Source organism: Cetorhinus maximus, chromosome 27 (assembly GCF_964194155.1).
Source record: "Cetorhinus maximus chromosome 27, sCetMax3.hap1.1, whole genome shotgun sequence".
NCBI classification, from domain to species: Eukaryota; Metazoa; Chordata; class Chondrichthyes; order Lamniformes; family Cetorhinidae; genus Cetorhinus; species Cetorhinus maximus.
In genome coordinates this window covers 29,258,559-29,330,647 of record NC_135905.1, presented here as the reverse complement: position 1 = coordinate 29,330,647, position 72,089 = coordinate 29,258,559, and the positions used below count along the sequence as shown (strand labels likewise).

Sequence of the window (72,089 nt, the reverse complement as noted above, 5' to 3'; positions counted from 1 at the left end):
ATTTGGAAAATTCCCATAACTGTTGACCATAGCTGCACGAGTCCTATGGTTTTCTGAGAGTTGGGATTGGAGGGCTCACAGTTTATAAAGAAATAGTGTAAGGTTGGGTTGCGTTGTTCCTGTGAAATCACCAGACCTTCAAAATGAATATCAAGTAGTCCAAGGAAGCAGTGCCATTGCAGCTGCAACATTTAAACCAGGTGGCAAACTGGTAGCAGCAACAACAGAGACTGCAACGAAGGAAATCTACCCCAGACCGGCTGAATACGGAAGCCAAATGATAGTTGCCCTAATACGATTTTTAAAAGATTTTTCCTAAGCTGTTTTTTTATCCTCTCCCCTCCAACCAGCCCCATCCTCTGTCCAGTTTTAGACTTGGCAATAGGTGGCAGCTTTACTCAGGGGAAACAGATTCCCATGAAGTTCAGTTTTGGAATCTGCCAAAAGTAAGATGGGAAAACTTTTCTCATGCAACTTCGGACGTTTGTTTCTATTTTTCCCTCATCTCTCGGAGAATTCCTGCTCAATCCAGCATTTTCTTAAGTCTGATACCTAATGGATCCAAACACTTGCACCCTGTCACATAGAAGCAGGAAAGGCTGCCTGCTTTTGTACAGCAGCTTTTACATAGTGAACTGTCCAAACAGGCATCACAAAGGTGGGTGGACACTGAGCAGGAACCATTTTTATTCTTATTCTTTCTTGAGTTGAGAACATCGCTGGCAAGGCCGCTACTTGTTGCCCATCCCTAACTGCCCTTGAGAAGGTGGTAATGGGCCTTATCCTTGAACGGTTGCAGTCCATGTGGTGAATTTCGCCCCAGAGTGTTATCTAAATGTTGGAGAGCACACGTTTAGGAAGTGCTGATGAATTGCTGGCAAGTTATTGCACAGAAGAGTTAGAGGAGGTGACTGAAGGCACAGCCAACCAGGAAGCATTTCAGGACGCTTTTGAATTTAAGCAGGCGTGTGGCAGAAAGCTATGCTACTGATGGTGGAGTGGAGGGGGAACACAGTGGACCAGACTCCAAATATTGAGTATAAGCTGAGCCGTAGGGCAGGGGAACAGTTACACAGTTGGATGGAGTGGTGTCATGTATGGATCACTCAGTGAGAATGCTGGTGGCAAGCCAATGGATTGGCATGATGGTGAGGACTGGAGATATGGACCAATTTGGCTGGCGGGGTGAGTAGTCAGTGAGAAGGGTGCTGGAGAAGCTGAGCCTGGAGGAGATGAAGGCTTGGGTGAGTGTTTCAGCAACATTGCGAGAATATGAGGGATGAAGGCAAGCAATGTGACAGAAATATCTGCAAGTCAAACCTTTGCACAGAGGGTCACTTAGGGCCTACAAAACTGACCTATCTCCCTTCCCAGCAACTCGTACCTAAGTTCAAAAAGAATAGAATTCAGACATAGTGTGATGCAAATAATCAGAACTAGCAAAATTACAATGAGTGAAAAGAAGCCATTAATTTCCTATCTACAGAGAAATATCCTCATTTACAAAAAATAGCTTTGAATTTACCTCAAGTTGTATTTAATGAGAAAACTCAGTACTCAGGATGTCCCTAAGAACAATTATCTTCAAATTGATCTGAGGATTTTACAGGAATGTTACCTTGTGTCTTTATCGGGGCAGGAGCGGTTATACACACCCACTGAGAATAACATTATGGATTCTGGAATGCGCCCCTCACAGTGCCTCCGCCAACCCTGATCAGGGGCCCTGGAGGGTTGACAACTCTGGTCAGGATGCACCACTTAAAGACAAGTGTGCACCCCCTGTAAACTGAAGTGAGATTTTGTGAGAAAAGTATCTGTTAATGAAGGTTGCCTCAGGTGAAAAGACTTGTTTATTTCCTCTGCCCGGACCTCTTGTCGGTTTGCAGACTGATGAGCATCTGTGACCAATTCGGACTGACCTCGGGATCCAAATTAAATCACGGCAAAGGCGAGGCCATGTTCTTCGGGAACTGGGCTGACTGATCGTTTGTCCCCCGTCATGGTCAGGGAAGAGCGTATAGCCAAGGTGAGGCAGAAACGGGGCATGTGGGAGTGACTCTCCCTTTCCTATGCTGATAAGAACCTGGTCATCAGGTGCAAGGCCCTCTTGGTGTTGCCGTTTGTGGGGCAGGTTTGGTCCATACCCCGCTCCAGTACTGTGGTGGTCACCCAAGCCACCTTAGAGATTGAAAATGGGCCGTGGCCCCATACGACATTCTAACCTCTAGATAATGGGGGGGAACACGTACCTAATTTAGCCCTCATCCTACTGGCCACCTTTGTGTGTGGCTGCATCAAGCAATGTGTAGATCCTCGATACACAAATACCATGTCTCAATATGTCTGAGGTTCTATTTTTTTCCGATGTTGCGAAGGATGCTGCAGAATACTCCGTTCAGTTGGAATGTACCATACCAGATGTCCTTCGTGGAAAAGCTTGTGGAGAAAAACATCTTTGACCACAAGTCTGTCAGACAGTGGTCCACATGTAACATCCTCTAATCCCTACAGCAAAAGATGGTGGATCCTGTTGGATGACTCCCTGAGCAGAGTATCAAAATCGTTTAATGCATCATCGCCAGATCTTTCAACCACCAAGCTTGGCTGGTGGTGGGAAGGGCCTAGCCCATCAGATCTCTCCTGCACATCGGGAGTATCAGTGCCACTGCAATCTGCCCTTGAGGCGGTTGCAGTAGGTGAGAGACCATTGCCCACCTCCTCCTTTAATGTGTCTTTACAAAGCAGGTCTGGAAAGAGATAAAGTAGTTTTTGTCGAGGTTCATCCCGAGCAGCTTCGTGACCCAGGACTCTGTGCTCTACTGGCTGTTCCCAAGGATGCACACTGAGACAAATGTCAACAGTTATTGAAGGACCATCAACCCAATGAAAGGCACTCTTTGGCCTGTCCAAAACTTGCTGGTCTCCCAGTGCAAATAGTTGTTCATGACTGAGAGTTGCCGACTGGCGCGTTCCAAGGTGCAGAACTATGTGGACACACTAAAGCTTGGGACAGCCACCACAAAGATTCAGTGGCAAAAGGCTACTATCCAAGAGCCTTCCATCATAGTGCACCAAGGGGCTGCAAACTGTAAAACCCCTCAGGCTGTGTGTTTGACGTGAAACTTATATTGTAAATCTAACTTTGTAAGTGTGGTGAGGCACCTCAGAGTGTCACAAACTTATTGAAAGAAATTGAACTATTTTGCATTTTATGTAATGACAAGTTTGAACTGTTGTGTGATGTGCCTTTATAAATTTAATGAATAAAATATTTGTTTAGAAAAATAGACCTGTTTATTGCCTCTGGATTACACAAGTGAATTTCAATATCCATCCATGTCACGTCAAAAGATAATATCAGTCACACCTGATATTTTCACAGCAGATCAGATCACCAAACTGGCTTATTCATTTACAGAAAGAACTACAAGCTGGAACAAGTTATAACTAGTCAATTCAAGTAAGACAGCCGCTCTGAGCCAGATTACACAAAGATTTGCAATATCCCTGTTCCAAAATTCTCATGGATCCAATCTGAATGGGGAAGGGTCGATGGGGTGACTACAATTGGGGATGGGGGCGTTCTCAGGACATCAGGCCAGGGGGTTGAGGCAGTGGGAAGGGAAGGGGGGCTGTGGGGGCGAGTGTTTGAATGTGGGGGTGGGTGAACTGGCTCCAAATACAGTTAATCACTGTCTTTCCTCATTTTCTGTGTTACTTATTTCAATTCCTCAATAAGCATGGTATGGGTGATAATTGAGAGAGGAAGGGACTCCTTGAGAGAAGGACACCAGTTGTATGTAGGAAGGTGTATAATCCACTGCAGCACCGGGTATGAGAGGGGTGCTCACCACCATCATTCCACACTGATAATATTCCCAGTTCTCATCCTTGTTTATATATCCCTCCATCACCCATTCCCTATCTGTAACCTGCTCCAGCCTTACTGCCCTCTGAGGTCTCTGCACTCCTCCAAATCTGTCCTTTTCTGCTTCCCCAGTTTTAGTCGCTCCACCATTTGCAGCCATCCCTTCAGCTGCCTGGGTGCTACGCTTTAGAAATCCCTTCCTAAATCTCCTGCACTTCCATTTCTTCATTGTCGTTGAGTCAAAATCCTGGAACTCCCTTCCTAACAGCACTGTGGATGTACCTACATCAGATGGACTTCAACGGCTCAAGAAGACAACTCATCACCGCCTCCTGAAGGACAATTAGGGATACGCAACAAATGCTGACCCAGTGACACTCACGTCCCATGAAAGAATAAAACAAAGTTACTCCTTAAAACTTACCTCTTTGACCAAACCTTGGTCGCCTGTCCTAGTATCTCCTTCTGTGGCTCAGTGTCAAATTTTGTTTCATACTACTTCTGTGAAGCATCTTCGGGCATTTTGTAAGATGTTGTTGTGAACATCCCATAATCACCTACCCCAAGTTTTGCACCTTTCCAAATGGACATACCAGCAACATTAAGAGATGCAGGTTCCACATGTCAGGAGTTCCAAACACTAGAATCCAAGAATTAGGAGCAGGAGTAGGCCATTCAGCCCCTTAAGCCTGCTCCGCCATTTAATAAGATCACGGCTGATCTAGTTGCGGTCTTGATTCCACTTTCCTGTCTGCCCCTCCCGCCCCATTACCCTTGTCAAACAAAAATCTGCCCAACTCAGCCTTGAGCATATTCAAGTGACCCAGCCTCCACTGCTCTCTGAGGTAGAGAATTCCACAGGCTAAAGACCTTCTAAGAGAAAACAAAATGTTCCCCCATCTCAGCCTTAAATGGGAAATCCCTAATTTTTAAACTGTGCCCCCTGTTTCTGGACTCCCCCACAAGGGAAGTCCTCTTGGTATCCACCCTGTCAAATCCCCTCAGTTCCAAAGTGTTTCACCAGCCTTTGAAGTATTTTTGAAGTGCAGTGACTTTTATAATGTAGGAAATGTGGTTGGCAATTTTCAGTGTAAATGAGAATAATGGCCAGCTGACCTAGTTTAGTGATGCTGGTTGAGGGATATATACTGCCCAGGACACTGAGGAGAACTTCCATCTCTTCTTCGAACAGTGCCATGGGGATATTCGTTATGAGTAGTATACAGATCGTGCCTCGCGGTAGCAATCTCGCTTCTGACTTAGAAAGCTGTGGGCTCAAATCCCACTCCGCAGGCTTGAGCACGAAATCTAGGCTGACACTCCAATGCAGTACCGAGCGGGTGCTGCACTGTCGGAGGTGCCGTCTTTCAGATGAAATGTCAAACTCAGGCTCGCTCTGTCTTCTCGGGTGGGCACAAAAGTTTCCAGGGGCCACTATTTTGGAAAAAGGCCAGGGCAATTATCCCCAATATCCTAGACAATGCTGCAAAGAAAAGTCATTAAAGCAAAATGGTTATGTAGTCACTATTGCTGTTTGTGGGAGCTTGCTGTGCGCAAATTGGCTGCCATGTTTACCACAAAACAACAGCAACTAAAGTAATCCGTTCACTGTAAAGCGCTTTGGGATGTCATCTATGGCGCTATATAAATGCAAATGGCTCTTTCTTACTGCAAAACATTTATCCCTTAATCCAAAGATCATCATGTTAGGATTAATCGGTGCTGTGCACTTTCCACACTTTGTTAATAACACCAACAATCATACTAAATGATCTAAATCCCCAAACTCAAGGTTTAGCCCAGTCTCATTCTCTCCTGTGAAATGCTCTTTCTAATTGACTCCCGAGCACGCTGACTGTATGGACTGAAATGCTGACTGTATGGACTGAAATGCTGACTGTATGGACTGAAATGCTGACTGTATGGAGTGAGCGAGCACTGGCTTAGAGTTACACCCAGGCTCTGAGAGTGAGGAACACTCACATACAACAGCACCCCTGGGAGATCCAAAGAAACACAGACAGATGACAGAAAGTAAGAGAACCCAAACATACCTGGGCAGCAGGCAGGCACGGAGAGAGAGCGAGGGAAGCAGGGTTTCAAATTGCTTCAGTAACACCAAGGGGAAAGTGTGCTGTGAGTCTGCCAGTGAGGCACTGCTAAGCACAGCCTCTATGTCGCAATGGGGCTTGCCATTAAAGCTGCACTGTACCAGACCAATAAACATTGCATAACCTAAAATAGCTTTTAGAACCTTACTGCCCCTCAGCACATATTTCACAACAGAAAAATCAGGGGCACATTGCACCATGCGAGCACAGAAATAAACATTGCAATGGAAAATAACTAAATCAATATAGTTTTGGAATAATTAACATTGTACGAAAGAGCAATGGGAGAAGGATTTGCATTTGTCCAGTGCCTTTGAACTTCTTGAAACGCCCTCATGTGTGAATTATTGTTGGAGTGCAGTGACTGTTGTTATGTCAGCCAATGCGGCAGCTATTCCACCTCAGCAGCATCACAAAAACAGGAGTAGGGTGAATCAGTTATTCTTGCTCATTGTGTGAGGGTGAAATGGAAGCCTGCACAACTTGGAGAGTTCAGGGATCCTCTTTGAATGAAGAGAAGCCCTGAACATCCACCTGAACAATTTATCACCTTCACTTGAAGCGCGGCACCTCTGACAGTGCGGCACTCCCCTGCAAATCCATTGAAGTGTCAGTCCTGGCTAGTGCGTCCCTCAACATGTAGTCCTGGATCTTGAAATGTGCCATTCCTGGAGTGGGGGCTTGAACCCTTCTGACTGAGAGGGGAGAGTGGCAAACTCTAGAGGTGGACTGTGATTCAAGCCACTGCGTCCTGCTCAGCAATAATCAACACCCCTGATGGTCCCGGAAACCAGCCAGACCAGCATCAGTTTATCAGAGATTTCGAAGGTTCTGTCCGAGCCTGTTTGGCTGGAGTAACAGATTGTTCATTCCAGGAAAAACTGGATGAAGTAAGTAAGTGAAGAATGTTAGTGGCTGCGCAGCAGTCCAAGCAAGGAGTTCAGACCCTGCCCTTGAACCCTGGCCTAACCACACCAACAACTTGCATTGCAATGAGATAAGAACATATCTAGTTCATGCTGCTCTGGTTATTTGCAACATATTGTACAGCCCTCTCGCCCTTTCACTCACTTTAATTATCCTGCACAACTCTGGGTGCTGTCAGTTTCTGACCATTTTTATTATAATAATTCTCCCTGGCCTGCTTTTAAACCTGCGATTCAGTGGCAGGGGTCTGTCTCAGTCAACAAGTCTGGGTTCTGCCCTCTTAGTGCTAGACTGTGCAGGTGAGCCTTGATGTCAAACTCCTGCAGTCTGAACCCTGCAGCCCTGATGTCTGTGTTGTATATTTTATATCTCGAAGCTTTGCAGAGATGACATTAGTTTCCATGGGCGTTTTCTTTCTGGCACTGACACTGGTGGGCATCGTCACGGGTGGGAGGGGAAAACTTGGAGACCCGTTAACTTTTAATGGCTCTCCAAATTTTCCCGTCCCACTCACGGCGATGCCTGCCGGTGTAGGGGGGGTCTAAAAATCCTGGCCTATGTGTGCAAAGGGTTTTATTCACAGTGCTTTAAAATGTCTGCTCCACTCTTCCAGCTCTTTCTACAGCTTTGAATACTTTTCTCTGAGTCCACGCCCAGGCTTAACCAATCAAGCACAGTGAGCATTGATGGTAAACGGACTCACATAATCAAACACAAAACTGTGGAACACTACATAGTCTTTTCCCATTGCGGTGAAGTTCATTCCCTGAATCGCAGCCTAAAGATGTTTGTATGTTCCTTCCATTGTTTTATTTTCTATTCGTGCTTTCATCCTAAATCTTCCCTGGATCCCATTTTGAGTTGCTAAATGTTTTCACTTCTAAACTCTCCAAGATCTGGAGGAATTTTCTTTGCTTCACCCTTCACTGTGTCATTAAGCTTTAAATGATAGCAGAAGGCAGGATACTTTAATCAGTGAGGAAAGAGCACAGACATTGTGACGGAAGTTAGTTTGGAGAGTTTCGGGATAGGCAGTTTTATTCTTGGGCCACTGCTGGGGACCTGATTAGAGGGTGGGAGCTGAGGGAGAGGTGTCAGGTTCTTTATTCAATGGATCGGAGTAACAACCAATAAAGCCGTAAGTCTTTAAAGTATTCAAGCTGCAGCATGGCAAGCAGAGAGTGAGGCATTTGTCCCAGTTTCAGGAATATCAAAACCATCTGGCCAATCCTTTTGCAATGCACACATGTATCCGATATTATCCCCTTGCCTTTGGGCATGAGGGTGCATTCTCGCAGCAGACTGAAGGAGGAGCTGGTTGCCAGTCACAAACGGAACAGCCATTCATACAATTTGTCTCCATCAAGTTGCTTTACAATCTCAGGACAATGAGGAGAGGAAGTGTAATGTGCCTCATTCACACCCTCCTCTGCTCCCCTCACATCTTTGTTTCATTTAGGGAGAGGCTGCACCACATGACTCATTCTGGAACCAAGGATGCCACAACTTCTCTTTATATTGACTCGCTCCAGAGGTCACTATTAAACTTTCTCTTACAAACAGGCAAAGGATAATTCTAAAGAAAAACTGAAAAGACTGGAATAAGACAGTGTCTGCGGCGAGAGAAACAGAATCAACAAATCTTTCATCAGAACTGGGAAACGTTGCAGGTATAAAAGATTCAAAGTGGGTAAAAAAAAACAAGTGATGCATTCATCATGTTTCAGATTATATCTCATGATCGCATTCATCACATGATCTTAAAATCACACGACCTTAAAATTCAATTTTAATCAGTTGAGAGAGAATTCAGGAGAAATTCCTTCACAGGGAGGGTAGTAAATGTAGAATATACTGTTCCGAGGGACACAGGCACAATGTCAGGTAAGAAGGGAGATACATGTTTGGGCTTTGAAATGCAACATGACCACATTAAAGCAAAATGCTGCAGATGCTGGAAACCTGAAATAAAAACAGAAGATGCAGGGAAGACTCAGCAGGTCTGACAGCATCTGTGGGGAGAGGAACAGAGTTAACGTTTCGAGTCCCTGTGACCCTTCATCAGAGCTAAAAAGAAGTAGGAATGTGATGGAATTTATCCTGTTTAAGGGGGTGGGGGGCAGGGTGGGGGTGGAGGGTGGAGCAGGTAAAGCAAGATAGAAGGTCAGCGATAGGTGTGGGCTAAGGAGAGATTGACAATGTGAGATCAAAAGGCAGCTGCAAGCCTCCAACTGGCTCCACAGGAACCAAAGTGGAAAGAACCTCATTTTGAATTCATAAGGTGAAAATGCTTTGCCTGGTGTTTGGTTAAGTCTATGGGTTGCTGTTGCCTTAATGGAGATTAGTTTGGGAATTTGTTAAAAGTTATGACCGTAGTAATTTGTAGCCATGTGTATATATATATTAGCCTGTGTAAATTAATAAAATGTTTCATTTAGTTTAATGTAAATCCTCAAGAACTGGTGGTCTGATTCCTGAATTTAGAGTCGCATCTCAAACATAACACTTAAAATTATAGGTTATGACAGTTGTTTAAAGTTTCCCTCTGGGATTTTTAAATAAACTCCACTTTACCAACTGCATCAGTTATAACACCCCTTTGATGATTCAAACCTTTCAGTCTAACAGTCTGCAGTTTACTTAAATTATTCACCCACACAGAAACATACACACACACAAACATAAGCCTGCTTTAAAGTTTCCCACAGTAATATCAGGAAAAATATGATAGCTCCTTTACACTATCACAGAGCCCAGACTTGGGTTGCCAACTCTGGTCCAGCGTTTCCCTGGAGGTTTCATCACATGACTTGCCTCCGCGAATGGCCCCACACCCCCACACACCTGCCATTGGCCCATGCTGCAGGCACCAATGCGATCCCAACAGCCAATCAGAAAGTGAGTAGACTCTGCTAACCAATTTGAAGGAATTTTGACTGTTAGTCAAACAGCCATTTCTCCTCTTCTCCAATATTTTTGTAACTAATGCGTGATAAAGAAAGCGAATTCTTTGATTTTTCTCCTGGATGTTGCTGGTAGCAGAATCCTGGAGATTAATCCTCGATTCCTGGAGACTCCAGTGCAGTTCTGGAGGGCTGGTAACTCTAACCAGACTGCCACATCATGGGAGCTTGAGTAATATTGTTTGGAATGCAGCAGTTTTTTTCATTCATTCATGAGATGTGGGCGTCGCTGGCTGGGCCTGCATTTGTTGCCCATCCATAATTGCCTCTTGAGAAGGTGGCAGTGAGCTGCCTTCTTGAACCGCTGCAGTCCATGTGTTGTAGGTACACCCACAGTAATGTTGGGGAGTGCTAGGATTTTGACCCAGCGACAGTGGAGGAATGGTGATATGAGTCCAAGTCAGGATGGTGTGTGGCCTGGAGGGGAACTTGTCCTTCTAGGTGGTAGTGGTCACGGGTTTGGAAGGTGCTGTTGGAGGAGCCTTGGCGAGTTGCTGCAGTGCATCTTGCAAATGGTACACACACTGCTGCTACTGTGTGTTGGTGGTGGAGGGAGTGAATGCTTATGGGTTGTTGATCTGGTGGGCTGCTTTGTCCTGGATGATGTCAAACCTCTTGCGTGTTGTTGGAGCAGCACTCTGGGTTTGTGAATGGAATTAAATGCCCCACCAAGATTTTCTGTTGCTGGTTGAGACTCAATGCTTTCTATTTTCACATGAACTATGAATAAACAGTGCTCAGTCTGCCATCATGTGGCTAACCATTGGTACTGCTGTAGACCCATCACACCTGCATTTTAATGTCTTCTCAGGGGTGTTATGCACACACTGGGGCATAATTTCAGCTGGAAGAGAAGCTGCTGTTGAAGATCAGGCACCATTTATAGCATCCACCCAGTTTCTATTCCCTCTGTTCCTTTTCCATTCCCCAGTTTTCCTTCTAATATCCCTTATTTAAACTATTTTAATTTTCCTTCTGCCTGTTCTTGCATTCACAGTTGCTTCCAAATCATTCTCTCTTTTCCAGTGCATTTCCTGTTTGTTTTGTGGTGTAGATTGACCATCAGGGGGTGTGTGAGGGAGTGGGGAGTGGGGGCGTTGGGTTGCCAACTCTGGCTAGGTGTGTTCCTGGAGATTTCCTCACATGACAACCATCAATGGTAACTATCAGCATCCTGGGGGTAACTGTTGACCAGAAACCGACCTGAACTAGCCACAGGAATACCGTGGCTACAAGAGCAGGTCAGAGGCTGGGAATCCCGTGGAGAGGGAAAACAGGAGGAAAAACATTTTCACCCAGAGGGTGGTGGGAGTCTGGAATTCACGGCCTAAGTTGGTGGTTGAGGCTGAAACGCTCAACTCATTTAAAAGGTACCTGGATCTGTGCCTGGCATGCTGTAACCTGCAAGGCTATGGACCAGGGGCTGGAAAATGGGATTAAAATAAGCGGCTAGTTTCTTTTTCCTCTTTTTAGCTGGCGCAGACACGATGGGCTGAATGGCCTCTCTCTGCACTGTAACCTTTCTATGGTTCTATGGTTGTCTATGGGGTAACTCACCTTCTGACTCCCCAAAGCCTGTCCACCATCTACAAGGCACAAGTCAGGAGTGTGATGGAATACTCCCCACTTACCTGGGTGAGCGCAGCTCCCACAACACCCAAGAAGCTCGACACCCTCCAGGACAAAGCAGCCGCTTGATTAGCACCCGATCCACAAACATTCACTCCCTCCACCACCGATGCACAGTGGTACAGCCTTTACTAGTGCAGAATTTCAGAGATTCCTGAGTTTAAACGGAATCAAACATATTAAAATAGCACCAGAACATCCCTCATCAAATGAGTTAGCCGAAAGAGCAGAGCAAACTTTCAACTCAGCAATGGAGAAGCTTCCGAAGGTACTTTAGAAACTCGATTTTCCCGCTTTCTTCTCAATTCTCGTACGACTCCTCATTCAACTACAGGTTCAAAACCGTCTGAATTATTGATGAAACGCAGCCTACATACAAGGTTAAGTCTGGTGTTTCCAAACTTAGACGGGAAGGTAGAGAAGAACCAGAGTTAGTCAGGAATTGAATCACAATATTCATAACGAAGTTCGAAGATTTACTGTGGGAGAGACAGTTTTCATGTGGAGTTTTGGAAATGGTCCTCGTTGGATTCCTTGTATATTTGTCTCTAAAACTGAACCTTTGTCATTCCAAGTGGAAGCAGAAAACCAAATTGTTTGAAGACATGTGGATCACCGAAGGAGTAGAGAGACATTCCAACAACCAGCTATTCTGCCTGTTATTAACGTCAAACTATTAACCCCTGAGGTGTTAGATTGACCTAAAATAGACATGCTCGATGTCTCTGTAGAGTTGCCTAACCCTGAACTGCCACTTTCTAATGATGTATCTGTTGCTGCAGGTCCTGATCATGTCAATCCAGTGGGAGAATTTCAAGTGGTAGAGCTACCCTGCTCTAGCTGAATAAGAAAGCCACCTCAGTGACTTAATCATTACTCACCTGACCTGCATATATGTATATGTTGTGGATTAAAATGTTCTTTGTCAATAGGAAATGTAAAAAAAAAACATAGTTGGAGGAAGTGTAGTGATTGAAGGTGTAGCTTTTCCTCCTGCCTGATAGGGGGTCATGTGGTTGTTCTTGACGAATGAGCTCTAAGTGCGAGTGGGGTGGGGTGGGGTGGAGGAGCTTTCTAGCCGTGGACCTGGTTTAAGCTTGTAGCTTCTAACAGAGCTCCCTGCAATAGAGTTATCTGTTCAAAGTAGAAACCTGTCCGGTAGGTCAAGTCATTACACAGGGTTAACCCTGGAGGGTTCTGGCAGGAAATGTTTGGGTCAGAAGACGATGTTTTCATCTGATAGGCAGCAACAAGTCATTTTTTCCCCTCACTTTGTCCTCTCATTGGTGCACTTTATTTTCAAATATAGGTACCCCATTCCCTGGCGTTCAACAATACTTGCTTTGGCCTGCGATAGCTCCCCATCTTCCTGTGAGGGGGCGTTTCACCTGTTGTCTGTGTTCCCTTGCCAGTGGCCAGGCTATGAACCGGAGCTCAGGAGTGCACATGCTGTCCCAGGTGAGGACCTGAATTTCCAGATATCGGGAGCAGCAGCATAGAGCCAAACTTTAATCAATTCTTTTCAAAGTTTTCTCCATCGCAGTGATGCCCTGCTACAAGATCCAGCGCATTCACCACCCTGTGAAATCTGTAACCAACAGACGTGCGACGCTCCGGTAATCTCGAGAAAGGAAAGCAAGAGGATGTGAAAGACGCTATATAAATGTAGGTTCAATCATGAGGCGCTTAGGCTCAGTGGGTAACACTCTGAGTCAGGAAGTTGTGGGAACAAGCCTCAACAGCGCTTAGCAAAAACCTGCTCACTGACACTCAGTTTGGGTTCCGCCAGGGCCACTCAGCTCCTGTCCTCATTACAGCCTTGGTTCAAACATGGACAAACTCCAGAGGTGAGGTGGGAGGGACTGCCCTTGACATCAAGGCCACATTTGACCAAGTGTGGCATCAAGGAGCCCTAGCAAAACTGGAGTCAATGGGAATCAGGTGGAAAACTCTCCACTGGTTGGAGTCATACCTAGCACAAAGGAAGGTGGTTGTGGTTGTTGGAGGTCAGTCATCTCAGCTCCAGGACATCACTGCAGGAGTTCCTCAGGGTAGTGTCCTCGGCCCAACCATCTTCAGCTGCTTCATCAATGACCTTCCTTCCATCATAAGGTCAGAAATGGAGATGTTCGCTGATGATTGCACAACGTTCAGGACCATTTGCGACTCCTCAGATACTGAAGCAGCCCATGTCCAAATGCAGCAAGACCTGGGCAATATCCAAGCTTGAGCTGACGAATGGCAAGTAACATTCGCGCCATACAAGTGCCAGGCAATGACCATCTCCAACAAGAGAGAATCTAACAATCGCCTCTTGACGTTCAATGACATTACCATCACTGAATCCCTACTATCAACATCCTGGGGTTACCATTGACCAGAAACTGAACTGGACCAGCCATATAAATACTGTAGCTACAAGAGCAGGTCAGAGGCTAGGAATCCTGTGGCAAGTACCTCTCCTCCTGACTCCCCAAAGCCTGTCCACCATCTACAAGGCACAAGTCAGGAGTGTGATGGAATACTCCCCACTTGCCTGGATGAGTGCAGCTCCCACAACACTCAAGAAGCTAGACACCATTTCAGGACAAAAGGCCCACTTGATTGGCACCCCATCCACTACCTTAAACATTCACTCCCTCCACCACCGACACACATTAGCAGCAGTGTGCACCATCTACAAGATACACTGCAGGAATTCACCAAGGCTCCTTAGACAGCACCTTCCTAACCCACAACCACTACCATCGAGACGGACAAGGGCAGCAGATAGATGGGAACACCAACACCTGGAAGTTCCCCTCTAAGTTCCTCACCACCCTGACTCAGAAATATATTACCGTTCCTTCACTGTTGCTGGGTCAAAATCCTGGAACTCCCTTCCTAACAGCACTATGGGTGTACCTACACCACATGGACTGCAGCGGTTCAAGAAGGTAGCTCACCACCACATTCTCAAGGGCAATTAGGGATGGGCAATAAATGCTGGCCTAGCCAGCGAAGCCCACATCCCACGAATGAATTAAAAAAAACTTAAGACATTTGAGCACAGAGTCCAGGTTGACACTCCCAGTGCAATGCTGCACTGTCAGAGGCGCTGTCATTCAGATGAGATAAGGAAGCAGGCTGTTTAAAACTGATGAATGCTAAAGATTCGATGATTTAAAGAAGAGGTGGAAGCTCTGGTGCCTGGGGAGCATGACCCTCATAAAAAGATTAACCGATCATTCACTTCATCGCTGTTTGTGGGATCCTAGTCGTGTGAAACACGAATACTGCTCCTTCCTCTGTAACTCCATCTGTGAGGCTGTAATCTGCACAGACTGGCAGCAAGCCTGAGATTGGGAACTCACCTGGCTGGATTTTCCCAGTCCCATGGTAGTGGTTTTGGAGTTGGGACGGGGGAGGGTAGGGGGACAGAGGTGAGTTTTCTGGGAAATGAAGATGGAGCTGCATTGGGACAGCTCCCTGACATATTCCCACCACCAGTGATGTTTCCCAGGGACTGCCTGGGAGGCAAATCCAGGCCTGGTCCATGGAAACAGGCAGACAATTTATATGCTTAAGGCCTCAGTTCAATATGACCATGGATGATCTTCTCCTTCTGTCTATTGAGGAACACTTTGTACAATACAGAACTCCCTCAGCACTGCAGTCTAGATTATGAGGACGTTGTACACCCATTATCTCTGAGGTAAGTTGTACGCTCATTGCCTCTCTATACGCAAACTCCCCGTGCCGGCCTTGAGCTCAGCACCTTCTGTCCCAGAGAGGGGCAATCTATCCGCCTCTTTACTTGCTTGTTCTGCGCACAGAGCAGATCAGTCCCCCTGACCTACATACAGAACCAGTGAAACCCTCTGTTTCAGAAGCAGTTTTAAAACAAGCTGAATCGAGAGACATTTAAACGAGAGAGTAACCTTTTTATTTTTATCCAAAAAACATTTACATCCGCCATTTATTGCATAACAGTTCATCAATATTGTGCCCGCTAAATCTACACAACAAATGCAGAAACAAATATCATTATACTCGAAAAAAAACACTGAAATATTCAGTTTAAATAGTCAATTCCAAAATTAATAAATTAGTTTTAATTAATACAATATGATGATGGCATTATTTGCGATACTTTTTTACATTTTAAAAAAATACTTCCTAAGTCATTCTGCGTGAATTAAACAATCAGAAGATGCCACATTATGCAGAGAGCAGGAGCAAGGCCATGAAGATAGCTTGTCTCCTGTACTGGGCTGCGATCTGAGTGCAACAGACATGGACAGGGCACAGGTAAAGGTCACAGCGACAATAGAGGTGCAAAAATCCCCCCTAACTCCACAACAGAGCCAAAGAGCAGTTAGTCTGAGTTTTGGTAATATTGTAGGGGGAGTGGAATGTTGGCAAGGACTCGTTGGTTGGGGGCGTGGGGGTGGTGGGGGAGGGGGTCGGGTGGGGAATCATCTTCCTGTCACACAACCTCGCCCAATTAGCCATTTTTAACGACTTCGATGGAAAGAAATATTTAGCGGGGGATATAACGGAGATCCACTACCCCGCCAAAACTGGGTACTCCCAGCTACATAAATACATATACACACACACACACACGCACACACATGTCATGTATCATACACACACACCAGGCAATTTTGTGAGGATCCTCCTCCGAAGTGGAGCCTCACTAAGCATGAGCATTGGCTTATGGAAATTGTTTGCATTTATATCTTACGTGTGGGATGAAAAAATAAGTTTTCTCAAATACCTTTCAGCTCGATCTATACAGAGATCTATACAGAGCATAATTTTCTTCTGAATTTTCACCCCACTTTGGGAACAGCCATCACCCCTCTTTACAGTTACTATTACGGCCTGAAAAATGACAAGTGTGCAAATTTAGCCCCAGGGTTAGTGAGATATTAATTGATCCGATGTCTTTCAACAGATGTGGTGAACCGTTTAAATTGAATGGTTTAATACCTCCAGTAAAACGCCCCAGACCTGATACTGCAGTGAAAATGTGTGCGGTTTTCAAAACGCTAGCGTTGTATGTTATAATTCCTTGGTCGTTAATTTGCCAAGAGCAGAAGCTGTCGCCGTTGAGGCTGTTCCTGCTCTTGCCAGCAGATGGCAATGCTGTGCCATGTATCACGTGGACCCCACACCTGGCTCCTTAAAAGGGAAATGAAAAAAAAGGAAAGTTTTTTTTTCCCACCCCAGCCCTTCCAAATCTCAGGAGCCCTGGTGTAGAAAGGATCGAATCACTTTGATACATATTTACAAAGCTCTAAAATTGCAAACCGTATATTTTTGGCCTCCCCCCCAACCCCATCAACTCCAGTAAAGTTATTCGAAGTAGCTTTATAAAAACAGCTTGCCGGATTTGAAAGCTTCAGCCAATTGTTGTCATGGGTGCGCACAGAATCTAGCAACAGGTAGCCCAACAGGAAGCTGAGGCAGAACCAATCCAACATCTAGAACAACAGAGTTCATTTCTGCATTTTTGGAATCCTCCCTGCCAATGCGGAGGGGTAGTGAAAATGGTGCCTCCTCCCTCAATGCCCCAGCTTGTCGGACAAGAACAAAGCCCCAGGCACTGGACCTCTTGCGAAAAAAAAACATTCACTCAGTGCTAATTCCTCAGCCTTTCCAGCAAAGTATTTTTATATTCGTCCTTGGGATGTGGGCATCACTGGAGAGGCCAAAGTTTATTGCCCACCCCTAATTGCCCTCGAGAAGGTGCATCAGTTTATCAAATCCTGGACATTATGATCCCTTAGCACGTTTGTGTGGGTGGGTTAACAACTCTGGCATGGGCTCAATGGGCTGAACACCCTCCTCCTGTGTCCTAAATGACTCTGTGACAGTCTCATGTTGTGGATGTATTTATCCTTGGTCACTGACCTCACCCCTCCCTGTGAGACCTGATGTTGCAAACAAGCCTCGAACAATCAGAACGAGCCACGGTGAGGAACGCCACCAGGCTGGCTCACTGGCTCCTGTTCCACTCTTACCGCTCCTTCCATTTTCACACCAACTAATTCTGCTCCTTTCCCAATCAAGTCATTCACCTCCTCGGGTGAACAGAGCTGGATCTAGACAGAAAATCTGCCTCTTTGCACATTTCCAGCAGGTAGCTGCAATATGCATTGAGGAAGAATCCGAGCAGATGAGAAAACATGGAGTGAGTCAAGGCCAGTCAACCTCCTCCGTCCAGGGCCCGATTATTATTCTGCCATTGTTTTCCACCCCCTTCCTAGGCTATGCTGCCACCTCATCCTTGACTTTTATCACAGCCAGAAGAATTTAAGAGGTTTGTCTGCCTGTTACATTCCCCCATGAGCTGGGGATCTAGGCATCACTGGCAGGGCCAGCATTTGTTGCCCGTCCCTTATTGCCCTTGAACTGAGTGGTTTGCTCGGCCGTTTCGGAGGGCATTTTTTCAGAGTCAACCACATTGCTGTGGGTCTGGAGTCACATGTAGGCCAGACCGGGTGAGGATGGTAGATTTCCTTCCCTGAAGGACATTAGTGAACCAGATGGGATTTTACATCAGTCGATGATAGTTTCACGGTCACCATGACTGAAACTTGATTTATATTCCAAGATTTTATTAATTGAATTTAAATTTCACCAGCTGCTGTGGTGAGATTTGAACCCATGTCCCCAGAGCATTAACCTGGGCCACTGGATTACTAGTCCAGTGGCATTATCACTACACCACTGTCATCCCACCCCCACCCTATGGGACTAAGGCTGGTAGATGGTATCAACAGGATCTAATGGCAGAACAGGCTCGAGGGGCTGAATGGCCTAAGCCTGTTGCTATGTTCCTTGAGATGGTGGTGGTGGCCTTTCTCCCTGAATCGCTGCTGTGCTTGTCCCGATGGTGCTCTCCCAATGTATCACTCAGGGAATTCTAGGACGTAGACCCAAAGACAAGGAAGAGTGTCGGGGAGAGATGGCTCAGTTAGTTCGGGTGGATCTGATTCACAGACAAGGGACAGTAAACATTGCTCTGGACTTGCAGGGTCAGTGACATCAAAACCCAAATGTAGCTGCTACTGGGTCATCGTCAGGTAGCTGCACATATGGACAGGTTTGGTTTATTTAAAACTCCAGGAATGAATTACTCTAAAAATCTAAATGGTTCAGCCCCAGAAACTCAGGGTTGGCACAAAGATCGCTGTAACCTTTAAATCTGTGCAGATTACTTCAGTGTGTCGCTTTCCATCGTGCTTTCCCATTCACCTCAGGCATTGTAAGGCAACCAAGCAGCCATCTGACTCCCACCTGCCTCTCATTTCCTCCCTTTACTCACTTCAGGTTGTTAAAGGAAATAATGACCCAGATCGTCCAAGCTGGAGATCCAGTCACTGCTACCCAGCTTCCAGCAACGCTAACTCTCGCACCGGGGGCTGTGTGGGCGGTGGGGTGGGGGGTAAGGTGGGTGCGGTTAATAGTGAATGATCAACTGCTGTGAAGGAAAGGGCACCAGGCGAGGATTCAGAGCTCAGTCGCTCTGTCCCATTTTCTCAGGTAGGTTCTTGCACCATATCAGAACTTCACAGTCAACATACACGTGGTTTAAGCCTGTGTAGTGTTGTGAGGATGGAGCATAAGAGAGAGAGAGGGAGCCTGTGAGTGTGTGTGAGTGTGTGCTGGGGAAAAAGGGTGTGACCATGAGTGTGCGGTTTTGTTGGCTTTTCTTGGGCTGTTTTTATTATTAACTATCACACCGCTCCATCAATTTTACAACTGTAGGTGACACCATCCAGTTTGCATAAACACTATCATTTGCATATCTTGTAAAGACTGAGTTAGTTCCATCGAATCTCGTGATGGGGACAGGGCTGTCTTCAGGCCAGCGGGGATACGAGATGCCTAAAAACGAAAACAGATAATTTTTTCTGCACAAGTGGGGCAAAACCATAACAAAAAAAGATAAGATTCAGGCGCTGACAATTACTCTCACCAAACACACCACATCTGATTCAGTGCATGTATCAACACAAGCCCCACCGTTAAGGGGCAGAAACTTTAAATAAAAATAATTATAAATAATAAATTAAAGGAAAAACAAAGTTACTGCTGCAGTTCCGATGCTATTTTTTTTTTGCCTCTGCTTACACGGCTGGTTTGAAACTCGATGGTGGTTTACGCTTTTTGATATTCTACCTCTGAGACCTATAGGCTCAAACAATGACTTTAGCCATCTCGCATTCTCCATTTTGGGGAGGGGACTATGTGGATGACAGCTTACAGGAAAAGGGACTCAACAGGATAGAGAAGTGGGTCGTGTTGTGTGCGGTCCACTACGATAGCCCTTTACTGAGAAGCTGGTGATTCTCTCATGTTATCGATATTGCCGCCGGGCCACTAACACACCACCCCCTCTCCCCCTCCCAACTGCGCTGTGGGAATATTACTGCGCCTGTTAATATCTGTTAGCCTTAACTCTAGCAGAGAGGGGCTATCACATGAATGCAATGTTCAGACACTAACATCTGCAAGGGTTAAGTGAAATGCCTCAAATTCTCCAGCTTTGTTTGTAGGCGCTATCCTTATAATGACAGGCTGTTAGGAGCGAGACTTAGGCTATGTTGAAATGTAAAACTAGTTGTTGATGTCCGGCTTTATAACGGAGAAAGCATTGACTGAGAGGTTTATACTGAGGATGGGATCTGAGAGAGAGAGTGTTATAACTGACAGTCTTTTATTGAGGCTGGGGTGTGCATGAGAGAGAGAGAGAGTTATAACAAAGAGCCTGATACTGAGGGTATGTTGTGTAAGAGAGAGATTGTTATAACAGAAAGCCTGATATTGAGGGCAGGGTGTTATTAATTGAGAGCCTTAGAATTAGCTGCAGCCAAACATGGAGGTATCAGTGCTCTGAGATTAGTTGAGAGAGGCAGATGTTTGATCTATAGGAGACTCATCAGTCATGATCATACAGACTGTGGGAGCAGGCGGAAGGGACAGTAGTCCTACTCCTGCTCTTGTGAGATTGGTAGCATGTGAAGTACAGCCTGTAAAATGGAGATATATTCAGGCTCAAATTGAGTCTGCCCGCCGGGAAAGAGCACGTGCGCATTCCTCCATTGACAGGAGCGACTATAAGGGGAACAAACATGGGACTTGCCCACGATCTTGTGACATTTAAAAGATTCTTCAGTCAGTTCACAATCTGCCCCGAGAATTTGAAACCCAGATTTACATAGCACTGGAGTTATACTGCACTGTGTGAGGTGTCCTGACTGCCCACTGCCTTTAGTGCATTGGAAATCAGGTTGGTACCGGTCCTCGGAGTTATACTCTCCTTTCTCAATAGTGTGCACTGCAATCATTGAGCATCAATGAGGAAGTGGCAGCCAGCACAGCAAGATCCAACAATTGTGGGAGAAGCTTGGGCTGCCGACAGTTTGTGTATATGTGAGGTGGGAGAAAGGCTGATTACAGTGTGAGAGGGGGTGTGAGGGACTGATTACAGTGTGTATGTTTGGAGTTCTGAGAGGCTGGTTATACTGTGTATTTGCAGGGGGTGAGAGTGGCTGTGTGTGCGTGAGAAAATATTCCATTTGTTACAGAAATGGACCAAAAATCCAATAAACAGATAGCAATGAACAGCTAGGAGTGATTACATGGTTGCAAATAAGTTGAAAGTTTCAAATGGTTTAGGGGGAAAGCAATTGGAGAAAATGCTCCCTGGAGCGGTCACAAGACAAGGCAATAGACTGGATCATATACAACATCCAAAACCCAAGATTAGATTAGATTAGTGCCGTGAAGTAACTCCTTAGGTATGCACTGTTCTATACTGGTGAGAGGTGTGTGTGTGTGTGTGTGTGTGTCTGTGGTTTTTTTTATTCTTATGCGGGGATCACTGGTAAGGCCAGCATTCGTTGCTCACCCCTAACTGAATAGCTTGCTAGGCCATTTCAGAGGACAGTTAAGAGTCAACCACATTGCTGTGGGTCTGGAGTCACATGTAGGCCAGACCAGGTAAGGATGGCAGATTTCCTTCTCTAAAGGACATTATAATGAACCAGAGGGGCTTTTAATGACAATTGTCATGGTCACCATTACTGAGATAAGTTTTATATTCCAGACTTATTAATTGAAACCCATGTCTCTAGCACATTAGCCTGGGCCTCTGTTTAGTAGCCCAGTGACATTACCACAATGTCACCGTCTCTCTCTCTCTCTCTCTCTCTCTCTCTCCCTGTGTATGTGTGTGTGTGTGTGTGTGGTATTGTATTGTATCGTGTGTATTTTGAGTGCGTATGAAGGTAGAGATTCTTACCAATGGAAATACCCACTAATTGTATCCTTGGCAGAAAAGGATGTTGTGATCGTGGGTTCACTGAGAAGTCTGCAGTTAATTACCAAGAAGTTCTACCGATAGTACATTATATATATATATATAAAGAGCAAGAGAGAGATGTGTCCAAGCTAGTTCAGGATGCTTAAAGGTGCCTGATGCTTTTCGGTAGGCAACAGAGAAAATGCAGAGGGGACTGATTACACCATGTGTGTATATATATATATAAAATATATAGCCCAGGCTTTCCATATCTAGCTTTCCACGATGAGGGAGGGGAGAGGGCTCCACTACGCATGCACTGTGCCTGAATTCAATGAATCCACAGCATTCAAAGGAGTAATTGTAGGTTTGGGTCACCCCTCTGTTGCCGAATGTCGGAGGAGCTCTGTGTAAATGGGGCAATCGGCTGCAGCAGTGCTTCTGAAAACGAGCTTAGAATCTAGTAAATGCATGTGAAATTCTACCGTAGAGTTTGTTTTCAATCCATGTGGAGGGGAGGGACCGAGGGAGGGGAGCATTATTACAGTCTACCAATGGCGTCTCTTCCTCAGCCACTCCGTCATCATAGAGCAGGGAGTCTGACGGTGTGGAGGCTGCAAGATCCAGGTAGTCCTAGAGACAAAAGCACAAACCTTCACTCAGCATTTTCATTGACTTCGAAAACTGAGCCAAACACATGCGAGATGGAAGGAGCGAGAGAGTAGGAAAGGCTAAAGAGGGAGAGAAAATGATATAGAGTGAAGAGGGAAGGAAAGAGAGATAGAGATATAAAGGGATAAAGATATAGAGGGAGGGAGGTGAGGGATAGAAAGAGAAAGAGATACAGAGACAGGATGATAGAGAGGGAAAGAGAGACATATAGATAAGAGACAAATAGAAATACAGATAGAGGACAGAGAGAAAGAGAGGATAGAGAGATTGAGAGACAGATTTAAAGACACATTGATCAAGAGAGATAGGCAGAAAGACAAATGGAAAGAGATTGTGAGAGCTAGGATATAGATAAAGATTGAGGCAGAATGAGCAACAGGGCAAGCGAGGGATAATTATGACTTTGTTCAATAAATGGCTGATACATCTCTCCCAATTATTATTTCTGCCCAAGTGTTTCTGCCATTGACTGTGATAAGGCACTTTTTAAATACTAGTTAGCACAGCTTATCTGAACATTCTACGTAATGGTCCATGTGATTGGTCATTGAACATTCATATGGTCATTGACTGATTTCTCCTAGAGATTTGCAACCTATAATATGGCACCAGAGTACAAATGGATGGTGGGGTTAGAATTGATCTCTTCCTGTTCCAGAGATATCATTTTCACTCAAAGCGATGGAGAGGTTATCCTTGGGAAATCCTGACTGAGAACAAAACCAGCGGGGGGTGAAGTCAGGAAGCAATTTTTCATACACAGGGTATGTGGAAATCTGGAATTCTCATGCTCTCCTTACCTGTACTCACACCCAACCCCCCCACCTCCCCCCCCGCCAATTCCTCCTCCCCACTAAGGGGCGTGAATGCTGAGGGGTCAGCTGAAAATTTCAAGACTGGGATCCTTAGGTTTTTATTAGGTAGGGGTATCAAGAGATACTGAAAAAAAGGTGGGTAAAAAGAGTGCAAGTAGAGATCAGCTATGATCTGACAGAATGGTGGAAGAGGCTCAAGGGGTTGAATGGACTTCCCCTGTTCCTCTGTACTAATGGGGGGTAAGATGTTTGCTTTAGTGCCCTTGATGCAGAGCTTCACACAACAGGAGCGGGTATCGGGAACCAGGGCGGCACGGGCACAGGTATTAGTGTCTGCCCCCAAGGTTAGGGGGAGGAAAATTGTCCTCACCCTACATGTATTTCCAAAAGGACACAGAGGGCAGTGGAGAGGGTCCAGGAAATAAAACTGCAGGGATGGCACTGGAGTTGAGAGATTACAACTGTCAGGAAAGACTGATCATGCTGGACTCTTTAGAAAATAGAGGTCTGTAAAATTCAGGGGCAACTATTTTTTTTGTTTCTGAAGCTTCATCCAAAAAGCCTTTTGAGTCGATAGTTCTTCCGTTCCTCAATAACCCTTTACTCCCCATCAAGCTGGAGCCTTTCCATTTCTTGAATCCTGCCCTCATATCTGGGGCAGAATTGTGCCTTTGGTGGGCTGGCTTGGCGGGGGGTGGGCAGGGGTCGAGCGGGGCGCTGACTGCCGCCCACGATCGACACCGCACCGCGGTTTCACACTGCCAGGCCGATTAAGGCCCGCCCAGCGTGAAAGGCGAGCGGCAGCGCTGAGCGCTGCCCGTGCTGGAAGGGGGAGGAGTGCCAGCCGGCCGAGTGCCAACTGCACACATGGGCACGAGTGAGGGGGCTGCACAATCTCCCTGAGGCACGGAAAGGCCTCAGGGAGATGAAGAGATATATAAAAAGAATTTTAAAAATAAAAAGGTCATAAAACATGTCCCCTCATGTGGCTCTGTCACATGAGCAGGGACACGTTATTAATGAAAAAATTAAAGTTTTTATTTTATTTTTATTTGATTTTGGAAACCTCATCCCGCCCGTGGATGAGGTTTCCAAAAAAATGCAAAGGCCGCTTGGCCTTTTCGCCTGCCCACCAACCGCTAGGGCAGTGAAAAATTTAATTTAATTGATAACTTAATGGTCTTTACAGGCTTTTTAATTGTCGGCGGGCACGCTGGTGGCTCTGGCGTGCGCCCGCAGACCGAACTATCGCGTGACTGCGCATTGACATCGGCACCTCAGCCAACGTCATCACACATTATTTCACGCTTGAGCGGGTTGGGCACCAGCCCACTCGCTGAACGAAAAATTCTGCCCCTGGAGTGATTCTTCTACCAGGTATCCCACCCCTTTGATAGGATGCATGAGAGAGAGTTTGTCAATTAATAGGTAATCCCTGTCCCACCTAAACTTCAACTTCCCTCTCAATTTTTCTTTGTATCTCTATTTCATTGACTATTATAATGGTTGGTGCTCCTTTGAAACACTCTCCTTGTTCTGACTTCCAAACGCTCCATGCTACAATGCTCTTCAATACTCTCTCAATCCTCACTGTCAACATGAAGCTTCAACTCACGATCTCCTACCCTTACTCATTCTTCTTCAGTACCTGCAAGTTGTGGAGCTCCTCGTCACTGCAAATCTTCCCACCCTCAGATAACCTAAAAGCCCCAGGCTGGAGAAGCTGGGACTATTCACACTGGAGAAGAGACAGTTGAGAGGAGGTTTGATTAAGGTATTCAAAATCATGAGGGGTCTGGACGGAGTCAATGGGGAGAAACTTCTCCCATTGGCAGATGCATCGAGAATGAGAGGACACAGGTTCAAGGCAATTGGCAAATGAAGCAGTGGTGAAATTGGGAAAAACCTTTTTTTTCCTTACGCAGCAAGTGGTTAGGATCTGGAATGCACTGCCTGAGAGTGTGGGGCAGACAGGGTCAAGCCAGTGGTTAGGATCTGGAATGCACTGCCTGAGAGTGTGGGGCAGACAGGGTCAAGCCAGTGGTTAGGATCTGGAATGCACTGCCTGAGAGTGTGGGGCAGACAGGGTCAATCGAGTGGTCAGGATCCGGAATGCATTGAGAGTGTGGGGGAGACAGGGTCAATCGAGTGATTAGGATCTGGAATGCACTGCCTAAGAGTGTGGGGGAGACAGGGTCAATCGAGTGGTCAGGATCAGGAATGCATTGTCTGAGAGTGTGGGGGAGACAGGGTCAATCGATTGGTTAGGATCTGGAATGCACTGTCTGAGAGTGTGGGGGAGACAGGGTCAATCGAGTGGTTAGGATCTGGAATGCACTGCCTGAGAGTGTGGTGGAGACAGGGTCAATCAAGTGGTTAGGATATGGAATGCACTGCCTGAGAGTGTGGTGGAGACAGGGTCAATCGAGTGGTTAGGATCTGGAATGCACTGTCTGAGAGTGTGGGGGAGACAGGGTCAATCTAATGGTTAGGATCTAGAATGCACTGCCTGAGAGTGTTGGGGAGACAGGGTCAATCGAGTGGTTAGGATCTAGAATGCACTGTCTGAGAGTGTGGGGGAGACAGGGTCAATCGAGTGGTTAGGATATGGAATGCACTGTCTGAGAGTGTGGGGGAGACAGGGTCAATCGAGTGGTTAGGATCTGGAATGCACTGCCTGAGACTGTGGGGGAGACATGGTCAATCAAGTGGTTAGGATCTGGAATGCACTGTCTGAGAGTGTGGGGGAGACAGGGTCAATTGTGGCTTTCAAAAGAGAATTGGATCATTATCTGAAGAGGAAAAATTCCAGGGTTACAGAGAACTGGGGGATTGGCGCTAGGTGAATTGCTCTTGTTGAGAACCAGCACAGACACAATGGGCCGAATGGTCTCCTTTATGCAGTAACCATTTTGTGGTGTCACCTAGTTCCCAATTCCTCATTTATTTAATAATTTTTATTCTTCTCAGTCATGGTGATGTCCTGCATTCAGTGACTTAATCCTTCCCAAAAGCTTCTTAATCTAATGAAAATGGTGTTAAACTTGCAGGAGATCAGTGCACCAGTAAAACATTGTACTGACCCGACTCTTCACCATCATTTTCTCCAGCTCTTTGCTGATTTCTGCAAATGTAGGCCGTTTGTCTGGCTCTTGTTTCCAACATCGCAGCATCAAGTTATACCTGAGGGAGAATACAGCGCACTTACAACATCGAGTTATACCTGAGAAAGGGCGAGAATCGTGGTGTGTTTGCCAGTTGTAAACTACAACCAGGAGATTATTAACCTCTCCGTCCCGTACACACCTCCCCGTCCCGTACACACCTCCCCGTCCCGTACACACCTCCCCGTCCCGTACACACCTCCCCGTCCCGTACACACCTCCCCGTCCCGTACACACCTCCCCGTCCCGTACACACCTCCCCGTCCCGTACACACCTCCCCGTCCCGTACACACCTCCCCGTCCCGTACACACCTCCCCGTCCCGTACACACCTCCCCATCCCAAACACACCTCCCCGTCCCATACACACCTCCCCGTCCCATACACACCTCCCCATCCCGTACACACCTCCCCATCCCGTACACACCTCCCCATCCCGTACACGCCTCTCTACCCAAACACCCGCTATGCTGTGGGAAGATTTCCACTAGAAATGCTAATTCAGAAATTCTACTCATTGTTGCATGGTTTTAAAGTTTGTCGTACATTTCCTCACTGCAGTTTTCCGGTCTCTCCATCCGGTATCCTGTTTTCAGGAGATTGAAGAGGCGTTCAGGGGCAATTCCAGGATATGGATTTCCACCCAGTGTCACTATTTCCCAAAGGAGAATGCCAAATGACCATCTGGATAGAGCAAGGAAAGAAAGTCATGTTATTACCCACTATTAGCAACCATGATCCTTCCAGGAGTTGGCCGAATGGTTTATTTGGTTAAGGCAGTGCCTGACTCAGCTGGACAGTCTAGAGGGGTTCTAGGTTCAACCCTTGGTTCTGTGCTGAATTAAGCAGAATGTTTTAGTTCAGGTTGACATTGACACAGCCATAGCAATTTGCAAAGGAAGAATATAAAGCAACGAGGAGAAATGGGAGGGCACAATCCCGATATTCCACTAATTTTCCTGATCTTTGGCCCGTCAATAATACAAACGTGCCGAATTTGTCAGTTCTGCATGTCACTTACTGCCCTGAAATCCAGTAACAGTGGAGGGTAGCCGGGGTTCCCGATACAAACTGTAGACAAGTTGGTGAGCAAGCAACACTTACACATCGCTCTGCGAGGTGTAGATGTGATCAAACAAAGACTCGATCGCCATCCACTTGACGGGAATCCGACCCTAGAGAAAGGTGAAAGCAGAAGAAAAATAAATCACTCATTGGAAATTTAGAGTGAGGCAGAGGCCAACCTGTCCATTCTTCCATTGGAGAGGGTAGAATGTGAACCTGTACAAACCCCTCCTGTTTATCATCACAGGCGAAGCTTCTAAGGAGGCAAAACCTCTTCCTGCCTACCAGTCCTGATGAAGGGCCTCTACCCGCAATGCTGACCTGCCTTCTCTGGAGAATGAATGGCAAGTGGGATGAAAGTAGCCAGCTCCACCTAACGAATTGTGTGAGCGCAAATGAGCCTGAGGCTTTTATTCCTGGCCACCTTTTCAAATGTGCTATAGCCCGTCCATTGTTTCAGCCTATAACTAATGAAACTCAGCCACTTAATGTACATGGGCTCCAGAAACTGTACCAACTGTCAACCCAATGCCTTTCTGTTTGGAAGCTGTGGACCCTGCCCTCTAGACCATTGGATGGCAATGGTACATTTCATGTATTTTAACGCAACTTGAACTCATACCATTACCTGGGAAAAAGTGTCCTAAGACAGCACATAGGAATAAAGGAAGATGCATGGTGGGAGAGTAACGAGAGTGACCAATAGCTTGGTGACAGAGATATATTTTAAGGCTTTTGAAGAGAAAGAGTAAGGTAGAGGATTCTAGAGCCTCAGGGAAGACATTGCAAGGAGTAGGACTGAGATGTCTGAAGGCTCTTCCACCAATGGTGGTATGGAGCTGAGGGATGGGGGCGTGGCTGATATATATATGGAAGGCCAGAGTTAGAGATTTAGGTGTACGGGGCAGAAGGCTGGTAATGCAGTGGCCATAACGCTGGATAAGGAACCCAGGGGCTGAGAGTTCATATTCACTATGGCAAGTTGTGAAGTTGAATTCAATACATCTGGCAATTTGTGGGCTGGAACCAGAAACTGTTGTGAAAACTCAACTGCTTCAGCAACCATCGTGCCACCTTGTTTGGAATACATTGTGACTCCAGACCCAAAACACATGGGGTGGAGAGGTAGGGGGGAGGGATGGGGTTGCCTCAGAAGTGGCCTCACAAACTGCTGAGCTCCCCAAAGCAGGAGCCCCACCCACCTTCCCATTAAATGGTCTTCTCCAGCTGGAAGCAATGGATAATGAACACTGTTAATCACATTCTGCTGCAAGTTATAAAAGGCATTGAAGCTGTGTAGTGTTACATGAAAAAGATGTATTATTTTACATGCCATACACTGTAGGGTGTTAGTAGGTAAAAGAAGGTGCACAATACCTTGCTTCTCTTTACATAAGAGTCCTCCTCATACACATCCCTGGAGAGGCCAAAATCGGAGATCTTCATCTTACGTCCCTCAGCTACCAGAACATTCCGTGCTGCCAGGTCACGATGGACAAGCTAGGAAGAAAACATGATGATGCAGGCGGCTAAGATTCCATATTAAACCATGAGGTCACAATATCTAACAGGCCTGTTTTCTTGGTCTCTGTGTAACCTCACAGGCAGTGAAGTCTGTAGTGGAAGCCCTTTGTTGGGTGCAAGTAGAGAACTTAATAATTTATAACTCAGGTCAATCACTGGTTGTACTGAGCCAATTAACAAGTGGGACACAACTCACAGCTGAACCAACTGTATAAACAATCGTCCAATTGATTTAACTAGTGAGAAACTTATTTAATTATTTCTTTGAGAACAGCACAATGTCTATCCAAATTAAGTTTTCAACTTTGATAGGCAGCTTATATCTCCAGCATGGATAATTACATAATCCCCTTCTATGGGGAACAGTCTCAGGGCAAACAGCATCACAGTGGGTCAGTACAAACGGTACAACAATACCCAAAAAAGAATCTTACAAACTTCTGCATTGCAGACCACACCTCCTGGGAAAACACTGCAGCCAACTGGCCCACACGGAGACAAGCACTGAAACTCGGTTCAGCATCTTTCAAGAGCCATCTAACCAAACTCGCAAAGTCCAACATACCCAGAGGAAGGCCAGATGTGGCGCAGCGGCAGAGGTTCCCCTGAGCACCAAAAACGACAACATAAGCTGCCAGTTCGGCGGACGTCCATGCTGATCCCACATCAGACTCTTCAGTCACGAGAGGAGCCACAATAGATGACAAAATCACTTACAGCTTGGACATACTCAAACAATGAGGAGTCTACCAAAAGCGCGATGCACTGGAAGGATTTGCATGCTGATTAACGCTGACCACGCCTCCCATGGACATCAGTGTCTTTGCACCAACTGATGTGGGGGTGGGTTAGTCCTATACAGTGTGTTCCCACAACTCATATGACAAAATGATGACACCTACAGCCACTGAATGTGAATATACCACTGGATATCAATCCAGAACTCACAGCCAAAGCTCTGATCACTATTTGCCTGAACAGTCTAGCGTGGGATTCGAATGCTGCACGTTCTGACTCAGAAGTGGAAAGGCTAACCACCCAGACCAGTGAGGAGTGATTCACAGATAAGACTCAGATATAAACGCACAGCTCAGCTAAAAGTGTCACTTGAGCTCTAGCGACTCAACATCTTCAACAACAGATGTGTCCACAAAAAATAAAAGATCACCTTCATTTCAGCCAGGTACTGCATTCCACGGGAGATCTGCCAGGCGAAGGATATCAAGTCTCCCATGGTCAGGGCCCGCTCATCCGGATTATCCAGGTAACTGGAATTTCGATTGCCTTCACCCAAGTAACTGGGGCCAACTTTGCGACTTTCCCTCAGGAAACTCCTCAGAGACCCATATTTGGCGTATTCCACAATAAGATACAGAGGACCTGTCAAAGAAAGATGCAATGCTTAGCAAAGAGCCTCTCCTTGTTTTGTGTCATACATCACAAGGTAGCATTTACCAATAACATCATTCTGTTCTGGATTGCAAAGAGGGTGAGGCAGCCCGGATTGGGAGGCGGTGGCATAGTGGTGTTGTCATGGCACTAGTGCTCTGGGGACCTGGATTCAAATCCCACCAAGGCATCTGGTGAAATTTGAATCCAACAAAATAATCTGGAATTTAAAAAGTCTGATGTTGACCATGAAACCATTTCTGATTGTTCTAAAAACCCATCTGGTTCACTAGTGTCCTTTAGGGAAGGAAATCTGCCGTCCTTACCTGGTCTGGCCTACATGTGACTCCAGACCCACAGCAATGTGGTTGACTCTTAAATGCCCTCTGAACAAGGGCAGTTAGGGATGGGCAATAAATGCTGGTCTAGCCAGTGATGCCCACATCCCATGAATGAATTAAAAAAAAATCAGAAGCTGGCGCTGTTCATACTGAAAAGTGGAACAGGTGCCCATGTCCTCCAGAGAAGAGGAGGGTGAGGGAGTGGCCTACTAGAGAGCTTTAAAATTATGTAGAGATTGGGTAATGTAGCCTTTGAGAAAATGTTTCTGCTTTTGGGCAAATCCTAAACTAAGGTTCATAAATACAAGTCAGTCACTAATAAATCCAATAGGGAATTCAGGAGAAATTTCATGACATAGACGGTGATTAGAACATGGAGCTCACTGTCATTGAAATGAATAGTATCGATGGATTTAAGGGAAAATCAGATTAACACAAGAGGTAGAAGGAAAAAGCTATGCTGATGAGGTGAGATGAAGGGGGATAGGAGTAGGTTCATATGGAGCATCAACACCAGTATAGACCATGCTTCCTGATGAAACATTGGCCAGGATTTTCCAGTCCTGCCGGTGGCGAACATCATCGAGGCCAATGGTGCTCTCCAAATGTTTCCATCCTGCCCACGGTGATGCCTGCTACTGACGGGACCAGAAAATCCCGCCCATTAACTCTGTTTCCCTCTCCACAGATGCTGTCAGACCTGCTGAGTAGTTCCAGCATTTTCTGTTCTTATTGCAGATTTCCAGCATCCTCAGTATTTTTCTTTCAGCGTAGACCAGTTGGGCCAAACAGCCTTTTCTGTACAATAAGTTCTATGTAACTCCAGTCTCCCCTAAAACCTGGCACTGGATTTAATCCCATCAGGGCCTAGCACAATACTGTCTCCAATTTCCACAAAACACAGAATGGATTAATGCCAACAGGACTGAGCACAGCCTCATCTCTCCAGAAAGCACGGCACTGGGATCACTCGCTGAGTGTCCTGCCTCAGTTTCCAAAAAGACTTTTTAATCAGGAACCTGAATCCAAACAGAACAAAACCTTGGAATTCAGTTAAGTTTTCATCAGTCTTGTCCACCCGACAGAGTGATTGTGTTCATTTTGTTGTAATATGCCTTTAAGGGATTGCAGCATGACATCACTAGAAAGGAAGTGTGTCGTACGATCCAGTTTAGCTTCGCTTTTGTTTTTAAGCAGAGCACACAGTACACATCTCTGCTGTTGGCATCTTCAAGCCCGTGTATATCTGTTCACATGTGCCTGGAATTAATAAATGAACCCACAACATGATTACCCAATCCCTTATGAGTGATTGGAAGCTCTGTATCATTATCACAACATAACGCATTTAATTTGAGGATGTGGCCCCCAGTGTTGCTGGAAAAGACAGACAATTATTTCATTGTCACATTTGTATCTGTTGTCAATACAGGCAATCCTGGTTCTGTCCTGGTTCAATCCCGACCAGTTGCTAACAGGCAGCTAGATCCACATCTGCTAGAAACATAGTGGGAAAAGGTGGTGAAGGAATCTTTAAAAACTCTACAATCCTTTGCAAACTGGAATTACTGAGAGATAGGAAAAAGATCCAGCTTCCAGACAACGGACATTGAAATAAAGGAAGGAACTCACTCAGTGTAAGAGTTCACGTTTCATCTATTACTATTGATTCCAACCCTTGTACGCAGCAGAAAATTGCTATTAACTCACTTGCTTTGATCTGCAGATGCAGTGTAGTTTAATCAATATTGAAAGAAAAGGCAAGGTTTATTACAGAGCTGTCAGTTGGACATCTGTAACACAGCAATAAGTTCTGAGAGGTTATTCCATTTTTCCATTTTCCTGGGTACACACATTATTTTTTTCTGTAATTGGGAGGGTAAACTGCCTGTTTCTGGGTCCCTGTTACTGCAGCATTCAGGACCTACTCTACACGAGTGACTGGGTGACCCCTCTCCCTGAACACATAGCTGGCATCAACTCCTTGTGTAGGAGAGTGTATTGTCCAGTGTTGATGTGAATGTATTTGCTGTTATTTGCCTGGAGAGAATTCCTGCCCCCAGTACATTGTACTGACGCCCGCAAATTGCACCATCTCCGATGGATAATGAAAGTATTACAAAGGTACAAAGTATAGTTACAAGGTGTAGAAGCAGGCCATTCAGCCCACAGGTGTTATATAGAATATTAATTTATAATGCTATTGGCTATTTGAATTATCTTAAAGAACACTGTCGCTAAACAAAGGACACTGGCCTACAGCAGGTATTATGTTGCATTTGTGAAGGACACAGGCTGCTTTATGGAGTCAGTGGAGATCTTAGAGACAGTGGCTAAAATAAGCCCAGATCGAAACCAGAGAATAGTCACAGCTCTTGGGTGAAATAGACCGGATTTGAACTAACAGTCAGAGAGACTGCCATTAGGGACCACAGCCTTATCCTCTCTTCTTCTGAAACCTCTCTAATCAAAGCTGGGCTGTTTGTGGTTTGAAAACACACCAGAAGACCTGATTGCTGTAAACCGAGAGTTCTTTAAGGAGGATTCCAAATCGGCACCACTGTCCCCAAGAAAAAAGAAAAACAACTAACCATGACTGCTCCAATAAAAAACCCCAATACCAGCAGCTGCTACGGAAAGTGACCCGTCAGCTATCAACAAGCATCCGGACAATCAGGAAATCAGTCTTTTTTCTGACTTTACTTTTTACTTGGCCAAGTTTTAAGACCCGAGACTTTGTAAAGTTTTATCTCTTTTTGTGCATGTTTTGGCAGTGATGAAGGGTGGACTGGTGTTTTGTGTGTGTGTGTGTGTGTACGCACATGCGTGTGCATGTGTCTGTGTGTGTATTTTTGCATTAGTGGGAAGTTGGAATAATTCGTACATTTTAAACCTTTTCCATTAATGATTTCTGCATCATCTCCCTTTGAAATTCAAACTCTGTTACAAGCAACCCAGGAACGGGACAAAGAGACGGGTCAATTCACCCCTCCTAACTTGGTCGTAACTGTCTCAGCTTCTCCTTGTTATTGCTAGTTCCACATTCTAGCCATTCTCTGGTTAAAGGAGTTTTTCCTGTGTTCTCTTTCAGATGAATTAATGACTATCTCACCCAAAACATCTTTACATCTCAGCCACTCCAGCCTTTAAATTAAATGGGTCAAAACCTTCATTAAAATAAAGGGACAAAAATAATTAAATGCGATGGTATAAATCAAGTTGTCACTATTATCACCCTGTGTCCAATGTTCTCTTACCATCCTGACAGCAGGCTCCATACAGTTTGATAATGTGGGGATGGCTGACTTGTTTCAATAGGTTGAATTCAGATAAGAGGTCCCGTAGCTCACTCTGAGACGCATTTTCTGCCAGGCACAGAAACAAAGAGGCAAATTTAATTCAGAGAGAGTCACCGTCAGACTTCATGTCTTGCAGAACCAACAACTGCAAATCGCATTTACAGGAAAAACATCTGAAGTCGGCTTTACCGAGGCCTAAACAGATTAAAAAAATGTACAGTGAGGGTTCTTTGGAAATGGAGCTCTCTTCCAATCTTTCCCCAGTTTCTTTCCCCCTCGCTCCACGCTAGGAGGCTAGGCTTTGATTCCCCAGTGACTGCTGTGATCAGCTGATCTATGGCGTAACCAAGGGCAGAGGGAAATTAAAGCTGAACCTTTACCAGTCACCATGTGGGGGGAGGTTGTGGGGGGGAGGGGGCAGTAAAATAGCAGAGAACCACATCTGGGCCCACTCCTCAATCCTGTCCCGTTGCCCGGCAGGGGGCTGGCTGGAGTGCAGATTGCCTGCCCACTCTACATAGGCGAGTTAAACGGGGCTGCCGGCATTTTGCCAGAGTGACACAGACCGCTCCCCCCCACCGCCCCCCCCACTCCCGCTGCACGGAGAGGCCACCAGCATCATGTAGGCGGCCTTCCTGTAGCAGCCCAGAAGGCCATCAGAGTCAGAGGCTCATGCCCCGAAGATGGCACTGCGGGCAGGGAAGGCAGTCCTGGCAGCCCCCAGCACATCCCCCTGAATTTCCTTTGCTTTTAATTTACTTACCTGGAGTTTGCCCGCAAGGGTTCCGGCCTGCCTCAGCAGTGCCTACCTCTTCCATTGACGCTGCTGAGGCTTCAGAGCTGCTTCCCTCTGATTGGATCAGCAGCATCAGGGAGCCCACCTTAATTGGATGGCGGACCCGCAAGCAGCCAATTAGGAAGCCGTTAAAATCGTTGAGCCACTCCCACTGTCAGTAAGCGCAGGATTGGGATCCGCTTTTTGCTTCGACATTAGCGTCTAGCCCCAAGGTAAAATTCAGCCCTCAGTTTCTCTAACCGATTGGAATCTAATCAGAGACGAAATGAGGAAAATGTGTTCTTGCTGAGCAAGTTGCTATAATCTGCACTACCTGGTGGATCAGATTCAACAGTAAATTTCAGGAGGGAATTGGATATATATACTTACAGGGTAGAACATTTGCAGGGCTACCAGGAAAGATCAGGGGAGTGGGACTAACCGAATAACTCTTCCAAAGAGCTGGCACAGGCACAATGGGCCAAATGGCCTCCTTCTGTTCTGTATCATTTTATGGTTCTCAAGACACTTGGCCTGCTGACCATTCCACTGAGACATCCTTCGGATGTGTAGACACAGACACTAAGCGTAGGACCTTTAATAAGCTGGTATTTTCTGCATAGTTTAGAACCCTTATGAGATTAGCTAAATAGCATTAATTCTGCCTCTCTGGAAAGGCAATTTCTAATCAGGCAACAATTCTAAACAGTCCCTGGAAATGTCAGGATAACTTGGATCAGGCTTCCATGTTGACATTCCTAAGTTAGCAGGGTGGTGTCTTGAGTACACCCTTATCCGTGCAAGAGTTTAGAAAGAGTCAGGGAATGACCTTCAGCGTGATGCAGCTGACCTCGAGCAGGGTGACGAACAGGAGGGGCGGTGACCAGCCTGACATCTTGGGTACCTGTCCTCTATCCATTGGTCAGAAGGGTTTGAGCAGGTGATTGAGACCGGGTAAGCAAACATACCCCAGAAAGAGGGTATATTAACAAGTGCTTGGGGACAGGGGGCAGTGCTGGTGAGGTGGCTGTGCTTGTCAGGCCTTCTACTGATGGGAGGTGGGCCAGATGGGGGTGGGGGGGTGAAGACTGAGGGGAGATCTCCCTAACACTTCAACTAGAGAGCAGAACTCTGCTATTGCAAGCCACTGAGATCAACACACTCTGTGCCAACATCCGTTTGTCCTCTGGGATCAGTAAACCACTCTCAACTGTCATGGGTCATATACTTTTTCTGTCTAATTAATTAATGCATCATATCTAAACTGTTAATAAACTATCTTAAAATTATTTGCAAATAGTCAACTGCCTACCTTAGGTGCCTGTGGCCCCCATATCCAAAATCTTACAGGGTGAGATTCCAAGTGAGGAGGAAGTTAAGATATGGGCGCTTGGAGTCGTTCTGCCAATATATGTAGGACCCTCTTTTAAATCTTGGAGTAAAAACCACTGACCTGTAAGGATGTTGGTACATGTTGTCACCGAGCTTTGGTGAGGTTTTACTGTGACCATGTCATCTTGCCTTAACTTGCTGAGACTTTGCTTCTTCTATGATGGACTTGAGATAGTCGGTACACTTTAACTTGAAACAATTTATAAAGAGCTATTTACAAAGGCCTCAGGGTAAGCACATGGTTTTCAGGACACAGGCAGCTCTGTGTCCGAGCTGTCTTGGAGCCTCTTGGTCATCTGACGCCGGGGGCAGAATTTTGCGTCCCACAGGCGGGCGCGTGTCCGACCCGATCAGGCATAAAATCGCACGCGATGATGTCGGGTGAATGTCCCAATGTCATCACGCACTTGCACGATATTTAGGTCGGTGGGCACACGCGAGAGTTGGCAGTGTGTCCGCCGACAATTAAGAGGCCTATTAAGGCCATTAAAGTATCAATTAACAGGGGTTTTCCGCTGCCCGTCCAATGTTACGGTTGGTGAATGGGCAAATCGGCCAGGCGGCCTTTGGATTTTTGAGGAAACCTCATCCGAGGGCAGGATGAGGTTTCCGCTATTAATTTTGAAAAAAGGTTTGGGCAGAATTTTTATAATCTGTATGTTTAGGTGAGTGAGTCCGATGTTTCTGCATTTTAAAATCTTTATTCGATGGTTTTAAATTCTTCAGCTCCCCGAGGCAACTCTCTACCCTCAGGGAGCTTTCATTGCGCGCTCCCCCGTGCCACTGTTAACTGGCCAGCCAGTGTGAAATCGCGGCTGGGGGGCCGATGGTGGGCGGTGGGCTGTTTCCCCGGCTGCTCCCTGGCCTGCCCACTGCGCCCGCTCGACAACCTCAGAATTCTGGCCCTGATGTCACAGTTATGTCATTAATGGTCTCATTAACATAAGCATTTACCCATTACTCTACAGGTGCTACAGTACTTGCATGTCACAGTTAAACTTTGAAGATACTCAGTCTTACCTTTTAACATCTTGACTGCCACGGTGGTATAGCCTGCTTTTCCCTTGAGCCTGAATGCTGTAGCCTTCACTACTTTCCCGAATTCTCCTTCCCCAAGGGTCTTACCTAGGACTAGGTTCTTCCTTGGGAATTCCCACTTGGGATCCTCCTGTTAGGAAGAAAGGCACATATATGGAAATGATGGCATTTCGAGAAGTGGCCGGTTTTACACAGACCACGGTAGTGTCCCTGCCTCTGAGCCCATAATGATGCTAAACAGGTTGAGTATCAACATGCCAATCCCTCCCACACACACCTATAACAGTAAGAACGGGAGAGATTCCTGGTCAGCCAGGTGATGGAATGTTGGAGCTTGCACCACCACTATCCATAGCTCCAGACTACAACGCGCATGGAAAAGTGCATGTTGCCACAGCAACTTGGAATCCGTCTGATCTGTAACACGCCACCACACAGATCATGTCCCTGGATTCAGGGCAGGCAGATCAATAGCACTAAAGCGTCATGGAGTGTGACTCCACCATGGGACATTTTCATATTGTTCTGTCAATTGTCGGAAGCAATGGTGTCCCAGATAATTGTGCTGCTGTCCCCCATTTTATTTCCTACTTCCTCTGTTCTTTGGACGTTGGCCAGAAACTGCTGAATTTGTAGCAGTCCATAGCAACGAGTAATAGATCTCTGCTGAGCTGGAACAAGCTAAGACCAGGTAACTCGCATTTCTAAACGCAGCAAAAAGAGAACTACACTAAAAGTGCCTACGTAGAAGAGGCTGAACAATGGCACAAGGACCGACAAAGGGACAAGAAAGTCGAAATGGACTAACCAGCATCCAAGCTTCGTGTCTTCATGGGCTGATAAGAGTTATTGTTGTGGAAGATATTTTTTAAACTTAGTGCTCAAGACTAGCAAACCTAACCGGTCCAGTGAGAATGGGGTGGGTTTGGTTCGAGCACCCACTTTACACCCCTTCCCCTGGCATAGATTTGAATGTTAGGGGGTTCACTAGCACAGTGGTTAAGCTATAGGACTATGTAAGCTAGACACCTGGACTAATGATGCAGCAACGTGAGTTCAAATCCCTCCATGGCAGTGAGGCAATTTGAATTCAATTAATTAAATGGAATTTGAGATTTAAAAAGCCAGCATTAGTGATGGTGACTGTGAAACTATTGTAAAAGTTAATCAGATTGATCTAATTTCCAGAGGGAAATCTGCTGTGTTTACCCAGCCTGGCCTGTGTGTGACTTGAGACTCACAGCAATGTGGTTGAATCTGAGGTGGACCAGCAAGTCAGTTAGTTAGTTAGCTCATCACCACTGCCTTCTCAAGGACAATTAAGGATGTCAGCAATTCAGTGAATGAATGAATGAAGAAAAACCTGACTCTATTCCCATTGAGCAGCTTGGTTTAAAACTTGGGCTGGCATGTTGTTAACCCATCAAGTATAGACATATACAGACATCCATTGACCTTGTGGACACTCTCAGCACCACAGATCCCAACTTGAAAATTTACAATGCAGGTGAGTAAAGATCAAAATGAATACATTAAGTAATGTTTGTACAAACTCTTCTTCACAAAACCAACATGATCATATCAATTAGGAGCAGGAGTAGGCCCCTTGAGCCTGCTCCGCCATTCAATAAGATCATGGCTGATCTGATTGTAACCTCAACCCCACATTCCTTCCTTTCACCAGCCCTCCCCCCCTTGCTTATCAAGAATATATCTACCTCTGCCTTAAAAATATTCATAAGACTTCACTTCCACCGCCTTTTAAGGAAGACTTCCAAAGACACACAACCCTCTGAGAGAAAGAATTTCACCTCATCTCTGTCTTAAATGAGCGACCCCTTATTTTTAAATAGTGACATCTTGTTCTAGATTCTCCCACAAGAGGAAACATCCTCCCCACATCCACCTTGTCAAGACCCCTCAGGGTCTTACATGTTTCAATCAAGTTGCCTCTTACTCTTCGAAACTCCAACGGATAAACCTAGTCCGGCCAACCTTTTCTCATAAGACAACACGCCCATTCCAGGTATTCATCCAGTAAACCTTCTCTGAACTGCTTCCAATACATTTACATCCTTCCTTAAATAAGGAGCTGTATACAGTTCCAGATGTGGTCTTATCAATGCCCTCTATAACTGAAGCATAACCTCCCTACTTTTGTATTCAATTCACCTCGCAATAAATGATAACATCCTATTAGCTTTCCTAATTATTTTCTGTACCTGCATACTAACCTTTCGCGATTCATGCACTAGGACACCCAGATCCCTCTGCACCTCAGAGCTCTGCAGTCACTCCCTATTTAGATAATATGCTTCTTTTTTATTCTTCCTGCCAAAATGGACATTTCCCCACATTTGCCAGGTCTTTGTCCACTCACTTAACCTATCTACATCTCTTTGTAGCCTCCTTATGTCCTCTTCACAGTTTACTTTCCTACCTATCTTTGTGTCATCAGCAAATTTAGCAACCGCACCATCTGTTCCTTCATCCAAGTCATTTATATAAATTGTAAAAAGTTGAGGCCCCAGCACTGATCCCTGTGGCACACCACTCATTACATCCCGCCAACCAGAAAATGGCCCATTTATGCCTACTCTTTGTTTCCTGTTAGCTAGCCAACCTTCTATCCATGCCAATATCTTACTCCCTACACCACGAGCTTTTATTTTCCACAATAACCTTGGATGTGGCACCTTATCAAATAACTTCTGGAAATCTAAGTACAGTACATCCACCAGTTGCCCGATATCCACAGTACATGTGATTCCTTCAAAGGATTCCAATAAACTGGTTAAACATGATTTCCCTTTCACAAACCATATTGACTTTGCCAGATTATCTTGAAATTTTCTAAGCACCTTTACAAAGCCACACTAAAAATGGCACTCACAGGTATCTTGAAAGAATCCACTGACACTTGATTTTCCATGGAATCCATGGAAGGCCTTCGGATATTATTCGAGGAGTAGCTGATTGGGTAAGCCTGAGCTGGCCTCCTGAAAGTCATTTCCGCTGAGGCAATGGGAGGTTTGGGAGTGTTTTTGTGGTATCGGTGAATGAAGTAGGAAGAGAGCAGCACAGACAAAATGAATGACAGCAGTACTGCAGCTGCAATGATGGTTTTACACAGATCGTCGCAAATCAGCTCTGTGAACGAAACAGAACAGAAAACATTGTGAACATGCAGAAACCCATGTGAATTACTTTACCTTAGCTTGATACCAAGGTGGGCAACATCTTTTCATCCCCATCTTGCCAATTATCCAACCCTTGAGGGGACATGTCCTACCTCTCTCTCGACCTCTGCCAAACCCACCAGGATTGGCGTAAAATGGCCTAAGGCAAATTGGGAACCAGGCTAACCCTTTCAGTGCAGTACTGAGGGAGCACTGTATCGTTGGTAGTGCCATCCTTCAGCCCAGATGTTAAATAGTTGGCTTTTTCGCCTAAGATTTTCCTCAACAAGTGATCAACATTAATGATTAGAATGGGTCATGTACTGGGTTGCACTGTGTGGCAGGATAGAATGAACCATTGATAAGCAACCTAGGCTCTTTTATCAATGTTCTTGTCATACCTTCATTAACCAAGGCTACTGATTCAGATGAAGATCAAAGCCATGAATCAAAGAAGAGCAGGGAATCTGACAGGGATGCACCCGGAGATGACATATATTGGGAAATTTTGATGCTGCAAACCCCAGAAATTTCCAACCCCCCAGCTGTTTTGTAACACCCAGGGAATCTTGGAAAATATGGCCCTCACACTTGCATCTATTAAATACCAAGAAAATGATTCTAGCAATAAACATACCAACAATGTCATCCTTTTGGCATACACATTTATTATCGGAATAGCAGACACAAGTTCCAAAACCTCCTTTAATTCCTCCCAGCTCTCCAGGTTCAAATCCACCGACAACTTTGTCCCATTCTAAATCAAATAGATTGAACAGAACATGTGAGATTGGTAGAGCAGGAACACTGATGCTCTTCGTTAGAATTCCTCTTCTCAATCCACCTGACCTTTCTGCTAAAGAAAACTGCCAGTCCGATGGGACTCAGATTTAATCTCCTGTGTTGGAGAGTTCCCTATCTCAGTCATGCCACTGAAGGACTGAGTGGAAGCTAGGTAGGAGTGAAATTTAGCAGATTACTCATCTGGATCAGGCAGGTTGAGTTAAAATGAATCTCGAGTCTTAATCACAGCATAAATGGTGAGACACGTTTGTAAGTAGCACTATCAAGTAATAAGATTACCTAGATAATATTTGAAATTAATTAACACAATAATTCAGTAGACGCTCTGTTCTTTAAGGTCAGAAGTGTTACAGCATTTAAGGCAAATTGTATGATTCTACTGCTCAGTTGTACCTGCTTTGTGTAACCTGCTGTGTCCCTTTAGGACAGAACATCTAATTCATCCACCTTTCTAAAACTAATACATCCAGAAGTCAGAAATTTTTGCCTTTCTTTCTCTTTTTGATCATGAGCTTTTGTAGCCTGTAAGGCAGAAATTTGCTTGCCTGACAAAATGTTACAGTTGACATATATCAGACACAACTCAAGACCTGATTGTTCTCACTGGCATCCATGCTGGCGAACCGAGCTTTAACGGGGTAAGGGTGGCATTGCTTACATACCGATGCAATCTTGAGGGCACGTACTCTTCTTCTTCTCCACAACATCACAATATCCATCAGGGCAGCTGGAGAGGTCTGATGAGCAAGTTGAGTAGTTTTTTGATATACCTGCAGGTAGAATTAAAAGATTGGAAGTGACGAATCCACTGACAAGCCAAGTAATACAGAGTGCACATTAATATAGAGCTACATTTTGAATATCCCACATAGATTACATTATGGGGTTGATTGACAAAGTACTTACAACACAGAAACAGGCCATTCAGCCCAACAGAGCCATGCCAGTGTTTATACTTCACCCTCAGGGGAGGTGATGGCATAGTGGTACTGATGTTGGACTAGTAATCCAGCAACCCAGGATAATGCTGGGGGGACCTGGGTTTGAATCCTGCCATGACTGATGGTGGAATTTGAATTCAATACAAACCTAGAATTAAAAGTCTAACGATGGCCATAAAACCATTGTTGATTGTTGTAAAAACCCCATCTGGTTCATTAATGCCCTTTAGGGAAGGAAATCTGCTGTCCTTACCTGGCCTGGCCTACATGTGACTCCAGACCTGCAGCAATGTGGTTGATTCTTAAATGCCCTCTGAACAAGGGCAATTAGGGATGAGTAATAAATGCTGGCCTGACTAGTGACATTCCATGAATGAATTAAAACAAAACACAAGCCTCCTCCCACACTTGTTCACTTAATCCTACCAATTATCTTTTTTCCCTTTCTCCCTCATACACTTATCTAGCTTCCCTTTAAATGCATCTATGCTATTCATCTCAACAATCCCTGTGGTAGCAAGTTCCACATTCTCCCCACTGCCGTTTGAAAGTAGTTTCTCCCGAATTCCCTATTAGATTTATGAAGGGCTATCTTATATTTATGACCCCTGGTTCTGACCTCCCCAGCAAGTGGAGCCATCTCTGCATCCAGTCTATCAAAGCCTTTGATAATCTTAAAGACCACTATCAAGTCATCCCTCAGTCTTCACTTCTCTAGAGAAAAGCACCCCACTATGTTCAAACTTTCCTGATAGGCATAACCTCTCACTGCTGGAATAATTCTAGTAAATTCTTTTTGCACCTTCTCCAGTATCTCTATATCCTTCTTATAATATGGGGATCTGAACTGCTCACAGTATTCCCAATGTGGTCTAGCAAAGGGTCAAGACAAATGTGACATAACTTTTCAACTACTTTTCAAATCTATCTCACTAGAAGTATGGTTTGATGCAACTGAGTGGCTTGGTAGGCCCCACCAAGGCAGTTAAGAGTCAACAACATTGGTGTGGGGCTGGAGTCACATTTAAGGCAAATTGGGTAAGCGCTGCTGACATACGTTCCAAAGAGAAAATTATGAACCAGTTTGGTTTTTGTGACAGTGTCATGCTCGCTCTTATGGATACCAGTTTTTTTTTATATCTCGGGAGCTTTTAAACCTGAATTCAAATTCTCAAGGTTATTCCCGAGAATATACACCCAGGCTTTCGAATTGCTAGTTAAATTTGCATAACCACTACATTACCTAATGAATGAAAATCAAAGGATTGCATCAGTGAGGCTCATCTTTTCTCTTGGAAATATCTCAAAGCATTACACGCACCGTGAATCACTATCTTCAGGGCAACATGCAGCCGGGCTGTGCACAGCAAGATCCCACAACAAGAGCTGAAAGACCAGTTAAGAAGCTTTTTTTTGGTATTGCCAATGGAGGAATGTGGGATGAGACACCAGGAAAAAAAACTACTGCTTATATGTGATTTGTGTCATGCGTTTCTCAGACCAGTAGGTGGAATTTCAGCTTAGCATTTCAATTACAAGTCAGCGTGTTTGAAACTACAGCACTCTCTGTTGCAGTGAAGTGGCAGCATGGATCATGTGCTCAAGTCCTGGAGTGGGGCCTAATCCCACAACCTGCTAACTCAGGAACAACTGTGGTACGGAATGAAGGCAAATTCTCACTTAAAAATAGCCCTCCATTGACAGTTAGTGGGTACAGTTTGGCTCAAAGTTTGTTCAGCCCCAGGGAATCACCTTACTGTTGAAAAGCTAATACGAGCAGATGAATTAGGAGCAGGAGGAGGCCATTTGGTCTCTCGAGCCTGCACCACCATTAATACATTTTAGGAACTAATGCATGAACTAAGATGGGCCAAAGGGCCCCAATTATCTTGTGATCGGGTGAATTGGAAGGTAAGGAAAACATAACAGAAGTTAGAGAGATGGTTTTCGAGCTTAAGGACATTTTTTATTCTTTCGTGGGATGTGCGCATCACTGGCTAGGTCAGCATTTGTTGTCCATCCCTAATTGCCCTTGAGAAGGTGGTGGTGAGCCAACTTCTTGAACCGCTGCAGTCCATATGGTGTAGGTACACCCACAGTGCTGTTAGGGAGGGAGTTCCAGGATTTTGATCCAGCGACAGTGAAGGAAAAGTGATATATTTCCAAGTCAGGATGGTGAGTGACTTGTAGGGGAACTTCCAGGTGGTGGTGTTCCCATGTATCTGCTGCCCTTGTCGTTCTAGGTGGTAGAGGTTGTGGGTTTGGAAGGTGCTGTTGAAGAACCCTTGGTGAGTTGCTGCAGTGCATCTTGTAGATGGTACACACTGCTGCCACTGTGCGTCAGTGGTTGGAGGGAGTGAATGTTTAAGTTGGTGGATGGGGTGCCGATCAAGTGGGTTGCTTTGGCCTGAATGGTGTCAAGCTTTTTGAGTGTTGTTGGAGCCACATTCACCCAGGCAAATAGAGAATATTCCATCACACTCCTGCCTTGCGCCTTGTAGATGGTGGACATGCTTTGGGGAGTCAGGAGGTGAGCTACTTGCCTCAGAATTCACAGCCTCTGATCTGTCCTTATAGCCACAGTATTTATATGGCTGGTCAAGTTCAATTTTGTTTCATTGTTGTAATGTGAGCAAGCAATGCCATATAAATTTAACTGATGGCTGTCCTGCAAAGCATCTCCTTTAGATAGTTCAAGTGAATGATAAGATCCTACAACACGATTTGAAAAAACATCACAGTATACAAGATTTTAAAGGGTCTTAGTAGTGTAGATGCTGAGAGATTGTTTCGGCTGGTCAGGGAATCTAAAACATGGGGGCACAGTCTCAGGATAAGGGACCAAATATTTAGGACTGAGATGAGGAGAAATTACTTCACTCAGAGGGTTGTGAATCTTTGGAATTCTCCACCCCAGGGGGTTGTGGATGCTCCATCATTAAATGCACTTATCACAGAATCACAGAATTGTTATTGTGTAGAAGGAGGCCATTCAACCCATTGTGTCTGCCCCGGTTCTCTGAGCATTTAAACTGAGGGCCAACCTCCTGCCTTTTCCCTGTAACCCTGCACATTGTTTCTATTTAGATAATCACCCAATGCCCTCTTGAATGCCTCAGTTAAACCTGCCTCCACCACACTTCCAGGCAGTGCATTCCAAACCCTAAATACTTGCTGTGTGAATAAGTTTTTTCTCACCTCACATTTGCTTCTTATGCAAAACACTTTTAAACTGTGCCCTCTGGTTCTCGATCCGTTTACGAGCGGGAACAGTTTCTCCCTATCTATTCTGTCCAGACCCCTCATGATTTTGAAAACTTCTGTCAAGCCCGCTCTTAGCCTTCTCCTCTCCAAGGAAAACAGTCCCCACTTCTCCAATCTTTCCTCATAACTGAAGTGTCTCATCCCTGGAACTATTCTCGTAAACCTCTTCTGCACTCTCTCCAATGTGTTCACATCCTTCCCATAGTGTGGCGCCCAGAACTATACACAATACTCCAGCTGAGGTCTAACCAGTGTCTTAAAAAAGTTCATCATAACCTCCCTGCTCTTGTACACTATTCGCCTATTAATGAAGCCTAGAATACTGTATGCTTTAGAAACAGCTCTCTCTACCTGTCCTGCCACCCTTAATGACTTATGTACAAAAACACCCAGGTCTCTCTGCTCCTGCACACCCCTTAGAATAGTATCCTTTATTTTATACTGTCTCTCCATGTTCTTTGTACCAAAGTGTATCACCTCACACTTCCCCGCATTGAACTTCATCTGCCACCTATCTGACCACTCCACCAATGTGTCAATGTCCTTTTGAAGTTCCACACTGTCCTCCTCAAAGTTTACAATTCTCCCGAGTTTTGTGTCATCCACAAACTTTGAAATTGTCCCCTGCACATCAAGATCTAGGTCATTAATATATATCAGGAAAAGCAAGGGTCCCAATACTGACCCCTGGGGAACTCCACTACAAACCTTCTTCCAGCCCAAAAAATACCCATTAACCATTACTCTCTGTTTCCTATCCTTGAGCCAATTTTGTATCCATGTTGCTACTGCCCCTTTTATTCCATGACCTATAACTTTCTTCACAAGTCTGTTGTGTGGCACTGTATTGAAGGCCTTTTGGGAGTCCATATACACCACATCATTGGCCCTGCCTTCATCAACCACCTCTTGTTACCTCTTCAAAAAAACTCCAGCAAGTTAGTTAGACACAATTTTCCTTTAACAAATCCATGCTGACTCTTCCCAATCAATCCACATTTTTCCATGTAATTGTTTCAAGAAGTTTCCCCACCACCGAAGTTAAATTGACTGGTCTGTAATTGCAGGGCAGATCTTTACAACCTTTTTTGAACAAGGGCGTAATGTTTGCAATTCTCCAGTCCTCCAGCACCTCCCCCAAATCCAGGGAACATCGACAGATTATTGCCAGGGCCTCTGTAACTTCCACTCTCACTTCCTTCAATATTCTTGGATGCATCTCATCCGGTCCCGGTGCCTTATCGACTTTAAGGCTGGGGTAGACAGATTTTTGGTCTCTCAGGGAGTCAAGGGATACGGAGAGCGGGTGGGAAAGTGGAGTTGAAACCCAAGGTCAGCCATGTTCATATTCAATGATGGAGGAGGATTGACAGGCCATGTGTTCCACTCCAGCTCCTATTTCTTGTGTTCTTGTCCTCGAAGTGTCCTCCTTCCACCATGAAGGATTTAACCAGTTATTAGTTCCTGTCTGTTTGACCTACATAATGACAATCACTGCATTTCCAATTATTAATTGAAGCATCTCAAGGCATTGCTGAGATCTGAAGGTAATAGTTAAACACGTCATTTGAAAGTATTTATATTGAAGTCATTCAGTGGCTAGTATTAAAATCTTATATATATAGTGGACAGTTAAAGAGTGGGAAGAGCTGACATGTTGAGTTATTACAGAAGATTCCTACCTTTTTCAAAGCCCTGTCGCCACTGGCATTTCCCAGTTAATGTTCCAAGGCCGCCACATTCCTCACACTCAGAACGTTGCTTGTTTGTCGCACAGATCTTGGGACAATTGTTACTTTTGTCAGTGTCTAGAGAGAAAAGAAACTTCAATTAATTCCAGACATTTTCAACCATGGTTCAAAGCTTGTTTTGTGGGCTATATAAAGCATCACACATATAGTCAGTTTCAATAAAATAGAATATGGCAGATCTTCCAGCTTAAATTCATGTTCCCATGTAATCTACACTCCTTTATTCCTTTCCCCCTCATTTGAATCACAGAATCACAGTGCAGAAGAGGCCCTTCGGCCCATCGAGTCTGCACTGACACGTGAGAAACACCTGATCTACCTACCGAATCCCATTTACCAGCACTTGGCCCATAGCCTTGAATGTTATGAGGTGCCAAATGCTCATCCAGGTACTTTTTAAAGGATGTGAGGCAACCCGCCTCCACCACCCTCCCAGGCAGTGCATTCCAGACCGTCACCACCCTCTGGGTAAAAAAGCTTTTCCTCACATCCCCCTAAACCTCCTGCCCCTCACCTTGAACTTATGTCCCCTCGCGACTGACCCTTCAACTAAGGGGAACAGCTGCTCCCTATCCACCCTGTCCATGCCCCTCATGATCTTGTACACCTCGATCAGGTCGCCCCTCAGTCTTCTCTGCTCCAATGAAAACAACCCAAGGAAGTTTGGCCATAGAAGATAAAAGTGAAGAGCCTCAAACAAGGAGGAACAGGAGGAAAATCAGAAACACCAATTAAGAAGTACAGATACGTACACGTGCCCTCGAGTGTGACAATAATGCTGGCTTTTGCCTCCTCCTTGCTCAATGACTCATTAGCGATGATGGTATAGTGAAGTTTGGAACAAGTGCTGTTTCTCAACACTTTCACATCATTGACGTACAGGAACCCAAATATATCCTCGGCTCTCTTAAGAACCCCAACAATAGAGGAACAGTTTTTGTCCTGTTGTGTAGCATTCTCCTCAGCTTGGATCAGGGACACCAGTGTGTAGCTTATATTCAATGCTTGAAAGTTGTGACAGTTTGCTATACAAATTCTTCCAATCTGTAACACACAATAGAATTAATGAATAAGCTGCAGTTCACATCCCACCTGGTTAGAATATCGGACTCCAGGGTGAAGGGTTCGAACCCCACTCCAGATGAGTGGAACTCTGCGTCTGAATTTTAAGACAATCCCTAGCTCGATACTCACCCCTGGTGGGTGTGGGTGACCTCTGCTCCCTGTACGGCTCGTGGGAGCCTGTAAAACCTCCCGCTGTACAGGACTAACACCCCTGTCGGGCGGTATAAAGATGGTTCCGGCCATGGAAGGAGCGCTCACTCACGTCATGTGCCCTTCCCACAGATGCTTCAAACTCCTCATCAAGAGAGGATTGTGAAGACATGAAAACAATAGATTCACATCAGGCATTATGGGGGGAAAGAACTTTGAACTGAATCTGAGCTCAGAGGTACAGCGGAGGATCATGTGGAGGCGATGGGGGTCTCCGCCGCCAGTTGAAGAGAGGGCAAGACTCTCGCATCGCCTCTTTTCTAAAAGGGCTGCCGCATCTTGTGCCACTCAGACTTTTACAAGGCCAGGTGGCAGGATCAAGGAGATACCGCCCACCGAGAGTTATCAGCCAATCAGAGGCCGGCAGCTCTTCTGTACTCAGCAGCGCCACTACAGAGCTGAAGTGCCGCTGGTACTGCACCCACCTAAGGCCTCAGGTTGAGGAGGGATCTAGACACAGGTGAATGATGGCGAGGAGGGGCAGGGGGATGCAAGGTGGAGGGTGTCGCTGGGAAGTGGAGGAGAGGGGCACGGGCGTGATTTTCAGAGGTCCACACCTTCCCAATGCCAGGTCCTTGATTAGGCAGTGAGAGCCTTCGATCAAGGGGCTGCCCCACCTCCCCCGACCCCTCAATTCGAGAGTCTGCGAGCAAACTCAACTGCTTCTCGTGCTTTCTCCATGGTGAGCAAACCCGCTCCAGCCATTGGGTTAATAACAGTGACGGGATGAGGCCCTTAAATGGGCATTGCCCACATAATGGCCTCAATCGTCGGTGGGATAGGAAGGCCATCCATGGGAGGCAGGAAGGTGGCGGGGTCCTCAGTCGCCACCTCCTGCCTGATTAAGAATCCACCCACCACCAAATCTGCCACTGTGGAGGGCACAAAGTTCAGCCCAAAGTGGCAATTAGTTTACTTTGAGCGAACTTTTGCCTGGTTGAAGATTCTCGGCACTACTTGTTTCCTAATCCCTGATTAGATACAACACAGAGTCATTACAGCACAGAAGGAGGCCATTTGGCCCACTGAGTCTGTGCTGGCTCTTTGCAGGGCAATGCAGTCAACCCCATCGCCCACCCGTCACTCTATCCCTGTAGCCCCGTGAGTTTATTTCCCTTGAGTGTCCGTCCAACTTCGTTTTGAAATCGTTCATCGTCTCTGCTTCCACCGCCCTTGTGGGCAGCGAGTTCCAGGTCATTCCCACTCGCTGCGCAAAAACCTTCTTCCTCACACGTATAGAATATACAAGATTGAGGGCGGGATTTCCAGGTTGTCGGGCAGGTGTGGATGGCGGGACCAGGAGCGGCCGGGAAGCGGCCCATCTCCTGCAGTCGGCCCCCAGCCGCGATTTCACACTGGCTGGCCAATCAAACGGGCAGCGGGCATGAAAGGAGCGCTGAGGAGCTCAGCGCTGCCGGGGTGGGGGTTGGGAGGAGTACGAGTGAAAAAGTCTGCGCATGTGTGGCCGGGGGGGGCGGTGGGGGAGCAAACTGAAAGCTCCCTGAAGGCGGCTGAAGATTATTAAAATCAAAGATGAAGAGTCTGAAAATGGGAAAAACATGTCCCCACAAAGGACCCACTCACACAATGAAAGTTATGTCAAAAATGATTTATTTTTTAAAATTAATGTTGGAAAACTCATTGCACCCGTGGATGAGACCTCCTAAAATATCCAAAGGCCGCCTGATGGACTCGCCCTCCCTCCAACCAACAAGGTTGGGCGGGCAGCGAAAAATAGCTTCAAATCAATTGATTAACAGCCTTAATAAGCCTCTCACTTGTTGGTGGACGCGCTGCTGATTCTTGTGCGCGCCCCCCGACCGAAATATCGTGCGAGTGCGCAACGACGTCGGGATGCTCGCCCGACATCATCGCGCGCTATCTTATGCCCAATCGGGTCTGGCACACACCAGCCCGCGGGGTGTAAAATCCTGCCCTAAGGGACATGCGCCAAGGCTGTGAAAAGCACCAGCAGCGTTAGCGATTGGACCCGAGACCCTACCAACATTTAAAAAAAATGATAGGGCTGAAGGAAAGGGGACCGGAGCACTCACACGAGACTAGGATCCAGCTCTTCTGAAGGTTACACACCAACACGGACTAGTCGGCCTGATTGGCCTGTTAACCTGTTGCAATTTCTGTTCAAAAATAAACAGCAAAATTCTGAGAAAATGCTCACTCCAAAGGAGGGACCAAAATGAATACAGCACTACACCCTGTCAATGTTAGATTCAATCTCTTTACCAGTGGTTTTTAAATCTTGGCAGTTGTTCAGATTCAGGCTTTCTCCCTGCAGAATCCCCAATCGTATATTAAAAATAAACCATCACCTTTGCAGAACGGCCTGCATTCCTGTTCACTGAGAAGTGGAACGTTTTCTCAGTGAATTCAATGATGATTGGCCGGACTGTGATGTTGAAATGCAGCATCACCGAGCTCTCGGGGCCGCTGTATTCTGTATCGCGAACCAGGACATCCAAGCTAAATGATCGGTTCTCAGAGATTGACAGGTTTTTCTTCAGTATCAGCTCTGAATAAAACATAGGAAAAGGTGCGGAATTACATTGAGTCGAGAACACACCTTAATCCAGCTTATATTTCACCCCTCTCCTAATATTACTCAGTTCTGTTGAAGGGTCATGAGGACTCGAAACGTCAACTCTTTTCTTCTCCGCCGATGCTGCCAGACCTGCTGAGTTTTTCCAGGTAATTCTGTTTTTGTTTTGGATTTCCAGCATCCTCAGTTTTTTGTTTTTATATATGAGAACACAGAACAGTCCATTCAGCCTAAATGGCACTTAAGCTTCATACAAGTCCCCTCACAAGCCTCTTTAAATCTACCTATGTATTCTCTCATCTACTTTCATAACCTTTAAGAGTGGTCTATCTACTTATTTGAGGAGGTCTTGTGGCACATTGGATAGTGTCCCTGCCTCTGAGCCAGAACCTTTGGGTTCAAATCCCATCCCAGGACCTGATGGCCAAGGGAGGTGTGTTTGTAACATGGCTACTCAGGCTGAGTATCAGCCAATGCCGATCCTTCCAATGCACACCAATGGCAGTGGGAGAGATTGCTGTTTAGCCATGTGATGGAAAGAATGTTGCAGCCTCTACCATCACTGTCCATAGCTCCAGGCTACAATGTGCATGTTGCCACAGCAACTCAGACAGGGTGATTGGGATTTCTTGACATACACAGAACCACTATTAGCATAGTATTGATAAAATGCAGCCTGTTAGAAATAGCAGGGTTTGATGTTCTGAGCAATCTTATCTTGCTCCATCATTCTTTTTGGTGACCAATTAACTTCAACCAATCAATTCCAATTAATTTTGATCCAGATATTGTTCTATGGATTGTCCAGCAACTGATGCAACCATAGGTGTTTCTATCTGTCATTGCACTCCTGCTCTACTTCTCTGTCTCAGCATCATCTGTCTATTTCAATATTCAATATTGCTGGAAAGGGAGAGTTGTTGCCAAAACTTTCCATCTTGCACTTATCAGGCACAAGGATGTAAAATTTCAAATGATCACCACATGATGCACTACTGGAGAAAAGGGTTGTTAGTGTAGTTTTCAGCGCACTCAGCATTGTTCAGCAAGTGTTGCACAATCACGGAATCGCATCTAGCAGTAGACATTTTGCTAATAACTACACTAACAATCAATTTAACATAATCTGTCAAGCTCGTAATGTGGCTCATTTATGCTTGCTAGAAGCAACATACATTCATACATAGGGATTCATTCTCTGCAAACAAAAGGAATATGTTCAAGCCTTGCACCTTTTTTGAGTTACCCAGGAACTTGGGGAGCCTATAGTTTCCTGTTGCTTCCTCCATGACAATGCCTCAGCCAATCAGAGTCAACTTGCCAACCAATCAGTACTACTTCTCTCCTGTTGTGACCATTTGAAATTTGACATTCTTGCATTTGTCCTGATGAGTGCAAGATGAAAAGCTTCGGCAACATGTCTCTCTTTTCAGCAATATTCAAGTTCTGTACCACTGAGTGATTAATCTCAATATCTCAGAAGGGAATGGTAGAATGTCCACAAGGGGATCCCAAGATGTCAGTCAGGTTCTCAGGTATCTCCCATCGGAAGTCAGGGTGTGTTCATAGTTTCTTGAGAATTTAATATTCCTTATTATCTGTATTATCTGTGCCAATTGAGGCCATTGACAGAGTCATTGAAGTAATTAATGGACCCGCCCATCCAACCTTAAGGTTGTTGGGCAGGCCAAGAGCCCTGGCGGGAATTAGAAAAAGCATCAAACCTCATCCACCGGCGGGATGAGGCTTCATGTAGGGTTTTTAAAAATTTAATTAAAGTTTTTTAAAAAGTTATGGACATGTCCCAACTCATGTAACATTGTCACATGAAGGGACATGTCAGGGATTTTTTTTTCTATTTTTAATAATTTGTACAGTAGAGACGATCTCCCCGAGGCAGCGCTTAGCCTCAGGGAGGTGAGTGCGCTCTTTTGTGCACATGTGTGAAAGAGAGCACTCTCGGGTTTGGGGATTCCCCCACAGCCCACACAGGGAGCGCTCAGCGCATCCGTGTGGACGTTACGCTGGGCGGGGCCCACCCAAGTAAAATGGCAGCGTGCCCCCAATCGGGGGCACCAATCGGAGCCGTGTCTCCGTGTGCCCGCACTTCAGCTTCCCCCCCTGCAACGGGGGGAAAATCCTGCCCAATGTTTCTGAAATAGTAGCACTTCTCTGGGTAGCTAACACTGTCCTTCAAAGTTAGGACAAAGGGCCTCTGGAAGTGCACATGGTTGAGGTACAGACCAGCCATATTCTAACAGAATGGCCAATCAGGCTCGATGGGACAAATCGGTTCCTCTAGTTTTTACGCTTTTGTTTTTGCACAAGCGAGCTCCCTCACACAGAAAACCACTGACCCATACATTCAGCCACCATTGACCTGTGTAACTGCCCACCCATTTCCCATAGTAAATCCCCAATTTCACCATCTCTCTGTGTATTTTTCTTTCCAACTTTCTATCAAAAAAAAAAATCAGTCTAAGCATCCATTGATTTATCTTAATTCCAGCTGCCTACCCATGGAACCATCCTTCAGTCTTCCAGAAATTGTTCCCTCTTTCTACCCAACTGCCCACCTTAAATCAAAAATAGACTTCCATTTATATAGCGCCTTTCGTGACCACCAGGCGTCTCAAAGTGCTGCAAAGACAATGAACTACTTTTGTATTGTCCCTGTTGTAAGGTACAAAATGTGGCAAACCAATTTGCGCACAGCAAGCTCCCACAAACAGCAACATGATAATAACCAGATAAGCTGTTTTTTGTGATGTTGATTGAGGGATAAATATTGGCCAGGTCATTGGGATAATTACACTGTTCTCCTTCGAAGTAGTGCCATGGGGTCTCTTAAATCCACTTGAGACAGCAGTTTAATGCCTCATCTGAAAGACAGCACCTCTGACAGTGCAGCACTCCCTCAGAATTGCACTGGGAGTGTCAGCCTTTATTTTTGTGCTCAAGTCCAGGAGTGGGGACTCGAACCCTCACCCTTCTGCCTCAGGTCAGCGTGCTACCAACTGAGCCACAGTTGACACACTCCTATAATCTAACTACCTACTATAGAGACAAGGGGCCTTCATTCGCATGTTGATATGTTTTATTCGTCCATCCAACCATCGACTGACCCATGCAACACTCTCTTTACTAGCGCCTTTCCATTTGAGTTAACAGTGGGCTCAGAGCTGCCAATCTCACTCAGGAGGATGTGGGTCCAAGCCTCACTCCAGAGACCGAAGCACAATAATCTCAGCTGATACTCCAGTGTCGCACTCAGATGGTGCTGCTGACATTCGAACGAGACATTAAACGAAGGTCCAGTCAGTCCTTTCAGGTGGACACAATAGATCCTTTGTCAGTTTTGAAGAAGACAGAATGGTACTCAGTGCATTTTGTGGGAGTTTGTTGTGCATGAATTCCCTGCAGTATTTCCTACATTACAACAAAAGTACTATATCGACTATAAAGAAATTTGGGTGATCATGGAAAGCGCTATATGAATGCAAGTCTTTTTTTTTTAACCTGTCTCTCTATTTGTCAGCGTTTAAGGCGAAGATACAATTTTCCAGTGTCCACTGGATCATGACTTTTCAGCAGCCTGGGTGGGTAAAGTGGGAGAGATGGCTCTCCAACATGGAAAAATCCCCAGGACAATTACTCGCAACATGCCAGTCAGGTTTCAACCGACATCTATTTTATGTTTTCGTTTTCCTACTCTGGTTCATCAAAATGCAGGAGGTAGATTGTCAACTCATTGCCTTGGCACAAAACTAGCAGTCCCAATTAGCTCAGGGTGCAGTTTTAAAATTAGGCAGTTTCTATAACAACTGGTGACCCACAAAGGCCAGTTTATCATCTGGAGACCAAGTTGGTAATCTAGCTCTTGGCATTTTTTAATTAATTCATGGGATGTGGGCTTCACTGGCTGGGCCAGCATTTATTGCCCATCCCTAATTGCCCTTGAGAAGGTGGTGGTGAGTTGCCTCCTTGAACCGCTGCAGTCCATGTGGTGTAGGTACACCCACAGTGCTGTTAGGGAGGGAGTTCCAGGATTTTGACTCAGTGACAGTGAAGGAATGGCGATATATTTCCAAGTCAGGATGGTGTGTGGCTTGGAAGGGAACTTCCAGGTGCTGGTGTTTCCATGTGTCTACCACCCTTGTCCTTCTTGATGGTATTGGTTGTGGGTTTGGAAGGTGCTGTCTAAGGAGACTTGGTGAGTTCCTGCAGTGCATCTTGTAGATGGTACACACTGCTGCTACTGTGCGTCAGTGGTGTAGAGAGTGAATGTTTGTGGATGTGGTGCCAATCAAGTGGGCTGCTTTGTCCTGGATGGTGAAAAGCTTCTTGAGTGTTGTTAGAGCTACACTCATCCAGGCAAGTGGGGAGTATTCCATCACACTTCTGACTTGTGCCTTGTAGATGGTGGACAGGCTTTGGGGAGTCAGGAGGTGAGTTACTTGCCACAGGATTCCTAGCCTCTGACTTGCTCTTAGAACCATAGAACCACAGAAAAGTTACAGCACAGAAGAGGCCATTTGGCCCATCTTGTCCATGCCAGCCCGAGGACACCCAGGTGCCCTTTCTAATCCCACCTTCCTGCACCCGGCCCATAGCCCTGCAGCTTACAGCACTTAAGGTGCAGATCCAGGTACTTTTTAAAAGAGTTTAGAGTTTCTGCCTCTACCACCAACCTGGGCAGTGAATTCCAGACACCCACTACCCTCTGAGTAAAAAAGTTCTTCCTCATGTCCCCCCTACACCTTCTGCCACTTATCTTGAATCTATGTCCCCTGGTTCTAGAATTCTCCATCAAGGGAAACTAATTTATCCTGTCCACTCTATCTATTCCCCTCATAATTTTGTATACCTCAATCAAGTCACCTCTCAGCCTTCTTTGTTCCAGGGAAAATAACCCCAACTTATCCAATCTCTCCTCGTAGCTACACTTTTCTAACCCTGGCAACATTCTTGTAAACCTCCTCTGCACTCTCTCCAGAGCTATTACGTCCTTCCTGTAATGTGGTGACCAGAACTGCACATAATACTCCAGTTGTGGCCTCACCAGTGTTTTATACAATTTCAACATTATATCCTTACTTTTATTCTATACCTCTGCCAATAAGAAGAGCATTCCATATGCCTTCTTTACAACCTTGTCTACTTGAACTGCTGCCTTCAGGGACCTGTGTACTTGTACGCCAAGATCTCTCACTTCATCTACCCCTCTTAGTATATTCCCATTTATTGTGTGATCCCTGTAACTGTTTGACCTCCCTAAATGTATGACCTCACACTTCTCTACGTTAAAATCCATCTGCCACTTTACCGCCCACTCCACCATCCCATCTATATCGTTTTGGAGACTATGGCTATCCTCTACACTATCCACTACTCGGCCAATTTTTGTGTCATCTGCAAATTTCCCAATTGTGCCCCCCACGTTCATGTCCAAATCGTTAATATATAACACACACAGCAAGGGTCCCAACACTGAGCCCTGTGGAACACCACTTGAGACAACTTTCCATTCACAAGGGCATCCATCGACCATTACCCTTTGTTTCCTGTTACAAAGCCAACCTTTTATCCAGTTTGCCACCTTACCCTGAATCCCATGGGCTTTTACTTTCCTGACCAATCTGCCATGTGGGACCTTGTCAAATGCCTTGCTAAAATCCATGGACACAACATCCACTGCACTACCTTCATCAACCCTTCTTGTCACTTCCTCAAAGAATTCAATCAAATTTGTGAGGCAAGACCTTCCTTTAACAAATCCATGCTGACCATCCCTGACTAGTCCATGCCTTTCCACATGACAGTTAATCCTATCTCTCAGGATTGATTCTACTAATTTGCTCACCACCGATGTAAGACTAACTGGCCTATAATTGCTTGGCATTTCCTTTGATCTCTTTTTAAACAATGGAACTACGTTTGCATTTCTCCTGTCCTCCGGTACCTCCCCTGTATCTAGTGAAGATTGGAAAATCATCCTCAGAGCATCTGCTATCTCCTCCCTGACTTCCTTCAGCAGCCTCAGAAACAATCCATCTGGCCCTGGTGACTTATCAACTTTCAAGGGTTTCAACCCTTCGAGTACTTCCTCTCTCTTTATGACTATCCCGTCCAATATCTCGCAGTGTTCCTCCTGGAATACTGTATCTACATCCTCCCTTTCTTTTGTAAGCACGGAGACAAAATATTCATTCAAAACCCTTCCCACAGCCTCTGCATCTACACACAAGTTTCCATCTTCATCTCTGATAGGTCCCACTTTTTCCTTAACTAACCTTTTAGCATTAATGTATTGATAAAACATCTTTGGGTTTTCTTTATCTTTACTTGCTAATCTTTTTTCATGCCCTCTCTTTGATTTCCTTATTTCCTTTTTTACTTCGTCCCTGCACTCCCTATATTTGTCTAGGCTATCTGCAGTGCTTAGTTCTTTGTGCCTATCGTACGCTTTCTTTTTCTGTTTGATCTTCCCCTGTATTCCTCTAGATAACCAGGGAGGTCTAGATTTGGCAGTACCACTCTTATTTTTGTAGGGGCCACGTCTACTTTGTACAATTAGGGTCTCACTTTTTAATGCTTCCCACTGGTTTTCCACTGTTTTATCCTCCAGCAGTGCTGTCCAGTCCACCTCAGCCAAGTCCCTTCTCATTTCTGCAAAATTTGCCTTCCCCTAGTTCAAGACTTTTACTCCTGCCTTATCTCTGTCCTTTTCCATGGTAATGCTAAATCTAACTGAATTGTGATCACTTTCCCCGATATGGTCGCCAACTGTCACTTCACCCACTTGCCCTTCTTCGTTCCCCAAGACTAGGTCTAGAATTGCATCTCCTCTCGTTGGGTTTGTCACTACTCTTGTAGCCACAGTATTTATATGGCTGGTACAATTCAGTTTCAGTTTTTGTTAGCCTTTGTTTCATCTTTATTAGGGTCGTTCAGGCAAAATCTAAGAGTTCAAAGCAGTGAATGTTATGATTCCCGGTGCAGAACTTTGCACGATGATGTATCTGGACCCAATGGGTTAGAGTGATAGATTTGTGGCCTCTGTAATTTTCCATCCATTATTGTAATGGATGGAATATCGAGTGTGCAGACTTCCATAAGGACATGTGAAATAAGAGCAGGAGAAGGCCATATAGCCCCTCGAGTCTGCTTCACCATTCAAGAAGATCAGGGTCAGTATATCTGATGCGTAATTTCCATAGAATGAAGCTTTACACCAGGAGCACTTAATCAGGAAAGTTTCCCCTACACTGAGTGATTCAAGGCTGAAGGACACACTCTGAATAAATTACCAGTGCTCTGTCTGCCAGCATGAAATGAGAGTCTATGGACGTGTAATAAAACCGTAATGCTGTTTGTAAACACAACACACTGATATCATCCCTTTCCCTTCATCTCAGGGCTGTTGACCTTCATATTAGCGCTAGACGCCTCTCTGAGAGTCTAGGAACCAGGGATGTTGTAGACATTTTAGATAAGACACAGACCACAGCCCAGTCAGTCAACTCCCCCACCGCTCCCCTCACCCACTCCCGTTCCTATTCATGAGCTTGCTCCTACTTCAGCCTTCAGTTCAAAATGTCCAAATCCCAAACATGAATCTCCCGTTGGCCCACGAGGACCTGCTCTGCATCTCCAGCCTTTCCCGCAGATCAGAGTTTCCCTTTCTACTTGCCCAGCATTGCCGAAGGACAGCTTTTTGGTGGGGGTTTACCGTATCTGTTCACAGTCCCTCGAGCAGGGCTTTCAATGCTGGCAGGTATCTCCAAAGGGGTGGCCTTCACTCTGAAGTTGTCTGTAATCCACGTATCGTTCCTCATCACCGTTGTTGTGTATTTAGTGGTGCTGTCGGTATCGTAGACAAAGAGAGCCCCCACCACCGTGTGCTGAAAGGTAAGAAATCGAGAAGCAAGTGTAGCCGATGAAAACTCAGTGGGGTAGATCTTGGATTTGTGTGATGGCGTTAAAAAGGGTGACAGCAAGTCGGCACCCTAGTCTACATCTCTCCTGACTGAGGACAATGGAAATAAAATAAGGGAGCTGCCAACTCACTAAACTGTGCACAAACAGTACAGTACTGGAACATGAGGAACAAGTGAGCTGGTAACAGAGTGCAAAACCCCCTGAAATGGGACTTTGATGAGAGTGGGAATTAGGTAAAAGCAGGAAGGAGGTGCTATTATTGTATATTAATTATGTTTAATTATACGCAAGTGGAGGACATTAATTGGGGTTTTGATTGAGCACATGTAAAGAGAGACATGCTGAAATTGTGGAAATTGAGTTAGGAGGTATGTGCTTGTAATGTTTCACTCTGTGTATAAATGTAAGACTGAGTCAAGATTGGCTCTAGTATCATCCTTCACCAGCTGTCTTTCTGGAATAGATCGCAAAGCAAATTAACCCAGGGGCAAATTCTAAAGGAAAAAGCAAAAGGGGGAAGGGGGGAATTTGAGGAATCTAATTGAAGAGAGTTTGTGTTTCTTGTATTTTCTCAGGAGAATTATTTTTAATTCAAATAACCATCATGTCATAAAGTTGCACAAAAATGAAATACTTTTAGAAATTGTGAGATGTTTGCCCTCCAGGGCCAAATTCTGGAAGGTTTTATCTAAAACAACTTTGAGATGCTTGATGCATTCAAGGCAGGTGTGGTCAACCTTAGTAAGCCACTGGCCAGGCATCAAAATATTAGAGATGGGGGCATTTTCATAGATGAGGCATCACAGAAGACACTGGGAGTCAGAGCGGGAAAGGAGATCCCTGTATGTAGAGGAACACCACCACCTGCACATTCCCCTCCAAGCCACATACCATCCTGACTTGGAAATATATCACCGTTCCTTCACTGTTGCTGGGTCAAAATCCTGGAACTCCCTCCCTAACAGCACTGTGGCTGTACCTACACCACATGGGCTGCAGTGGTTCAAGAAGGTGACTCACCACCACCTTCTCTAGGGCAATTAGGAACAGGCAACAAATGCTGCCTTGCCAGCGACGCCCACATCCTGCATACAAACAAAACAAAAAAGCAGAGGTTGGGCCTCTGACAGAAAGGGGCCAGAAGATGCATTGAGTAGTGGGGCAGGAGGAACCATCGCTGGCGATCGCCAACACTCTCTCTCCTCTGGAAAGAAGTGGTGTGGAGACTCAGGAGGTGACTGTGATAGATGGGGATGTGCCATATGCTGGAGAAGTCCTATCAGGAAAAGAGGGACAATCAGGAAGTATAAGTGGACAGGGTGGATTGAGGGGTAATAGTTTTTTGGAAAAATCTGGGGCCTATTTCGGTTTCGCACCTTCCTTTATTTCCATGTAGAAACTACGAGCATGAACATAAACACAAATTCTCATCCAAATCTAGTTGAAAGTCTTACCTCTTTCCTGTTGAATTCAATGAAAGCCTCAGCAGTGTCATTGCCGCCAGGGAGGTAGGGAGTGTTGTCACCTTTGTCAAGGACAGTCACGTGCAAGGACCTCCCAACTTGAATCACTTGGACAGGCGTCCGCAAGGTACATTTGACAATCATTTCGTACGTCTCCCTCTGCTCCCTGTCCAGTGACTTTTCCACACTGACCTCTGATGTCTCCTCATTAATCCTGAACGGAACGGGACCATCTGGAAAACGGACAGATTGAAATTATATTTGGTATGGACGCCTACGCCCATCCAGCAGGCCAAACACTCTGGCGAGAATGCCAAGATAGGTTTTTGTTGGGCAAGTATATTAAAGGTTACGGAACCATGGTGGTTAGAGGGAGTTTAAATATGGAATAGCCATGGTCTAACTGAAGAGGCAAACAGGCTTGAGGGGGTGAATGGCCTTTTTGTGTTCCTTCCAATGTCCCCTCAGAAAAGAAAACATTGTTAGTGCCAGGTTTTCCTCCTGGAGGTGGAGATGTCATCCTCATGAACCTGCCCTGTTACCGACTTTTGGATGAGATGTTGAACCTAGGCCCTGTCTCCTACCGCAGGTATATATAAAGGGGTCCTGTGGTTCCATTTCGGACAAGCACAGGGAGAGCTCTGCCCAGTGCCCAGGCCAATATTTATCCCTCAGCCAATGCCGCAAAAACAGATTATCCGGTCATTATCACAACTGATGTTTGTGGGAACTCGCTGTGTGCAAATTGGCTGTCCTGCTTCCTGCATTACCAAAGTGCCTACACTTCAACAGTACTTGATGGGCCGTGAAGCGCTTGGAGATGTCCTGTGGTTGTGAAAGGCTAGTCAATACCTTTGTTCAATACCGCCCAAGAAATCAATAATGCAATGTGCTTTCTCAAGATTGTAAATTGGATGGGCTGGAGATCTTGGCCAGGACACAGCAACATTTTAGGCAACAGTTGCACTAATGTTGAACTGTTCTGTTGTCAAGTCAAAGCTCCACAAATGGTTTATGGAATCACAGAATAGTCAAGCACAGGAGATTCTGCATCTTGACTTGCTGTTAGTGGGATCCTGCTGTGTGTAACTTGATTGCTGTGTTTGCCTGAGTAACAACAGTGTCTGGACTTCGAAAGTAATCTAAGGCATTTAAGATCATCCCCAGGACCTGATGCGATACAAATAGAAATGATCAGGATTGAACCAGCACCTACAGACCGAAGTTATGAACCTGCTCACCACTAGATGGTGCAATTGTTGAAGAATTACACCAATCTGCAACCTTTGTATAGGCTTCCTTTTAACGGGCAGATGTTCTGCTGCTTAAACCCTCATCCATGCCTATGTTACCTCTAAACTTGGCTATTCCAATGCCCTCCTGCCTGTCCTCCCACATTCTACCCTCCGTAAACTTGAGGCCATCCAAATCTCTGCTGCCTGAGTTCTAACTCGCACCCAAGCCCCATGCACCTATTATCCTGATGCTCGCTGACCCACAATGGCTCCCAGTCAAGCATTTAAAATGCTCATCCTCACTTTCAAATCTCTCCCTGGTCTCGCCACCCCCCCTCCCCCTCCCCCTCCCTATCTCTGTAATCTCCAGCCGCACAACGCTCCGGGATAACTACGCTCCTCTAATTCTGGCCTCATCCACCATTGTACCTGCTCCATCGCAAGGTGACTGTACCTCCAGCTGCCTGGGCCCCGAGCTCTGCAATTCCCTTCCTAAACCTCTCCGACTTTCTACTTCTCTTTCTTCCTTGAAGGGGCTTTTTAAAACCTACCCTTCTGACTGACCAAGTTTTGGGCCATTTTCCTTAATATCTCCTCATGTGATGTGGTGTCTGTGTGCTGCCCGATGCTGGAGGATATAAAAACTCATGGGGCTGAATTTTGCCATCAATGGCCAATTGAGGCCATTGACAGGATCATTTAAACAATTAAAGGACCTTAAGGTCAGCGGGTCGGCCAGGAGCCCCGGCGGGGAATAGAGAAAACATGAAACCTCATCCAGCGGCGGGATGAGGCTTCATGTAGGGATTTAAAAAGTTTAATAAAGTTTTAGTGAAATTTATGAACATGTCCCATCTCGTGTGACATTGTCACATGAGGGGGACATGTTAAGGATTTTTTTTCTATTTTTAAGGTTTATAAAGCTGTCAGCGATCTCCCTGAGGCTGCACTTAGCCTCAGGGGGATGTGGGCTCTTTCGTGTGCATGTGTGAAAGAGCACACTCTCGCATTTGGGGAATCCCCCCGCACGCACAGGGAGCGCATAGCTCTTCCCTCCGGGCGTCACGCTGGCCCGCCCACATAAAATGGCGGTGGGGCCCGCTTCTCTGGCAGGGATTGGTTCCCCACCCGCCCAACAGGCAGGAAATTCTGCCCGTGAAGTGTGAACCCATCAAAAAGAACTTCACCACTACCCATGTACTTTGCCCTCATGGACATCAAGTGCACCCTCAGACTCAATGTGAGCAATGCCATGGAAGGTCCACTAGTAAGACCCCACCCCCCCCCTCACTATCCTACAACAAATAACAGGCTCACATGCTCAGGGGTCCCCCGGTTTCTCTCTGGCCAGCTCCTAGAGCAACCCGCAACAAACCTACTCCTCCCTCATTCCCTCTGTGGGCAAGTGCCTGTCCTTGGTATGTTCCCTCACACTTTAATTATAGGAACGTAGGGGCAGAAAGAGGCCATTCAGCCTCTCAGGCCTGTGCTGCTGCCATCCAGTGAGATCATGACTGACCTGTATCTTAACCCCATCCATCACGTTGGCTCCTTATCCCTTTATACCCTTGTCTAAATCGATTGATCTCAGTTTTTGAATTATTAATTGAGCTAGCATCTGCTGCTTCTTTGTGGAAGAGAGTTTCACCCTTCTACCACTTTGTGTGAAGAAGCATTTCCTAGCTCTTCTCCTCAATGGCCGGACTCCAATTTTCAGGCCGTGTCCCCTTGTCCAAGGTTCCCCACCTGCAGGGAGAAGTTCCATGAATATTACTAAGAAGAGAGACATGTTGCCGAAGCTTTTCATCTTGCACTCATCAGGACAAATGCAAGAATACCAAATTTCAAACCATCACAATTTATACTACAGGAGTAAAGAGTGCTGATTGGCTGGCAAGTCAGCTTTGATTGGCGGCCAAGGCGTTGCCATGGAGAAAACAGCAGAGAACTAGAGGCTCCACAAGCTCCTGTGTAATTCAAAAAAGGCGCAAGCCTTGAACATATTCCTTTTGTTTGCAGAGAACGGACCCCTAGCAAGCATAAATGAGCCACATTATGAGCTCAACTCATTACCTTAAATTGGTTGTTAGTGCAGCTACATTACGAAAGAAGTTTCTCTATCAATTCCTAAAAATTCAGCATGTCGATTGGGATTGATAGGCATCTTGAAGTACCCTACAGCCTCTCAGAGACCAATCCCTGTACCCCACTTGCACCCCAAGGATGCCAGCCATCACATCTCACCCCATGTGGTGTTTACCTGTTCCTAGATGATAGGAGATGTTTGCAAACTGGCACTGGTGCTGGTTTGGCAAGGAGTTCATTTGGAAGAATGTGCCAGGGAACTTGTTCTCAATAATCTGAACCTTCGAATCCACTTCTCCAAAGCATAGGTCTTCCACTGTGATATTGGCACAGGAGGGTGGGCTTTTATTCACCACAATAACTATCACCTGTGCCTTACATTCCTTCTTTGGAAGTGGTTTGGGAACAGCAAAGATGTGCAGTGTGATCTTATATAATTCAGGTCCGCCCATGTTACCTGCAACAAAGGGGAAGAGAAAGATGACATGACTCTACGGCTGTGAGAGAAGCTTCGACTACTACCCCAATCCTATGAGGGACAATTTTGACCCTATCTACCAGGCAGGAACCAGGCTGACGGTCAGTGTAAGATTTGGTTCAGGAGTCATAGGCCAGACCAGATAAGGACGGCAGATTTCCTTCCCTAAAGGACATTAGTGAACCAAATGCTTTTTTTTTACAATAATCAGTGATAGTTGTCACGGTCACCACAATGCGACTTGCAACTAGCTTTTCAACTCCAGATTTTTAAAAATTAATTAATTAAATTTAAAGTCCACCAGCTACTGTGGTGGGATTTGAACCCATGTCTCCAGAACATTAGCCTAGGCCTCTGGATTACTCGTCCAGTGGCATCACCACTACACCACCTGCACCCCCCCACACAATGCTGATCTTGCCAGCAATACTCACATCCCATGAATAAATACATTTTAAAAAATATAGAATTTTTTTTGTTTCAGATCACTCTCTCGTATTATCCCATTCTTATTAAATTATAACTGGTTTAATTTAATGTTATGTGGTGATATCATCCATGAAATATCAATATCAAGTACGTCGTCACATGATAAAAATGCTCTGCTTACCCAGCAAATTGAGGTCACTCTCCTCCAGTGTCTTGTTAAGGTAAAAGACCCCGGATCGCTCATCAATCCTGAACCACTGCTGTCGAAATCCGTTTAACAGATTGTTGCAGAACCCAAAATAGGCTGTGCGATCGCCTTCATCGGGTAAAGCATAGACCTGGAGGAGCGGAGTGTCTGCTGGCTGACCAACGTATACAGTCGTCTGGTAAGTCTTCCTGGGGAAGTATAGTCCGAGCACAACTGGACAGAAGAAGACATGCATGATAGACAGAGTGTAAAAGAGAGGCAGAAGAGAGATGAAGAGAAAAAATAGAAAGAAGATAGACAGAAGGTAAGAGACAGATGAAAGAGTAGCAGAAAACAGAGAGGGACAGAAAAATAGAAGAGGCAAGTGGGATACAAAAAAAGAGGGAGAGAGAAAGAAAACAAATATCAGTGTAATATTTCTAGTAAATGGTGGAATTGTTGGCAGTGAAAATCTTTCCATAGAAAACTTCAAAACTGGAAACCTTTGAATTTTTTCTAAATTTACTAAAACTGTCCTAAATTTACCTTCCGACAGTTTGAAACAGGTTCAATCACCTTGGTTTAATGTTTGGGATATTCTCACATTGAATGAAATTAGCGTCTGATTTATCAACACATTGGGGATGAACAAAGATATAACAGGTTTTAAACAAAAACAGAAAATGCTGGAAAAACTCAGCAGGTCTGGCAGCGTCTGTGGAGAGAGAAACAGAATTAACGTTTCGAGTCCGTATGACCCTTGTTCAGAGCTCTGAAGATGGGTCATACAGTCTCGAAACATTAACTTTGTTTCTCTCTCCACAGACGCTGTTAGACCTGCTAAGTTTTTCCAGCATTTTCTGTTTTTGTTTCAGGTTTCCAGCATCCGCGGCATTTTGCTTTTAAACGCGTTTTAACTGAGTTCAAGCCTCTAAGCTGATAGCGAACCTCGCAATTTTGTGTTACAGATAAATATTCGCAAGATAGATGACATTTGGCAAATGCTTCTTCACATTAAACTGTGACTTTGGATCACAAGGGAACCTACTGAAAGGGCAAAAGATACATTTGGGGCTTCATGTCAGATGTTGTCCTTCATGAAGAGCGATCAACATCTGGAATGGGAGGGCAGCAGAAATGCAAAGCCAGCACACACTCAAAAAGCAGTTGGATGCTCAGTAAGGGGACTGTGAGCTTGTTGTCAGCTCTTGGTCAGTGGGGTAGCACCCTCAGAAAGCTGTGTATTCACCACTGACACCAGAGAACTGGGGCAGGATGTTTGCCTCCATATGGGGCAAATACAGAAGTGGGTGAGTGCAAAGATTTGTGCCACCAGCCGGTTTACTGGTACCATTCCACCCCTGACCATTTTCCCAGAGGTAGGATTGGGCAGCAGAAGGGCACTTGGATGGCCAATTAAGGGCAGTTAGCAGGTAACTGTCAGAGGCTGACTGGAATTCTCCGCCATTTCAGAGACAAAGTGGACAGAGCACCCGTCAGTAAAGTTCATTCCCAATTTTACTGGAACAATAAACTAAGCCCATTGCAATGGCCAATCAAGGCCAGTCAATTCAGTCTGCTAAAGCTATGCTATAATCTCATTTCCCTATGGTGCTTTGATGGAGTCTCTACCACAGTACAGAAGAAGAGGAGGACAACTTGCAGCTGACTCAAGGCAATTGTCGGGGAGGGTGGGGGGTTGAGGTAAGGGAGGATGGCCAAACCTCAGAAAAACACTTTAAAAGTCAGGCAGAGAGATACTAATCCTTTAGAGTAATCACTGCTACATAATGGGATTTTATCTGCAAATGCATTATAGCATCCTTTAAAACCCGATTCTATTCCCACCATGTTTAAAGGTCTTATTTCTTTCAAAGGCAGACGGCCATGCTGATAAAAATGGCACAAGCAAAGAGCCCTTCAGTCTTCTTGTGTCTCCCACTGTTCCTTATTAAACTGGCACTCTTCCCATATCGGGCAGTGCTTTGCTTTGGCTCGACAAGGCTATGAGCTGATGTGTTCAGATAATTTTAAACTCAAGATCTTGTCAATCCTTGCAAAAGGACCGTGATGAAGATTGCTTACAGCTATTCAGGGAAGTTTGGGGAAGGTCTCTCGCCATCCTACACAGCTGCACTCCCTCAAGCATCCCCATCAAAAACTAACGATTCATCTCAGTGATATCTATACTGTTGCCAACTGTGATTAAATGTATTCCTGGAGGTTTCGTCACATGACTTTCCCCCACACTCCAGCCATTAATCGGCCAACACATCCATCCTCGTGCCGCACGGCCTTCCTTCACCAATTAGAAAGCAAAAAGACTCTTTACCCAACTGGATGATGCTTGACTGTCAGACAAACAGCCTTTCCCCTCTCCCGCCGTCCTCCTCAATATTCAATATTTTTCTCTGGTAAAGTGAAATAAATGTTCAAACAAAATGACTAAAAAAAAGATCTTTTTAAATGTCCCAATGATTTTTCTCCAGGGTTGCACACAGTAGTGCCCTAGAGATTGAGGTTCAATTCCTGGAGACCCCAGGCCAATCCTGGAGGGTCTATCGGATCTACCTAACAGCCACACCGACAAAATTCATTGTATGTGAACTGCCTGAAGATGTCTCTGAGAGGATAATGTGCCCTTTAATATGAGATATTTTTGTCAACCAGTTAATAAATTCAACAGCGTTTCCAAATTAAAGCAAATGGGCATGTTCAAACAAATTGAGAAATATACTTTTCAAATGGGCCTCTGTTTGACTGGCTCCTGAAATGGAAACCAACCATCTGGTGGATGGACCGTTAGCAGGGGAATCGCTGAGAACTTCACAAGTGTGCATGTCTTAAGCGCAACACTCGAAAATGAACCTGGTGTTGAAGCAGGTCTTTTGTGTCAGAATGCATTTGCCAACCTGGAATTGGAATTGTGACATTAAGTAGATAGGGCAACTGAAACACTGGTGAAGTAGATCAAAACTAGAGATCAGAAACATAAGATCATCACTAATAAATTCAATGGAGAGTTAATGAAAAGCTTCTTTACCTAAACACCAACAGCTTACATTTAGCACCTTTAATGTCCCAGGGTGCTAAGAGCTATCAGCCAAAGGGTGTTAAGAAGCTGGAATGCGCTACACAAGGATTAGTTGGGGTAAATCGCATCGATGCATTAAGGAGACACTAAATAAGTACACGAGGGAGAAAGGAATAAAAAGGAATGTTGATAGGGTGAGATGAAGAGAGGTGGGAGGGGGTTTGTGTGCAGCATAAACACTGGCATTGATTAGTTGGGCTGAATGGTCTGTTTCTGAGCTGTGGATTCAATGTAGTGTGGCTCCACATGTATCAGCAGTATAATATACTGTACATTACACATTATAATACCCCTACCTTTGCAAAACAGCTTATACCTGACATACCATCAGCAATGCCATGGCCCTTTAGTATCACCGCAGTGTCATAACTCATGTAATGACACATCAGAGAGATGTGTTTTAAAGAGTGGCTTAAAGAAGGGGAGAGAGGTAGAGAGAGTGTGGTGGGGGTGGGTGGGGTGGGGGTTGGTCGGGGGTGGGGAGGGGGAGGAGAAAATTCCAGAGCCTAAGATCTGGACAACTGAAGGCACAAGGGCCTGTGGTGGAACGATTAAAATTGCTGATGCGCGAGAGACGGAGATTGGAGAAGCACAGAGATCTCAGAGAGTTGTGAGGCTGGAGGAGGTTGCAGAGGTAGGGAGAAGGGTGAGGCCATGGAGAGATTTGGAAAACAAAGGGTGAGATTGTTAAAATCAAGGTGTTGCTGGATCAGGAGCCAATGTAAGGTACCAAGAACAGGGACAAAAAGTGACTTCCCTTGATCATGAAGGGCCCCAAGGAGATCTAATCCAGGCTGATTCTTTTATTGTTGCCAATCTTCACAAAGAAATAAATGAGTTTTTTTTAAAAAGGAAATGAGATTCGCCTCAGCAGTTTAAGTGGAACAGCTTGTGAGAAATGCACTGCGTGAGTTTCTGGCTATGAGGTTTTTGAACAGTTAGAATAGATTATACTTTTAGATTTAGGCAGTTCCTATGCAGTTTGAGAATAAAATCAATATTTTGAAAGGAATAATGGATCACAGAAATGTCTTATTTAGTTCATCGTTATTAATTAGGTCTCCAGTTTAGTGCTACTGGAGAACTGTTCCTGGACATAATGGGAGGGTACCACGTATGTTGGAAAAATCAAGTGGACTCGCTTGCAGATGTAAGCTCTAACCAGCTGGATTTTTCCGGTATTCGTTATTCCAGAACAAAGCAGCCCACTTGATCGGCACCATCCACCACCTTCAACATTCACTCCCTCCACCACTGATGCACAGTAGCAGCAGTGTGTGTACCATCTACAAGATGCACTGCAGGAACTCACCAAGGCTCCTTCGGCAGCACCTTCCAAACCCATGACTGCTATCACCTAGAAGGACAAGGACAGCAGATACATGAGAACACCACCACCACTTGGAAGTTCCCCTCCAAGTCACTCACCATCCTGACTTGGAAATATATCACTGTTCCTTCACTATCGCTGGGTCAAAATCCTGGAACTCCCTCCCTAACAGCACCGTGGATGTACCTACACCACATGGACTGCAGTGGTTCAAGAAGGTGGCTCACCACCACCTTCTCAAAGGCAATTAGGGATGGGCAATAAATTTATGGCCTAGCCAGTGACACCCACATCCTGTGAAAGAATTTTTTTTAAATCCCAAAGCAGCTTAGATCACATCCAGAAAAAATCCCCATTCCCCCTCCAAACCCCAACATTAACTTCATGCTTCGACCTCTATCTGTTCTACAGCTGTGTGTTGCCTATGAGTTGGGAAATCGCCGGGCTGTTGGATTTACAGATCCCAATGTTGAGGCAGTTCCTTGGTTGGTGCCAATGGGTTCCCAAGGACCAAATGTCCAGGTGGTTGCTGACGATCATGACCTAAAAACTTCCTGAAGTGTGACTGTGGATCCCTGATGAGTCCACAGGTTCTCCAAACTGACATTATGCACCCTACATTAAGACATGTCTTGGGTACGCAACTTTAGGCTCCCAATAATTTGGAAAATCTCCAAGCTGCTATATACCAGCACATGCTGAGACAACACTTAACTGTGAGACTCCGATAGAGTAAGAGCTCCTTAGGTGGATGTAATTTTCTTGCCCTTTTCTTCTACAAACAAGCTCTGTTCAGGAAATATATAATCTGCCAGGACATATTTGCAGAAACATTAGAAAGTGAAGTGATATAATCTATCATGCATTACTTATGGTATGGTTATTACAACAAATAGATTCATAGAATGGGTATGTTGTGTTTTTATAATGATATAAAGGCAGCAATCACTCATAAGGGACTGTGTAAACATGTTGTGGGTTTACTTATCTAATCTTGGTACATGAGAACATATCTACATGGATAGAAAACTTGAAGACATCAGCAACAGAGTCATGTGTGCTGTGTTCTGCTCATAGGCCAAAATGAAACCGAGACTGGATCACATGACACACTTCTCTTCTAATAATTGCATGCTGCCATCTCTTAAAGGCATATTACAATAGGGTACACCATAAAAGGGGGCCATTCAGCCCGTCAAATGACTCCCTGTAAGAGCAATGCACCTAGTCCCACTCCCCTGATTTTTCACCATATCCCTGCAAATCTTCTCCAGAATTACCCAACTCTCTTTTGAAAGCTTCAGTTAGATCTGCCTCCGTCACTCAGTCAGGCAATGCACTCCAGATTCTAACCACTCGCCGTGTAAAAAGCTCTTCCTCATGTTGCTGTTGATTCTTTTGCCATTTACCTCAAATTGGGGCCCTCTGGTTCTCTACCCTGCCACCAACAGGAACAGTTTCTCCCTATTTACCCTGCCCAGATCCCTCCTGATTTTGAACATCTCTATCAAAATCTCCTCTTAATCATCTCTTCTCTAATGTCTTTATGAAGCTACATTAATAACCCACAGGACAGAATTTCGAGTTTGGCGGGCGGGCATGGTCAGTGGACCCGGGAGGGTTTCACGCTGGCCGGCCAATGAATGGGCAGCCAGTATAAAAGGCGCATTGAAATGCTCAGTGCTGCCGGGGTGGGTGGGGAGGGGGCCGAGCGCGGACATCAGCAACAGAGTCGTGTGTGCGGTGTTCTGCTCACAGGCCAAAATGAAACCGAGACTGGATCACATGACACACTTTTCTTCTAGTAATTGCATGCTGCCATCTCTTAAAGGCATATTACAACAGGGCACAGCATAAAAGGGGGAGTGCTCACAGGGAGCTCCCTGAGGCAGAGAGCTGCCTTAGGGAGCTGAAGAATTCAAAAGCCATAAATAAAGATTTTCAAAATGCCGAAAAATATATCCAAGCAGCAGGATCAGTCACCTGAACATATGGCTGATGTAAATTCTGTCCAAACATCTTTATCTTTGTTTTAATTAATATCAGAAACCTCATCCCGCCCTTAGGTGAGGTTTCCTCAAAAAGGCAAAGGCAGCCTGGTCGATTTGCCCGCCCGCCAACCGTAACATTGGATGGACAACGAGAAATCACCATTGATTACTACATTAATGGCCTTAAGAGGCCCCTTGATTGATTGTCAGCGGGCACATTGCCAACTCTCACGCGTGCCCACCGACTGAAATATCGCGGGAGTGCGCGATGATGTTGGGACGCTCGCCCAACATCACCAGGCGCTATTTCACACTCGAGTGGGTCAGGCACAAGACAAGCGAAAAATTCTGCCCACAGTCTCTGTGTGTCAACAGAGGCCCCTTGAAAGTATTGCATCCTGATCATACCCAATATCGACCCTTTCTGAAAGAGACTGTCAGCTACACAAAGAAATCAGCACTGTCAGTCCACATTCTGTTTTTATGAATGGATAGCAACAGAAATAACCGCTCGTAAATTCAGCAAATATAATAAGTATTGAATATGGTACTTGAGTTGTTACTCTGTGCAGCAAGCTAGGCTTCAGACTTATTGCAACCTGATGGTGTGGCAGGTTTCTGCAGTCCCCTCGGTGCACAGACATACACCGTCATCTACATGGAGAAAGGGTTGACACAAATACACAGACACACACAGATACGCCAACATAGCAGCAACTTGCATTTATATAGTGCCTTTAACATAATTTTAACTCTAAGGTAGTGACATGTCCCAAGATGCCACGCTGATCCAGGTTAAGGCGTGATTAG

General features: G+C 45.4%; 2 protein-coding genes across 2 annotated transcripts in view; both read right to left on the bottom strand.

The window, feature by feature from the left end:
* Positions 1-6,032, bottom strand: part of csgalnact2 (chondroitin sulfate N-acetylgalactosaminyltransferase 2) — a 60,025-nt gene extending 53,993 nt beyond the window's left edge. Inside the window, exon 1 of the mRNA XM_078530996.1 lies at positions 5,916-6,032. The gene's annotated coding sequence lies outside the window, so the exon portion shown is untranslated. The remainder of the gene's footprint in view (positions 1-5,915) is intronic.
* Positions 6,033-19,221: 13,189 nt separating this feature from the next.
* ret (ret proto-oncogene receptor tyrosine kinase) lies at positions 19,222-64,084 on the bottom strand. Its single transcript, XM_078530982.1, has 18 exons — positions 63,946-64,084; positions 60,442-60,683; positions 58,779-58,950; positions 50,820-51,019; positions 47,967-48,258; positions 47,146-47,271; positions 41,921-42,028; positions 41,092-41,211; positions 40,169-40,425; positions 37,258-37,405; positions 34,029-34,136; positions 30,210-30,421; positions 28,895-29,017; positions 27,557-27,627; positions 26,999-27,136; positions 26,372-26,471; positions 22,287-22,434; positions 19,222-19,382 (listed from the first exon to the last, which is right to left on the bottom strand). The coding sequence occupies exons 1-18, from the start codon at positions 64,007-64,009 to the stop codon at positions 19,225-19,227; spliced, it is 2,787 nt and encodes a 928-aa protein (XP_078387108.1). The 5' UTR covers positions 64,010-64,084; the 3' UTR covers positions 19,222-19,224.
* Positions 64,085-72,089: the final 8,005 nt, after the last annotated feature.

What these genes read in the sequence shown, in the direction of transcription:
- ret (XM_078530982.1), bottom strand. Translation starts at nt 64,009, where the DNA reads ATGAACTCCTTGCCAAACCAGCACCAGTGCCAGTTTGCAAACATCTCC. An exon ending in AGTACCTGGCTGAAATGAAG is followed by an intron (nt 29,018 to 30,209) that starts GTGATCTTTTAT and finishes TTTTCTTCCTAG; the next exon opens with CTTGTCCATCGTGACCTGGC. An exon ending in TACACCTCGCAGAGCGATGT is followed by an intron (nt 27,137 to 27,556) that starts GTAAGTGTTGCT and finishes TGCTCTATCCAG; the next exon opens with ATGGTCATTTGGCATTCTCC.